We start from the raw sequence: 72,089 nt of genomic DNA on the forward strand, positions 1-72,089 counted from the left end.
TGTTTGCTTCGTCAGTTGACTAATCGGGCAAGGAAGGAACGGTCGCAGCAGATAGAACACGAACGAATGAAAGGCAGATGCGAATGAACAACGGCGGGCAAGAAGGAAGCACGAAGGTGGCGGCGCTGCTTCTGGTTCCTTGCTCGTCACAGGTCACGAAGAGGACCGAAGGAAGAAGAAGCTCGCAGGAGGCTAATCCGGATGTCTTGGTCGATTGATCACGAAGAGGGAGGTGTCTCCGGGGTCGACGAGACCGGAGAATGAAGGGAGAAGAAGCGAGGCTGCGGTTTTCTCGTCTGGCTGCAAGGTGCGAAGGAAAGGGTGTCCGGTGAGGCGTCGCAAGCAGCAGCAGCAACGAAGACGAGACCTTCGGAGGTCGTTGGTCGCTAGGAACTGAAGAGAGAATACGAGGGGAGGAGGTCAGAAGAAGGTTTCGGGAGGAGGTAGGCAGCAGCAAGGGTCGACGGGAAAGAAAAGAGAAAGGGTCTCCGGTAACCTCCTTGCCTCATCTTTTTTTTTTTTTTTTTTTTTTTGTGTTGACACGAAATCGATTGGGAAAGAAGGGATTGAAAGAGGGTTGTTGCTCTCTTGGTTGTTCTTGGCAGAAGGAAGAACCAAAGGGAAAAACGGGATGCTGATTGAACTCAATGGCATAACTCCAAGGTAATTTTTCTGTGATTTTTTTGTACAAAAGAGATTGAATGGAAGGTTATAAGAGTATAAATTAATACTATTATGGACATCTTGTATAGGTGGTATGTATGGATGTGTATGGTTGGAGTTTTATTGACAGGGAACAAGGAAGAGGAGGGATGGGTTCATATCCTGTATTGACTCTTTATCAGTAGGAAAAGGAGAAAAGAAGAAGCCATGTGATTTCTCTTTTACGTGTGGTTATGTGCAAGGTGAAGAGTGGAAGGAACCTTCTGACTTTAGACTTAAGTATTCTGTACTTATGAATCTTTGAAGGATTTTGAAGAGTATAAACTCTGTTGCTTGATGTGTGTATTGTTTGTATATTTCCATACATTGTTGGTCCTATGTGAATGTACTTATACATGTGTATGTTTTTAGGTATTTTGGTAACAATTTCATATATATATATATATATATATATATATATATATATATATATATATATATATATATATATATATATATATATATATATATATATATAGTAAGGATCAAATGGGAACACCAAAAAGGTTGAGAACGCGATAACACTTCTGGACCAATCATTTTATAAGGGCATATTAGTAATTGTATATTTAATTAACTTAAAACAAATTAAATTCTAATCTTAATTTCCTAAAATTTAGCGATATTGATTACATTTACCTAAAATAAAAGATTAACTATTTTTTTTAATTTTTTTATTAATGGATGATAAAAATAATTTGTATTTATTTTCAATCAAATTAAAAAATCGACTTTTTTTTAATTTATAATTCATCAGAATATTTTCAATCATGTATGAATAAAACACATCTGTAATTATAAAAATATACGATTGTAATCCTAAATGAATAAAACATAATTTAGAGATAAAAAAATTTCATTTATAAATGAATAAAAAAAACTAATAATCGTACATGAATATACTAACAAATAAAAAAATCAATACATTAATAATTCATTATAAACACTATTATATTGACAAATAAATTTTCCAAAGATTGGGTTCATACATTTTTATATTTATATTCATAAATGAATATGTCAAGACTAATTTCATACATTTATACATGATTATATTCAATAATGATTAAACCACTTCAATGGAAAAAGTTACAAAATTCATCACTGTGTCAACCATTTTCTTGAATCGGTCGCAACCTCATTCTTCTATTTGAATCAAATGGCTCGCGAGCTTATAAAACGAGTAGTAGTGATACCTAAAAAAATTCCAACATTTATTTTTCGTTGATCAATATCTACAAAATGACAATACCATGAAAATACAATAAAATGATCAAAAAAATATTAAAATGAATGATTAGTAGCAAATCATATGTTGTTATAATCACAAATGATTATAACTGTTCCTCTTATCGTTTATGCTGGCAATAGTTATAATCATAAAATATTATTGGTGTCTTCTAATCATATGGACAACAATATTTATAATCATAAATGATTATATCGAACACAACCAAACATTGTTTTTTGATTAAACAATTATAAGATGTAAAACCACCCTACAATAAATGGGTTCACCTTTAGCTAATTCTAAATATTGAAATCATCAAATATAATTAATAAGCAAAATTTTATTTAACAAAACTTACAAAAAAAAGGTGTAAAAAAACAACTACCTTATTTTTTATGTGAGGCCCCTCTTCTAATTGCAGCCTTTAAGACTCAAAACAAATTAGCACAGGTTTCTTCTTTGACTTTCCTTCTTCCCCTACTTAAACTTGTTTGCAGCCTTGCAGGTATTATATATATATATATATATATATATATATATATATATATATATATATATATATATATATATAGGGGTGTGCGCGGTGCGGTTTGGTGCGGTTTAGAGTCAAAACCGCAAACCACACCGCATGTGCGATTTGAAATTTTTAGAAACCGCAAACCGCACCACAAAGGTTGTAAACCGCGTTATGCGGTGCGGTGCGGTTTGATACGGTGCGGGCGGTTTAGGTGCGGTTTGATACCATTGCAAATAGAATATATATGTAATTATTTATTAAACATTTAATAGCTGTTATTGAATATTATGAGTATATATATATGGTTTGGATCACATTGCATTAGTTATCGTTCTATAGGTGATCAAATATATTATAGCCCTTAACAAATTATACAATGCAATTAGAAAAATATATATGTAATTTGGATCGATAATATATACTATATGTAATTTGGTTCGATTTGTCTAAGTTCCAATGCAATTAATATATATATATATATATATATATATATATATATATATATATATATATATATATATATATATAAACATTGCGGTGCGGTGCGGTTTGAACCCGAATTTACAAATGTAAACCACAAACCACACCGCATAGTGCGGTTTAAAAAAATTACAAACCGCAAACCGCGCCGCAAACGTCGAAAACCGCATTATGCGGTGCGGTGTGGGCGGTTTGTACGGTTTATGCGGTTTGGTGCACACCCCTAATATATATATATATATATATATATATATATATATATATATATATATATATATATATATATATATATATATATATATATATTAAAGCACATGAGAAGTTTCAACAGAAAACTTTCCATGTTTCTAATTTTAACACAATATTTTTATTTTTTCTTAATTTTGCCACTAAAGTTTCAACAAACTTTTCTTTTTTATAATTTTGCCCATTTATTTTTACTTCTTCATATTTTTGCCACTAAACATTCACTTTTACTTCTTTAAAACCCTTTTTCTTTATTCTTTTATAATTTACCACTTTATTTTTACTTTTTTATAATTTTGCCACTAAAACTTCAACAAACTTTTCCTCTTTATAATTTTGGCATTTTATTTTTATTTCTTTATATTTTTGCCACTAAACTTTCACTCGTGCAACGCACGGGCCTTTTCCTATTTCATTATAAAAAGAAACCAAAACAAATGTATTTTTGGATCTTTGTTTTGATTAAATCCACCGATCAAATTTACATTCAATTTATTTTGCCTTTTTTAGATTTCTAAACATCTTTGCTTCCCTTTTTACATAAAGATCATAATCAAAGCAATATAAGAAAAACAAAACCTTATAATCAAAATAATATCTGGAAAATTAAAACACGAACACGAAAAAAGTAAATGTACGTACCAGAATAATAATCACAACTTCCGACCACTAGGACTACCGTCGGCTCGTTGGGCCACCCAATACCGCATGACACCACCAAAATCGCCTCTAAAACTGCTTCTACACCCTCCCCTTTCTCGATCTGTCTCTTAATCCACTGCGTACTCTCCCTTCTATTTGCATTTTAAGAGAAAACGGAACCCTACTATAGCTGGAATCGATTAAGATTCAAAGAGGGAACCAACAGTGTAAACGACAATGTTTAGACCAGGGAGGAGGCTTGATAGTGGGTGCAATATGAGATGATGATGATGAACCGGTCCTGGTTATGTGTGGTTGATGGATGTGTTTTTGTTGATGAAACCCTAGGTATACACGAAAGGAAGAAAGAGACGGCAAAATGAAAGGAAATAGATGAAAGAGAGGAATTTTAGGAATCAACCAAAGTTGAAATTACTGTTATATCCTTATTACAATTTTGAAGTTACACTTTAATGCAAGTAGTTTAAGATTTTTACATAAACGACCCATTTGAAATTAGCCTTAGATTTAGATATTTAAATGGTCCAGATCTGTTCTCGCGTTCTCAACCTTTTAGGTGTTCTCATTTGATCCTACTCTTATATATATATATATATATATATATATATATATATATATATATATATATATATATATATATATATATATATATATATATATAAGCCTTGATTTTATTGTGGCGCTTAAACCAAATTTACACACTTTATTGAACGCCACGTTACCTACTCTCTAAACGACGCTATGGACATAACGTCGATTCATACCGCCTCAATTTCTTGTGTGCCGTATCGGTTTCCACTTGTTACCTTCCCTACCATACAACCGCTCTTTATCATGCAGAACAAAATTGACGCCGGCTTACCATCTTGATATCTTTTTACCCCGCCAGTGGCTTCTCTTCTGGATGATAAATCCAGTCCTTGCCTCCTTGGTCGTGGTAACTTCCAGCCCTAAATTAATATATCATTTCAAAATTAAAAAAGGGTTTTAATTCTTAACCGTGTCAATGTTGAAGTCCTAAATCGTTTGATTTCAACAATTATAGGGATCGATTTACTTTAACAAAAAGTGGTGATTTGTTGATTTCAATAAAAACCAAACACTCCTTCACGACTTTCTCCCTTAAAATCTTGTTTCAAGTGCATATATTTTTTCATATTTTGATCACATATTATGTTGCATATACAAAAGCCTACATAGGTTCATGACCATAATCACTGATTTAGTATATATAAAACTAATTCTGTTGTTGACTTTTGAATCAACTTATAATGTTTTTACTAATCCAATAATCAAATCCCCTATCGATCACTTTCTTAATTTTGTATACCAAGAAACAAACGTTACCGCTTCCATAGTTCCACTCTCTGAACGGAAGACACAAGAATTTGTCTCACCTAGTCGTAATACTGATATATTGATATTTTTTATACATAAATTCAAAATTCCGCATTTTGACTAGATGCTAACTTTCTAAATCATTCCATAAACGAGAATTCCTTCCACTTAAATGACAAAAACCACTTCATTAAACATACATGATTTGTGGTTTAACATTTTTACTTTCGTCAGGTCCAACAAATTGTAGATATTGTGGGGTGTGTTTGGGTAATTACTTTTGTCAAAAATTCAAATTCTGCAATGATGATGTAAGCATGAATATCATATTTAATTGTTCGTAAACCCTGAGTTATTTAGTATATTTTGTTTTCGGGTTTCAATTGCTTCCCATGCTATTTTCAAAGCCACTGATATTAAGTTGTAGTTGTTTGTCTTTTACAAATCAGGTTTAATTCTTAATTCTTTTTTAATTCGTTTTTTTGGATTTTCTTTTCTTGGGTTATCTTGTATCACTAATAGCTAATCAATTTTGTGTGGGTTTATCTTAACTCTGACTATTTTGGGGTTCAAGATTCCCATCTACTGTCCATTCTACTGTCCGTTGAGAAGTTGGGCAAATAATAGTGAGGTTAGTTCATTTACAATATAATCACTGTCATAATTTTCCAACTATATTTCAAATATTTAGTTCTTGTTATTTTACGGATTTTTGTAGTATTTATGAGATTTTAAGACGAGTATGAGCAGTAGCACTTCTGTACTTGTTGGGTTGATGTTGTTTGGAGTATTAAGCTGAAGTATTAAGAGAGTTAAATGATAATGTTTTGAGTAGCAATACCGCCGAAAACAAGATAACTTTGTTGGCGGTGGAAAGTAATACCTCTTCTTCCTGCTGGTTTGTGGCTCTAATCTTCATGGGACAAAAGTTTCAATTTTTATGGAATCCAAAAATGTGGGACATGGACTTAGTTGTTGATCTTTTGTTTATACGGAAGCATGGTTCAAAAAATCGGTTGAGGCGTACGCCTCAAGGCGAGGCAGTAGAAAAAAACGCATATGAGGAGGCGCCTAGGTGGTTTGTTTACCCATGTAGGCAATGTATTTATTTTTTACCCATAATAACAATAATATTTCGCTTCATTACCCATAATATGGGTGTATTTTCATTTCTTTGACAATAATAGCAATGTACTTTGTTGTTTACTGATAATCGCAACATACTTTGAATTTCTTACTCATAATAGCACGGGCCTTGAACATACCTAGTATATATATATATATATATATATATATATATATATATATATATATATATATATATATATATATATATATATATATATACTAGTTTATAACCTATGATAACCACAGTTATAAAATTAATTAAACTTTTATAATAAAAAATCTAAATTATTAATCAATTATTTTATATAAATTATTATTTAAGAGATATTTTTTTAGTTAGATAAAATTATAATCATTGATTTAAATAAATATGTGAAGTTATATTACCTTATAATCTGTATTTATTTTATTTAATTTTTAATCTAATATTATTAATTTAATATAATTAGAATGAAAAATTTTAAAATTTTGAAATTTAAAATGAAGAATCAATTATTAAGTTAATGTAATTAGAGTAAGAAATTTTAAATTTGAAATTTGAAATTGATAATTAATAGGTTGACAAGTGACATATAATATTAATGAGAAGTTCTAATAGTTTGACACTTGTCAATAGGAGAATAAACATATTCATTTATTAGAATAGGAAGATATATATATATATATATATATATATATATATATATATATATATATATATATATATATATAGAGAGAGAGAGAGAGAGAAGTGAATATGTGGTTGTCATGTATTTAATATTAGGTATAGAACCATCTAAATTGACTTCATTTTAAATAAAAAACACAATTTTCTTTCACTGTTAGCTTCTTTCTATTGCTTTTGAACTCATATTATTTTTTATTTTGTAATTCATCCCCAACATCTATGTATTTCGAATGTGTTTTTTATTAGACATCTAGTATAAACTTCATAACTTACTCCGACACCTACCTTATATATACTTGCATTGTTTTTTTTTTGATGGATTATGGGAAGAGGTTTATCGGGTTTTTGATGAACAATTTTAATCTTTCACTATAGTTTTCTGTAATAAATTTCAATATACCGAACTACATGTAGTTGATAACATATGCTTATATACGGTTTGTGGTGTAAAATAAACTTATAAAACTTCATAAAAAATATATACAAAGCCTAATATAAGCTCTAATAGAAGATATACAAGAAATATGGTAGAGATATTTGATTGAACTTTGTTAAAATTATGTAGTTTTTGATAGTTCTATACCTAATGTTAGGTACATAACAACCACATATTCCCCAAGCACACACACACACATATATATATATATATATATATATATATATATATATATATATATATATATATATATATATATATATATATATGGTATAGGTATGGAAATCAAATATTACAAGTATTTGGGTGCTAAATTCATCATATACGTTTAATATTGGATCTTGGAAATCATATATGACTTATATATAAGCATGTATATACTAGTGTTGTTAATACATACTGTACATGCATAATTGTTATTTGATGTCCATTTGACAAATATAATATATGTGTATCATTTTATGGGTTAAATGAACCCATGTGAGTAGGATTTGGCCTTTATAGAAATAATAACCCAAATTTTTTATCATATTTGTTTTATTTAAACTTTAGCAATCGTACTTGGTTTATATATAATAAATGTGTGTATATATATGGTTATAGAAATGTAATGATTCTTTATCATATATACATTATGTTCAAACATACATTACTAAAGTTACATAAAACTTATTATTAATATACATATAATCGTATTGGATCTTTACATCATTTCTAGAATACATTACCAATAATAAAAATCATGTCGAAATCAATAGATCAAGGTTTCACGATTAACTGATTCCAAAACGTATGATTTTTCAACTTTTATAAATATTTTTACCAAAAATATTTCTAGTATGAAATTAAATAATAGATTATGACTTGAGTCCAAAAATGTTTTCGGAATTTCCATCTAAGGTGTGCAAGTCCCTCAACGGATAGAAACGGTTTTAGCAGTTTTAAGAAAATCAATATTATACCGGTTTGGATTCTTAAAACGGCCGTATATTTTGCATATGAACTCCATTTTGGACGCTCTTTATATTTTCGGAAACATGGAAACATGTACTACGAGACTAGAATGTTTGTTTTGCTCATAACTACTTAATACGAAAATTCAGTTTTTCAAACGTATTAACTATGATTGCAGTTTGAGTTATTTGATTTGTTTGTCAGTTTACACATTTGGAAGTAAGATACCATATGGTATCTTATATTAGTTGAGATGAACTCATTTATTTTATAGAAGATGCACTAAAACTCAATGAGTCAAATTACCAAGAGATTTTTACTATGAACTTGACCGTTCACAGTCTTTGACCTAAATTTCGAGATGTCACACTTGATGTAGACATTGGGATTATTGAGGAATCTAGACTATCATTAAATAGTCGCCAAGATTATGAAACTAGACTAAGACTTAATACCTTATACATTTAGGCTTTTGATAAGTATTAAGGTGAAGCCCTGCCCTAACCCCGAGTCACCTACTTTTGTCAGGTAAGTGCGTACTTACTTTCAAGAACATGATTTAGTAAAAATATCTATTAAATGCTATATGTTTTATTTATACTATGTGCTACTTGTATACCTATAATAGTGATGCGTACTAGGAACTATACTGGACATAGTTTGTCTTTAGTATAAGTTTGGATTAGTTATAACAAGACTTGTATAAGGTGTTTAGTTCCCAATAAGTTGGACATTATTTAGGTCTTATTCTGGGGTAGAATGTGAGATCAGAGCGGAGGGTAGTAGTCCTCCTCTTTCTTGGATGACCAGAAATGGTGGTTCTAGATCTGACAATTGGCAAGTATGTATGGGTCATCAACCATAGTAGATGACCAACACTTGACTTTTCTAGGCGCTCTAGTGAATTACGTTGCTAGTGTGGAATTATAACCCACAAACGTAGATAAAATATTTATCAATAACTCTGAACATTGGTTGCCTTTATATGAATTACACTGGCCATGGACTCCCCTAGCTATATAGTCAACCAGACACTCAAGTGGTTTATCAGGTAAGATGATTCCTCCAGATAGTCGTTGACTTAGGATTCATGAGAATCAGTTGGGCTGGGTAAAATGTATTTAAGGATATTTATGTCAGATTTTATATATCTATATTTTCTGTCAATGATTATTTTGCAACAACGATATTGTAACGCTCGTTTCAGGTATCAATTCCTTTTCTGAATCTAAGGATTTTAGACTTGAACTCGACGAGTTGGGGAGCTCCAACACGTTGAGAAGAGTTCATTTGTGGGACGCGGGATCTAGGACCTACTCGACGAGTTGGAAGGCCCAACTCGACGAGTAGGCGCTGTAAAGGAGAAACCCTAATTTTAGGGTTTGCACCCTATATAATCTCCTTAAAACCTTGAGGCTGACCTTTCATCAGCCTCCAAACCCTAAGAACGTCTGTGCTAAACCCTAATCCCCATTTTCTCTCATATTGTGAGCTAGAGTGACTTGTGGAGCTTAAGAAGAAGAAGATAGCGAGAAGAAGGAGAAGATCCAACAAACAAAGCCTTCACTCTTGAGCTTGACCATCTTGTGGACTATTGTAAGCCTTCAAGATTCGATTTTTATCTTAGATATGACTAGATCTTGAGTTTACTCTTCCTTTTCCCATCATTCTTGTTGATTGCATGCATGGGGTTCATAAAGTTTGCAACTTTATGAATCTCCAGGGCAAAATGGTCCCATGGTAGGCTAGATCTAGCTTTTGGTCAAGCATGGATGCCATGCATGGATTTTAGGGTATATTTCCAATTTTTGGCTATTTTGACTTCAAGACATGCATTGGACATGCATGTGCATAAAGTCTCCATTTTTGGAACATTTTGAGGATTAGAACCTCTTCTGGAAAGGAGGGATTCCAGATCCCTAGAGTCTTGAACCACATGGTTACGCTTTTGAGCTTTCCAACCTTTGTTAAGGGCTTTAGAGCATTCAGAGTGGTTCTAGAGGATAAAGTTGGAAATTTATCCTTGTAGACACCTTTAGGTTTCAGATCTAAGCCCTGGAGTCCCTACAATCGACGTACCATCGAATTAAGCAATAGGGGGGGGGGGACTCGACGAGTTGCTCTGGCAACTCGATGAGTTGGATCGGGTTTCCCCGTCTTCTGGATATTGAGTGAACTCGTCGAGTTGATGATACAACTCGGCGAGTTGGATAGGGTTTGTCCCGGTTTTCTGGACTCTGAAGGAACTCGACAAGTTTCTAGATGCACTCGACGAGTTGGGGTTAACATGGGCTGTTAACCTTGACTGTTGACTGGGACTTTGACCAGGGTTGACCAAGTTTGACTTTGAGGGTATTTATGGTATTTCGGGATTTTAACAAGTTAATCACATGATGATTATAGGCAGTTGAGTTGGAGCTGCGCGTTGGGATTTATCTGATCTTGTCGTATCAGTTCAACATTCTTGAGAGGTGAGTCTTCTCACCATACCAATGGGTCTAAGGCACCAAGGCCGACCCATTTTACGATATGTGGATTGTTGATTGATTATGCATTATGTTAGTATGACTCTTGCATGGAAGACCCCGATGGTTCCCGTAGCAGTAGATTGAGACCATGTGGGGGTTCCCATGGCATTGGTGTAAGACCTTGGAGGGTTTCCATGGCATTTTAGTATATTCGCATGTTTAGCTTGTATGACATTCTTGGTATTAAAGACCATGTGGGGGTTCCCATGGCGGGAAGACCATGTGGGGGTTCCCATGGCAGGTAGTTAAGACCACGTGGGGGTTCCAGTGGCACTAGGTGTATAACCTTGGAGGGTTTCCATGGCATCCTTATATGTTGTATGCATGGCTTATATGGTTTATGTAGCTTTTACAGCTAATATGGATTATGTGATTATGTGGATTGTGTGGGGTATGCTCTGGGGAACTCACTAAGCGTTAGCTTACAGTTTGTTGATTTGTTTCAAGTACTTCTGAGCCTAAGGGCAAGGGCAAGGTTTGATGGTGCGGCATGCACTCTCCGACATTTGTTTTGATGGGACACTTTGATTTTTTGAATAAAATGTTAATGTTACGAATTTTGAAAACAATGGTCAATGTTACTTCATATTTTATGGGAATGATTGGTTAATTAAAAATGAAAATTTTATTTGAAAGTTTGGGTCGTTACAAGTTGGTATCAGATCCTTGGTTTGAGGGATTCGGGCATACTCTCGGGTGTGTCAAGACTCAAACTAAGGAAATGGTAAAATTGTTTTCAAAAATAAAAGTTAAAAACTTCTTAAAATGGAAAAGAGGAGAGTGCAATGCGCGTGATCGGCCAAGCCAAGTAAGTGGTTCCCCAATATGTTAGCCATGGTATACTGATATTTGAGTTATGATAATCGTATGGATCTTGCTATGTGTATGCTTTTAAAATTATATATGATAGGAGCTTATAACCTTAGAATGATTGATTTGACCTTATTTCCTATTCCTTGTCTGGTTGCCTAGGGTAGAATCTATTATTCGAAAGTCTATTTGATCCTTTTATGTGTATAATTTGCATGCATAAAGGCAACCAGTTATGATTGGTCTGATTTCCAGTTTGATGTGGGTGGAGTAAATCTGAGGATAGCCTAGGATTTGAGTTATGTTGTAGCCTGTGGGGTATGTTTTGTTCTGGAACGAATTAGAGTTATCAGGTAGAACCTTGGGGAAGGTACATGTAGGTGTGGAAGGTAGTATTGGGCCCGTACTACTGAAAGCACATGACCTGTACCCGAACTGATGTTAGATATGGAAGCTCTACGGAGAACCGGTGTGGGAGGATCCCCCTTTTGGACATCTTGATCATTATGATTTATGACATAGCAGTTCATTATGGTGGTGAGACGATTTGGAGCAGGGGGATCAGGATCAGGATCCGAATCTGGGTCGGGCGACGGTACCGAGCCCATCGATGAGAGGCTGCGCGAGCTCATTGTAGCCGAGGTTACGAGGGGCATCCTTGACGCCACCCTAGTGATTTTTGGGACGGTCAAGGAAAGGATGATAAAGATTATGGAGGAGAGGCTTAGATCATTCAGAGTCGAGATTGTTGCGGGCCAGGTTGGGGCCCGAACTCCCTCGTTCCGGGAGTTCAAGGCGTGCGAGGCGCCAGAGTTCCTTGGGGTCAAGGATCCCATAGTTAGCCGACGCTGGGTGGCGGACATAGAGAACACCCAGCGCACGAGTTCTTGCCCTGATGCGGCAAAGGTGGGTTTTGCTTCATGTATGCTGAGAGATCGAGCCCGAGACTGGTGGGGAGAGGTGACTAGCCAGGTGGGGGCAGCCGGTGTGGCTGAGATGACATGGACAGAGTTTGTCAGATGCTTTGATATGGAGTTTGCACCATCTATTGAGGTGCAACGGTTGGTGAGGGAGTTTCAGGAGCTCCAATAGACCACCGAGAATGTGGCGGACATGACCGCCAAGTTTCGGGAACGAGCATGTTGACCCCATAGTATGCTACATATGAGGACATGAGGATGATGAGGTATCATTCCATGCTGAGGGATGATATCTGTGAGTTTGTGAGCTTTACAGGGTGCAAAACCCTGAATGAGATGGTGGAGAAGGCCCGTGAGCGGGAGATGGAGTTGGATTTCCGCACCAAGCGGAAACTAGAGTAGGCACAGACAGCAGTAGGTCAGGCTAAAAAGCCAAAGACCTTGCATTCATCCAGTAGGGGCCAGCAAGGCCGTGACCGGTGTGCCAAGTGTGGGAGATCTCATGGTGGAGTTTGCCAGGGGACGGGTTTGGTATGTTACACGTGTGGTCAGTCGGGCCACGTGAGCAGGGATTGCCCCAAGAAGGGCTTGATTTGTTTCCATTGCAACCAGACTGGCCATAAAAAGGCCGATTGTCCGAGGTTGCAGGGAGGGGAAGGAGCAGTTGCGATGCATGCTCCCGCTGCACTGAGGATTAAAGATGGCCGTCCTGCTAAGGCGGATGCTCCGGTGAAGAGCCGCGCATTCCAGTTGACCACCGAGGAGGCTCGGGCAGCGCAAGACATTGTGGTTGGTACGTATTTTATATTCCTGCTCTATGTTTATTTGCATTGCTTATGTGTATATTGTGCTTATGAATAGGGACCTTTTTGGTCAATGGTATGTCAGCCCAAGTTCTATTCGATTTGGGTGCTACCCGATCATTTGTATCTCTTGCGCTTAGCAAGAAGTTCCAGGATGCGCCGGGAACTTTGGGTTCCCCGCTTGAGGTTGAGATTACGGACGACCGCACTGTGAGTGTTGCGAGGATGTACCGGGATTGTGTCCTGAATGTGCTTGGGGAGAGGTTTCGGGATGATCTAGTCCCGATACCGTTGCGAGGGATGAAGGTGATCGTCGGGATTGTGTCCTGAATGTGCTTGGGGAGAGGTTTAGGAGCTGCTAGACCGAGGGTTTATCCGTCCGAGCAGTTCCTCGTGAGGAGCACCGATCTTGTTCGTGAAAAAGAAGGACAGGTCACATAGGATGTGTATCGATTATCGAGAGCTGAACAAACTAACGGTGAAAACCGTTATCCGCTACCGAGGATCGATGACTTGTTCGATCAGCTGCAGGGTGCATCTTGGTTTTCCAAGATTGATCTTCGGTCGGGGTACCATTAGACGAGGATTTGGGATGAATATATATCGAAGATAGCTTTCAGGACTCGGTATGGGCACTATGAGTTTGTGGTGATGCCATTCGGGCTCACCAATGCCCCAACGGCGTTCATGGATCTCATGAACATGGTGTGTAGACCGATGCTGGATCGGTCGGTGATCGTTTTTATTGATGATATCCTGGTCTATTCTAAGACCAAGGAGTAGCATGAGCAGCATCTGAGGGAGGTATTGGAGACACTGAGAACAGAAAGGCTTTATTCCAAGTTCTCAAAGTGTGATTTCTGGATGCGAGAGGTGCAGTTCTTGGGGCACATCATCAAGCAGGAGGGTACTTCGGGGGATCCAGCCAAGGTTAAGGCAGTGATGCGGTGGGAAGTACCGAAGAACGCATCTGAGATCCGTAGCTTCTTAGGTTTAGCGGGCTATTATCAGAGATTCATCTAGGATTTCTCCAAGATCGTTGTGCCTTTGACCCGTTTGACCAAGAAGAATGTGACTTTCCGGTGGGGCCCGGACCAGCAATTGGCTTTCGAGACCTTGAGGCAGAAGTTATGCAAAGCCCCGATTCTGGTGCTACCGGAGGGGCTGGATGATTTGGTAGTGTATTGTGATGCATCGATTTCAGGGTTAGGGGCGGTATTGATGCAGATGGGGCATCTGATTGCTTACGCCTCGAGGCAGATGGGGTATTGGAGACACTGAGAACAGAAAGGCTTTATTCCAAGTTCTCAAAGTGTGATTTCTGGATGCGAGAGGTGCAGTTCTTGGGGCACATCATCAAGCAGGAGGGTATTTCGGGGGATCCAGCCAATGTTAAGGCAGTGATGCGGTGGGAAGTACCGAAGAACGCATCTGAGATCCGTAGCTTCTTGGGTTTAGCGGGCTATTATCAGAGATTCATCCAAGATTTCTCCAAGATCGTTGTGCCTTTGACCCGTTTGACCAAGAAGAATGTGACTTTCAGGTGGGGCCCAGACCAGCAGTTGGCTTTCGAGACCTTGAGGCATAAGTTATGCGAAGCCCCGATTCTGGTGCTACCGGAGGGGCTGGATGATTTGGTAGTGTATTGTGATGCATCGATTTCAGGGTTAGGGGCGGTATTGATGCAGATGGGGCATATGATTGCTTACGCCTCGAGGCAGATGGGGTATTGGAGACACTGAGAACAGAAAGGATTTATTTCAAGTTCTCAAAGTGTGATTTCTGGATGCGAGAGGTGCAGTTCTTGGGGCACATCATCAAGCAGGAGGGTATTTTGGGGGATCCAGCCAAGGTTAAGGCAGTGATGCGGTGGGAAGTACCCAAGAACGCATCTGAGATCCGTAGCTTCTTGGGTTTAGCGGGCTATTATCAGAGATTCATCCAGGATTTCTCCAAGATCGTTGTGCCTTTGACCCGTTTGACCAAGAAGAATGTGACTTTCCGGTGGGGCCCGGACCAGCAGTTAGCTTTCGAGACCTTGAGGCAGAAGTTATGCGAAGCCCCGATTCTGGTGCTACCGGAGGGGCTGGATGATTTGGTAGTGTATTGTGATGCATCGATTTCAGGGTTAGGGGCGGTATTGATGCAGATGGGGCATCTGATTGCTTACGCCTCGAGGCAGTTGAAGCCTCACGAGGAGAACTACCCCACTCATGACCTGGAATTAGGGACAATGGTGTTCGCCCTCAAGATTTGGAGGCACTACTTATATGGAGTTCGGTGCACCATCTTCACTGATCACAAAAGTTTGAAGTATTTGATGGATCAACAGAACCTGAACATGCGGCAGAGGAGGTGGTTGGATGTACCGAAGGACTATGATTGCGAGATCTTGTACCATCCAGGAAAGGCCAATGTGGTGGCCGATGCTTTGAGCCGCAAAGTGGCAAGTGCACCGATCAGGGATGTTTGTTGGAGGATGACGTTGATCTCCCCATTGTTGTACATGATCAAGCAAGCTCAGGTCGAGGGTGTGAAGAAAGAGAATTGGAAGATATAGAGGATTCAGGGTCAGTATCCCTTGTTTGTTCGGGATAGTCGAGGTTTTCTGACACAGTGTGGTTGGGAGTGGGTACCAGTAACTGGAGATGTGAGACAAAAGATTTTAGAGGATGCACACAAATCTAAGTTCTCTATTCACCCGGGGGCCACAAAGATGTATAGAGACCTGAGACTGAGTTACTGGTGGCCCTGCATGAAGCGGGAGATCGCCTGGTTCGTGGAGCGATGCTTGACCCGCAGGAAGGTCAAGGCCGAACATCAGCAGCCTCATGACAAGGTTCAGCCGCTACCCATTCCCATGTGGAAATGGGAAGAGATCACTATGGACTTCATCACGAAGTTATCAAGGACAGTGAGGGGTGTGGATGCCATATGGGTTATCGTGGACAGATTGACGAAAAGTGCCCACTTTATTTCGATATCCGAGAGCATCTCCGTTGAGAAATTAGCGGATACTTACGTGCGAGAGGTAGTGGCTAGGCACGGAGTGCCAGTGTCAGTAGTCTCTAACCAGGATGTCCTATTTACATTTAGATTCTGGAAGAAGTTCCACGAGGAGTTGGGCACTCAATTACTCTTCAGCACGACATACCACCCCCAGACAGACGGTCAGAGTGAGAGGATGATCCAAGCAGTCGAGGATCTGCTTCAGGCATGCGTGTTGGACTTTGGAGGGATTTGGGATACATACCTCCTACTAGCAGAGTTTTCATACAACAATAGTTATCATGCTAGTATTGATCGACCACCATTTGAGATGTTGTATGGTCGGAGGTGTAGGACCTCTGTTTGTTGGGTAGAGGTAGGGCACCGGGTCATGGGGAGCACCGAGGTGGTGCTCAAGATGACTGAGTTGATTCAGCAGGTGTGTGATAGGCTACGAGTGGTGTAGAGCCGTCAGAAAAGCTATGCTGACCGGCGCCGATCGGATCTCGAGTTTCAGGTGGGGGATTTCGTCTTGCTAAAAGTGACACCATGGAAGGGTATCATTAGGTTCCGGAAGAGGGGCAAGTTAGGGCCCCGATATATTGGACCGTTTAGGATTACTACCCGGGTGGGCAAGGTGGCCTATCGCTTGGATCTGCCGGACGAGCTTAGCCAGATACATAACACCTTCCATGTGTCCCAGCTTCAAAAGTGTGTCACAGACGAGACCACGATTGTTTCTCTAGACGACATTCAGGTGGACGAGAGCTTGAACTACATTGAAAGGCCCGTTGCGATTTTGGATAGGAAGACCAAGGTTCTTCGGAACAAGGAGGTGAAGTTAGTAAAGGTACAATGGCAGCACCGAAGAGGCTCTGAATGGACATGGGAGCCGGAGGAGGAGATGCGAGAACACTACCCGAGTTTTTTCACATCAGCAGACTTTGAGGACGAAGTCTAGTTCAAGTGGGGGAGATTTGTAACGCTCGTTTCAGGTATCAATTCCTTTTCTGAATCTTAGGGTTTTAGATTGGAACTCAACGAGTTGGGGAGCTCCAACTCGTCGAGTAGAGTTCATTTGTGGGACGCGGGATCTAGGACCTACTCGACAAGTTGGAAGGCCCAACTCGACGAGTAGGCACTGTAAAGGAAAAATCCTAATATTAGGGTTTGCACCCTATATAATCTCCTTAGAACCTTGAGGCTGACCTTTCATCAGCCTCCAAACCCTAAGAACGCCTGTGCTAAACCTTAATCCCCATTTTCTCTCATATTGTGAGCTAGAGTGACTTGTGGAGCTTAAGAAGAAGAAGATAGTGAGAAGAAGGAGAAGATCTAGCAAACAAAGCCTTCACTCTTGAGCTTGACCATCTTGTGGACTATTGTAAGCCTTCAAGATTCGATTTTTATCTTATATATGACTAGATCTTGAGTTTACTCTTCCTTTTCCCATCATTCTTGTTGATTGCATGCATGGGGTTCATAAAGTTTGCAACTTTATGAATCTCCAGGGCAAAATGGTCCCATGGTGGGCTAGATCTAGCTTTTGGTCAAGCATGGATGCCATGCATGGATTTTAGGGTATATTTCCCCTTTTTGGTCATTTTGACTTCAAGACATGCATTGGACATGCATGTCCATAAAGCATCCATTTTTGGAAGATTTTGAGGATTAGAACCTCTTCTGGAAAGGAGGGATTCCAGATCCCTAGAGTCTTGAACCACATGGCTAAGCTTTTGAGCTTTCCAACCTTTGTTAAGGGCTTTAGAGCATTCGAAGTGGTTATAGAGGATAAAGTTGGAAACTTTATCCTTCTAGACACCTTTAGGTTTCAGATCTAAGCCATGGAGTCCCTGCAATCGACCTACCATTGGGTTAAGCAATCAGGGGGGGACTCGACGAGTTGCCGTGGCAACTCGACGAGTTGGATTGGATTTCCCCGTCTTTTGGATATTGAGTGAACTCGTCGAGTTGATGATACAACTCGGCGAGTTGGATAGGGTTTGTCCTGGTTTTCTGGACTCTGAAGGAACTCGACGAGTTGGGTCAACATGGACTATTGACCTTTACTGTTGACTGGGACTTTGACCAGGGTTGACCATGTTGAATTAGGTGTCTAAGTTCATAACTATTTTTGGAATGTAATTGACCCGATTGGCATGGTCCATTTGGGTTGCATGGCATTACAACACTTGGATAGACTAAATGAGAGAAAGGACACTTATGGTTTATTAATATATTATAAGTTTTAATATATTAATAATATTATTTAATTAGTATTGATCAAAAATTAATTTAGAATTAATTTGGTGATCAAAAGGAGACTAATTAAATATATGGGGTTGATTGTGTAAATCGTCCATTCTTTTATAGTGGGCTAATGATCCATGGTTTATTATGCTGGGCTAAAACCCATAAGGTGCTCCATGGATAGTCCATGGAGGTTATAAACCCATGGATCATGGAATATGAAAAGCCATGTCGATTAGGGTTTACATGTTGTAACCCTACTTGTGACACAACTAGAAAAGGACCCCATGGGCTACCAAAATCGGCACTATGTGTAGAACAAGAGGGCTAGCCGATTTTGAGTGAGTGTGGACTTCTCTCAAAGTTATTCCAAGAGTTGTGGTGTTGTGTGAAACATTTTAGGCATCACACTTGAGGTGCTAGGCTCACAAGGTTCTCAAGGAATCCAATCAACAAGAAAGGTATGTTCTCCTACTAGCTTTATGTTTCAAAGTTCCCCATGCCATGCTAGTTAGGTTAAGAACCTTGGAAAATCAAATTTGCATGTATCTTAGTAAAACATAGATCCAAGGTTTCTAGGGTTGCATGTACACCTTAGGAGTGTTAGAATGCTCAACACTCTTCAGTGGTATCAGAGCCTAGGCTTGTTTTCTTGATACTTGATGCAAATTGTTGAAAAAACTCAAGATTTCTGCATTATGTTGAGTGAACTCGCCGGGTCCATGGGGGGACTCAACGAGTCCATGTGTTATTTCATCCTACTCGTCGAGAAGGTTCTTGCACTCGACGAGTAGGAGGCCCTGAATGCAGATTTTCGAGTTTTGCTGCTGGAAATAGACTAGAAACATTACCCTAAACTGTTTTGGTCTTATAAAACTTGTTTTAGATGGTGTAATGGTTATGCTAATCCATTTACAATGACTATTATCAAAATTTCAAGTTTTATATGTGTTTATATGATTCTTGAAATTGTTGATATAAATGTTCATATGCTTATGAGTTTTGTTAGATCATAGGAATTATTTGCAAATTGTTTGTTAGTTAATTCTTGATCATTATGTGTTTTAATGGAATCCATAATTTGTCCTCAAGTTATGGATTACCAAAAGTCACTCCTTTTAAAGTCCATTAATGAACACATAGGTTACATAAAATGAAGAGTCTTCATTTTAATAAACTAATAACTCATAAGTTATTAAGTTGAAAAGTTTTGAATAGTTACAAAACTTGCCCTCAAGTTTTGGAACATGTAAAGTCACTTTAGAAAACTTTAGTTCCAACCCCTAGAATTTTAAAAGTTCAAATTCAACCCTTATACTTTATAATATTATAAGTTAATAATATATATATATATATGTATAAGAACAAGTCGTTTTACCGTTAGTAGGCCTCATTCACGAAGCCGGTCTATAAGGGGGGTATAAGGTTGTTGCCTATAAAATGGCAGCTTAATGGGTGTCCACTCTCACCCACCGCTTCCTTGACTGGTGGAAGGTCGTTAGCCGAACGAGTAGGACAATGACTTTAAATCCTCATTAAAATTATGATGGTTATAAAGTAACTAAATGTTTTTTATAAATTCCCAATCTTATTTACTTTAGGAAAATGTGAATTTGGTGCTAATCCATGAAATTACACTCGGCATCCCAGTCACAAAACCTGATGGGCACAATCGAGATTAAAACATTCCATTGAAAATTTCAATGAATCTCAAAAGAATCTAGGAGTTTCAAAACCAATTAAAAACCTAATAATTTATTTCATTTTTCATGGTGGAAATTGGTGAATCGTCATTCACCTACCTTCAAATATTTTATAGCTTGGATTACGGCATCCCTCTTCTAAGTTATAAAATATTGTGTTAGTTCCTAGCCTTAATATTACATTTGGGTGTCTTATTAAGGACTATCTTTATATCTAATCTAAACTTGACCTTCTTTCTTTTCAGATGTCTTCCAACAATGCTGCTTCTGGCTCAAACCCTACCAGCTACTTCTCTCTCATGAAACTTTGTGGGAGAGTCATCTTCGATGGTTCCAACTTTATGGATTGGATCCGGAACATCAGGATGGTCACTCGTTACGAGGACAAGGAATATGTCCTCGACAAGGAGCTTAAGGAACTTGATGAGTCGTCTGCTACTCCTGAGGAGATCGCTGAATACCGGACTCATGAGAGAGATGCCACCAAAGTGGCATGTATCATGTTGGCCACGATGACAGCCGAGCTCTAAAAGTCCTATGAGGACTATTACCCTTATGAGATGCACCAGGACTTGATGGACCGCTACCATCAAAGTGCTCGTCAAGAGAGGTATGACATCATCTCCTCCATGATAACAACCCATATGAAGGATGGTGAACCCATCACGGGCCACATGTAGAAAATGCAAAGGTATGTGGACCGTTTGCTGAAATTGAATGTGAACTTCCCCGAGGAGTTGGCAATTGACATCATTTTGCACTCCTTACCTTCGTGTTATGATCAATTTTGGATGACATATCACATGAACAAGGAGGAAGTTACACTTAGCAAACTTCAAGGACTTTTGAAGACCGCGGAAAGTGGTCTTAAAGGTAAGTCGGTTGTTACTACTCCTACTCCTACCGCGGCCCCTGTCTTGGCAATCGGGCAAGGTAAAGGGAAGAAGAGGAAGAGCCCTTCGAAGGGTACCAAGGGAAAGTCCCTTTATGGCTCCTCTTCGAGTGGAACCAAAAGAGGTTTTGTCACTCCTTCTGCCAACCCTAAAGAGGCTGAATGCTTCTATTGCCATGAAAAGTCGCACTGGAAGCGAAACTGCCCAAAGTATCTGCAAGATGTTAAGGATGGGAAAGTGAAACCCAACCATGCAGGTATTTACACTATATTGTCTAATAACTCACCCTATTCTAATTCTTGGGGTCCTTGATACAGGTTGTGGTATTCACATATGTTCTGATTTGCAGGGACTAAGAAGAAGTAAGAATGTGGAGCATGGGAAGATAAACTTGATCATGGGGAATAGGAAAGCTTCACCTGTCACCAAGATTGGAGTTTATTCTTTGTTGCTAAGTAGTGGGTTAGCATTAGATTTGAATAAATGTTGTTACTCGTCTGAAATGGCGAGAAATATTATTTCCTTTCACGGTTTGTACAAACAAGGGTTTACCTTTTCGTTTGATAATGAATGCGGTGGTATTAATGCTTTCTTTAATAATGTTCTTTATTTTAAAGCATTACCTTGTGATGGTGTATATGAAACTGTGTCGGTTGTAGATAACCTAGGAAATAATGTGTTGTGTATCGATTCTTCCACTAGCTTGGATAAATCATCATTATTGCATTGTCGTCTTGGACATGTAAGCAAGAAACTCATAGGCCAACTCCAAAAGGATGGATTCTTGGAGTCATTTGACCTAAAGTCGGATGATAGTTGTGAATCTTGTTTGCTTGGGAAAATGACAAAGTCACTCGTCACTGGTACTTGTGCTAGGGGTGAAGGTTTGTTGGATCTTGTACACACAGATATGTGTGGACCCTTCAGAACCGCCACAAGGGATGCTAACCGCTTCTATGTGACTTTTACTGATGATTATAGTAGATATGGATATGTCTACTTAATCAAGCATAAGTCAAAAACCTTTGAAAAGTTCAAGGAGTTTAAACAGGAAGTGGAGAATCAGTTGGGCAGGAACATTAAGATGCTTCGATCCGATCGAGGTGGTGAGTATCTTAGTACAGAGTTCCTAGACTATCTTAAGGAATGTGGGATTGTCTCACAATTGACACCTCCCAGGAAACCACAGTTGAATGGTTTGGCTGAGAGGCGTAATCGGACCTTGTTGGACATGGTTCGTTCCACGATGAGTCGAGCTTCGCTTCCAATCTCATTTTGGGGGTATTCCTTAGAGACTGCCGCCCATATCCTTAATCTAGTCCCTACCAAAAAGGTTGCCAAAACACCTCACGAGATGTGGACTAAGAAAGTTCCCAATTTGGACCACATCAAGATTTGGGGTTGCGAGGCTTTTGTGAGGCGCGAGACTCACGATAAGCTCGAACCTCGAAGTGAGAGGTGTATTTTCATCGGCTACCCACAAAAATCCTTTGGTTACCTCTTCTACAGACCTAGTGATAATGTGGTCTTTGTAGCAAGGAGATGAGTCTTTCGAGAGAGAGAGAGAGAGTTCATAAGCCAAGGAAACAGTGGGAGGCAAATTGATCTTGAAGAAATTCAAGAGTCAAGTGGTGAAGGAACCTCAAACCCTAGCAATCAACCCGAGGGGGAAACTCCTGTTGATCCGACTGACGAGTCTGTACCTCTGAGGCGTTCCACGAGAGTTAGGAATGCACCTGAGCATTACTATGGTTTCCATATTACTGCGGAAGGTGATACACTTATCAGTGATAGCACACTGGTAATTCTGGATGAACCTAACAGCTACACGGAAGCCATGGCAGGCCCTGAGGCTGCTAAACGAAAAGAGGCTATGGACAGCGAGATACAGTCCATGTATGACAATCAAGTTTGGAACTTGGTTGACAATGTACCAGGTCGTAAGACAGTCGGGTGCAAATGGATCTTCAAGAAGAAGACCGACATGGATGGTAATGTACACACTTATAAGGCGTGACTGGTTGCAAAGGGCTTTTCTCAAACTCCGTGAGTTGATTATGATGAGACCTTTTAACCGGTAGCAAAGATTAAGGCTATTATGGTTATGTTAGCCATTACTGCATTTCATGATTATGAAATATGGAAAATGGATGTCAAAACCGTTTTCCTTAATGGAAGGTTGGCTGAGGATGTTTACATGAGTCAGCCAGAGGGTTTTGTCAGTACAGAGTACCCTAATAGAGTGTGTAAGCTTGAGAGATCCATCTATGGATTGAAACAAGCACCTCGCAGATAGAATCTTTGTTTCGATGAGAAAGTCAAAGAGTTTGGCTTTTCGAGGAGCGAAGATGAATCTTGTGTATATGTCAAGGCTAGTAGGAGTATAGTCAGCTTTTTGGTATTGTGTGTGGATGACATACTACTCATAGGAAATGACATCCATACTCTGCAGGAAGTGAAGTCCTGACTTAGGAAGTGTTTCACTATGAAGGACCTTGGAGAAGTTGCCTATATCCTAGGGATAAGGATTTTGAGAGACAGGAGTAAGAGACTAATTGGACTTAGTCAGAGTACCTACTTGGATAAGGTGCTGAATAGGTTCAGCATGCAGAATTCTAAGAAAGGAGAGTTACCAATCCAGAGTAATGCCAGATTGAGTAAGAATCAGAGCCCGAGTATAGAGGTTGAGATAGCTGAGATGAGTCGAGTACCATATGCTTCTGCTGTAGGCTCGATCATGTATGCTATGACTTGTACTCATCCTGATGTGGCCTTTGCTTTGAGCATGGTCAGCAGATATCAGGGGAACCCTGGCAAGGCTCACTGGACTGCGGTAAAGAACATTCTCAAGTACCTGCGGAGGACTAAGTAATGGGTCCTTACCCTCGGTGGGAGTGATGACTTGAGAGTAGTAGGGTATAGTGATACTAGCTTCCAGACTGATAGGGATAACTTCCGCTCTTAGTCAGACTGGGTCTTTACCGTAAACGGAGGAGAAATTACTTGGAAAAGTTCCAAGCAGGAGACAGTGGCTGATTCAACTTGCGAATCAGAGTATATAGCAGTAAGCGAGGCATCAAAGGAGGCTATATGGCTAAAGAACTTCATTGGAGACCTTGGAGTTGTACCAGCTATAAAGGAGCCTATGGAGATTTTCTGTGATAGTGAAAGTGCAGTTGCCTTAGCCAAGGAACCAAGGGATCACTAAAGATCCAGACATATCAACAGAAAATACCATTTCATCAGACATCGAATAGAAGAAGGACTCCTCGTGGCAAAGAGGGTATCATCGGATGAGAACCCAACAGATCCCCTCACGAAGGATTGGGTAGGGTTAAGCATCTTCAGCATGCGAGGCACATAGGGCTAAACGATGATATTAGTTTTAGAAATTAGATAGCTTTGAAATTTGTAAAGTGTAATTGACATTTGATGATAAATAAAAGCTGTTGTTTATTTATAAGTAAAGTGTTGCTATCTTCTGTCAATCGTTTACTATCATTTCATTTTGCATGTTTTGACTTCCAGAATAATTATGTTATGGTATATCATATTATTCAAATTCTCCACAGTCGGTCATATGTTGGAAGTAGATATCAATCAAGACTGTCATGAAGTTGGCTTGTGGATGTCTAAAGTGTTGGACATAGCAAGAGTTGCTACAACATTCATGAGTACTCATAAGTTCTGAGTATTGGACTCAACCCACGCTCACTAGTATCACTTCATGGAATTTATCTCGAGTGATCGTGAGACGGTAATATCATATAAGTCTTCAAACCTAGAGATATGAGTTGTTGACTATGAGTTGGTTATACATTGATTGTACGAAAACGCATTGGTAACTCGATGTTATAAAACGTGCCTTTTTGTATAATTCAACAAGTAGTAGAACAAGCATATGAGTCAAAGTTTATCTGTGCCTTCTTGGATTAGAAGCGATATCTGGGCCCCTTGATGATTTTATTGTGACCTATGTACCGGGCCCGGTCAGAACTAAATTGATGTGTTCGATTAAGTTCTATGTCAAACAAATCGGAAATCGGGAAACAAACTGATGGACAATAAGTACGACATTGTTCCATGTATTTGTCCAGCTGATATCTAGAACAGAGGATTATATGATCACTTATCTTAAATGGCGTATCATCATTATCTCAGTTCCGCGAGACTTTGAAAGAGCTACGATTGCTGATCGGTTCCTGAAGTCATTCTTGCAGTTATAATTATTAGACTTATCCAAGTGGGAGACTGTTGGATTAGGTGTCTAAGTTCATAACTATTTTTGGAATGTACTTGACCCGATTGGCATGGTACATTTGGGTTGCATTGCATTGCAACACTTGGATAGACTAAATGAGAGAAAGGACACTTATGGTTTATTAATATATTATATGTTTTAATATATTAATAATATTATTTAATTAGCATTGATCAAAAATTAATTTAGAATTAATTTGGTGATCAAATGGAGACTAATTAAATATATGGGGTTGATTGTGTAAATCATCCATTCTTTTATAGTGGGCTAATGATCCATGGTTTATTAAGTTGGGCTAAAACCCATAAGGTGCTCCATGGATAGTCCATGGAGGTTATAAACCCATGGATCATGGAATATGAAAAGCCATGTCGATTAGGGTTTACATGTTGTAACCCTACTTGTGACACAACTATAAAAGGACCCCATGGGCTACCAAAATCGACACTATGTGTAGAACAAGAGGGCTAGCCGATTTTGAGTGAGTGTGGACTTCTCTCAAAGTTATTCCAAGAGTTGTGGTGTTGTGTGAAACATTTGAGGCATCACACTTGAGGTGCTAGGCTCACAAGGTTCTCAAGGAATCCAATCAACAAGAAAGGTATGTTCTCCTACTAGCTTTATGTTTCAAAGTTCCCCCTGCCATGCTAGTTAGGTTAAGAACCTTGGAAAATCAAATTTGCATGTATCTTAGTAAAACATAGATCCAAGGTTTCTAGGGTTTCATGTACACCTTAGGAGTGTTAGAATGCTCAAAACCCTTCAGACCAAGTTTGACTTTGAGGGTATTTATGGTATTTTGGGATTTTGACAAGTTAATCACATGATGATTATAGGCAGTTGAGTTGTTGCTGCACGTTGGGACTTATCTGATCTTGTCGTATCAGTTCAACATTCTTGAGAGGTGAGTCTTCTCACCATACCAATGGGTCTAAGGCACCAAGGCCGACCCATTTTACGATATGTGGATTGTTGATTGATTATGCATTATGTTAGTATGACTCTTGCATGGAAGACCCCGGGAGGTTCCCGTGGTAGTAGATTGAGACCATGTGGTGGTTCCCATGGTATTGGTGTAAGACCTTTGAGGGTTTCCATGACATTCTAGTATATTCGCATGTTTAGCTTGTGTGACATTCTTGGTAGTAAAGACCATGTGGGGGTTCCCATGGCAGGTATTCAAGACCACGTGGGGGTTCTAGTGGCACTAGGTGTAAGACCTTGGAGGGTTTCCATGGCATCCGTATATGTTGTATGCATGACTTATATGGTTTATGTAGCTTTTACAACTAATATGGATTATGTGATTATGTGGATTGTGTGGGGTATGCTCTAGGGAACTCACTAAGCGTTAGCTTACATTTTCTTGATTTGTTTCAGGTACTTCTGAGCCTAAGGGCAAGGGCAAGGTTTGATGGTGCGGCATACACTCTCCAGCATTTGTTTTGATGGGGCACTCTAATGTTTTGAATAAAATGTTAATGTTATGAATTTTGAAAACAATGGTCAATGTTACTTCATATTTTATGGGAATGATTGGTTAATTAAAAATGAAAATTTTAGTTGAAAATTTGGGTCGTTACAGATATTATGATTTATTATCATTAAATTAATATGGGCTTGAAAACCTTATGCATCTCACCAGGTTTCCTAAACCTGACCCACTCATTTTATGTGCATCACAGATAGTGGGTGTAGGTTTGTTGAAGCTTAGTTAGGATGACGAGTGAAATAAGAGATGTACCTGTTATAGTATTTCAGGACCTTTTATTTACACTGTAATGTATGTTTCGATATGAACGATGACATCCTCAGAATTTAATATAACGAAATAACTTTTGTTATCTCAATATATTTTAGTATATAAAAAGTTTTAATTGGTTCTGAAAAATCGGGGATGTCACATAATGGATCTAGTACATGTATTATGGACTATTCAGATCCACCACAAGGGACAATAACAACATTCGTCATGATTTATTGATGTTTCAGTAAATAAGATTATGTTTATAAGATTAAGTATAATTCTGATACTTTTGAAAAAGATTTAAAGAGTAACATAACGTATAAAAGAATCTATTAGGCAAAAAGATAAAATATTCTCCAATCTAAAAAGAAACGAGAGTAATTTAGTATCATGTTTTATGTTCATCTTAGTTATTGTGGAAACATAACGTATAAAAGAATCTATTAGGCAAAAAGATAAAATATTCTCCAATCTAAAAAGAAACGAGAGTAATTTAGTATCATGTTTTATGTTCATCTTAGTTATTGTGGAATTATATCACAACTAATCCTCCAAGAACATCTTAGTGCAATTATGGAATTGTATCAGAATTAGTTTACCCAAACGCATCTCGTAATTGGGTGTCATAAAGAGTAATTCAATGCATGATTTGGTTAGTAAAATGTATGACAATATAGTCAAAGTAATTTGTTCCTTTTGCCTTAACAAGAAAAGCGATATCTTTGGGCCCCTCGATGAGTTGTTGTCGACATCTGAAGTGCTTGGTCGAGCCCAAACTAAATTGATGTTTTCAATTAGTAGTCTGAATTCATTCGTCATAAATCAGGAAATCGAGAAACAAAATCTTGGACTATGAGACTGATTCTAATCCATGTCTCATGTCCATATGATATCTTGTAGAATGAATGAATAATTGATCACTTATCTTAGAGCCAACACTTGATTTGAATCAAAGTTCAACAGTGGCTTTGGAAAGCACTCTTTTTTGTTTAGTTCAAGGTCTATACTTGCAATTGTAGTTACAGACTTATCCAAGTGGTAGACTGTTGGATTAGGGTATCTAAGCCAGTAACTAAATTGGTATATTCTTGTAATTAGAAGCAAAGTCCTTTTTAGGTTGCCCTCATAACTAGAACATGGTTAGAATGATATTTGTAGAGAGAGGATAATTTATTAGATTATTACATGATTGATAAACTAATTGGAAATTATGACGAAATAATTTGTTAATATAATATGATTAATATAATAATTAAAAATAGATAATTGGTTTGTTAAATTATTATGTGATCAATAAATTAATATGAAATCAATTGTTAAATAATTGATTTGTTAATTTATATTAATAATAAATTAACAAGAAATCAATTAGAATTAATTAATTATTAATCATAATTAATCTGGAATTAATTAAATGTCCAAGGGTTGAATTGTAATTGTTCATAATTAAGCAAGGAATGAAGATTCTAGAACCCATGTAGGTGGTGAATGAAATTAGGAGGGATTCTAGGGAATCCAGAAGCCTCCTGGTGGTAAATAATTAAGGAAATGATTTGAACTGGGATTAAATCTATTATTTAATCATTCAAATCTTGCTTTGTCTCTAAGTTACATAAACTATAAATAGGACCCCTTGAGACCTCAAATTCGTTCATACTCTTCCCACAAGGATATCGTGGCTGAAAATTTCCTCTCTCCTCTTTCCTCTTGTCTTCTAGTTTTAGGGTTTGCGTGTGAGCCATTAGAGACACCATCCTTTTGGTGTTAAGCTTTCCAAGACCAACACTACAAGGAGATTGAAGTGATTTGTTTATTACAACAAATCAAAAGGTATGTAACTCTATACTTGGTAATTTTGAATTACACTAGGGTTATGCTAGGTTTAGTTGTTCATTGTATGTTGTTATTAAGGTGTATGACATAAATCTTTTATAGGATGCATGTACCGTATTAATTGTTAATTGTTTTCTGCATTGTATAATTTTGTTTTCTATAAAACCCAACAACTTGTTCATTTAGTTGAGGACAATGAAATTTGTTATCTCTTCACTCTGAGAAATGTCCTTTATGTTCCCGATTTTGATCTCAATCTCATTAATGCTAGTGCTCTCACTAAAACTCAACAATTTGTAGTTCAATTCACATGGCATCATGCTTATATCCAGGATGTCATCCACAAGAGGATGATTGGAAAAGGTGACAACATTTAAGATCTTTATGTGTTGAACAACAAAAAGGAAGAGATTGTTTATGTTGACAATAGAGTGCATTATGTTTCTATAGAATTATGGAATAATAGATTAGGACATCCCTTTAACAATGTTCTTGTTCCAACCAAGAACATTTATATGTTTCTATTTCTTAAAGCAGTTGTAATAATAATTAGTTTGTATGTCCTTTGGCAAAACAGAAACAATTTCCATTTGAAAGTTTGAACAATATATGTGATGATATATTCTCTTTGGTTCATTATGATATTTTGGGTCCGTATCAACAACCAATTCATACATGTCTTAAATTTTTTGCTATAATTATGGATGACAAAAAGGATTTATTTGATGAAACACAAGTCAGATATCCAAGACATTATGCCCAAGTTCTATATATATATAAACCCAGTTTAACAAGTCTATTAAGGCTTTTAGAACTGATAATGCAAATGAGTTGGAATTCAAAGATTGTTTTTGCCAATAAAGGAATAATTCATCAAAAGTATTGTGTTGCAAAGCCACAACAAAATTCTGTAGTTGAGAGGAAACATCAACATCTTCTTAATGTGGTAAGATCCTTATTGTTTCAATCAAATATTCAAATTCATTTATGGGGATATTGTGTTTTGACAACTGTTTATTTGATAAACAAAATTGCTTTTAAATTTCTTTCTTATCAAACACCTTATCAACAATTATATAGCAATGTTCCCATATATAAACACTTAAGGTCATTTGGTTGTCTAGCTTATGCATTCATCCTAGAGCAAGAGCTTGTTTGTTTCTAGACTATCCTCCAAACATGAAAGCATACAAGTTGTTTGATCTTGAGACAAAACAAATTTTCACTTCTAAAGATGTATTTCATGAAAACATCTTTCCATTTCAAAACAATGATACCTTGATTGATCATGATCCTTTTAATCACACTGTTTTACCAATTTCCATGCCTGATAATGAAATTTCCACAAATACCCCTGCATCTTTTTTGTCCCATAATCAAAATGCCACTATTACAAATGCTTATGATCATTCTTCATAACCATTGTAATTTTGCTAAAGGCACACATTCAAATCCACCTTATTCATTAGACAATTATTTGTCCTACCATTCTCTTTCTTCTTCCCATAGAGTTTTTTCCATGAACATTTCAACTAATTTTGAACCCAAAAACTATAAAGAAGCCTCTCAATACAAGGAATGGTGTGATGCTATGAATTCTGAATTAGAAGCTATGAAAGTAGATAATACTTGGACAATAATGCCCTTACCTCCAAAATAAGAATACAGTTGGATGCAGGTGGGTATACAAGATCAAATATGGAAGTGAAGGCATTATAGAAAGATACAAAGCTCAATTGTTTGCTAAAGGTTTTAAGCAAAAGGAATGAGTCAATGAGACATATTCTCATGTAGCTAAGCTTGTTACTGTCAAAATGCTTTTAGCATTTTAGCTACTCAATAATGGGATATGGTTCACCTCGATGTAGATAATGCATTTCTCAATGGAGAATTGCAGGAAGAAGTTTTTATGGACATTCCTCTTGGTATTCAAATTCAGGGGAAACACAATGGTTCGAAAATGGTGTGCAAGTTGAATAAATCTATTTATGGACTCAAACAAGCTTCAAGACAATCGTTTAACAAATTTTCTCAATTCATGTTACTTTTGGGATTCACTCAATCAAAATCTGATTATTCCTTGTTTCATAAAGGTACCAAAGAAAATTATGTGGCTTTATTTGTTTATGTTGATGATATAATCATCACTGGTCCAAACAAACAAGGAATCAGTTCTTGAAGCAACAATTGAGTAATCAATTTAAATTGAAAGATTTGGATCATTTGGGATATTTTGTGGGACACAAGGGTATTTTTGTCTCTCAACGAAATTATGCCTTACAACTCATTGAAGATGCATGTTTTTTAGCTGCTAAACCCGAAAACACTCCTATGGACCCTAAAATGCATCTTCAAAAGAATGTCGGTGCAACATATTCTAATCCTTCTCAATATCGAAGACTCATTGGCAGATTATTATATTTGAACATCACACGTCCACGCATATCTTTTGCAGTTCAATGTTTGTCTTATTTTATGTCCAATCTGTGTGTTTCTCATTTTGAAGCAGATTGTCATCTTATTAAGTACTTAAAAGGATCACCTAGACAAAGTTTATTTTTCTCAAAAGATTCTTCTCTACAAATAAAGGTTTTTGTGATTCTGATTAGGCCACGTGTAAAGAAACAAGAAAGTCTATTACTGGTTTTTGCATTTTCCTTTGAGATTCTCTCATTTCATGGAAAACCAAGAAGCAACGAACAAATTCTAGATCCTCAGCTTCAGCTGAATACAAGGCTATGGCGACTACCACTTTTGAACTTGTTTGGCTTCAACAATTATTGAAAGATTTTGGAATGAATGCCCTTGATTCTACATTGTGGTTTTGTGATAATGAAGCTGCAATTCAAATAGCAACTTACCCTACATTTCACAAACGCACAAAGCATATAGAAGTTGACTGTTATTTTGTGTGTGAGAAAGTTGAAACTAATTCAATCAAGTTACTTCCAATCCGTTCAGCTACGCAATCGGCTGATATGTTCACTAAACCATTACCAAGTTCAAAGCTTTTACCTTTTATTAGCAAGTCGGGTTGACGAACATCTATTCTCTAGCTCCAACTTGAGGGGGGAATATTAGAGGGTTAGAAATGTAAATAGTTTTATTAGAAAGGTTAAAGTGTAATTATTTATCAAGTTAGTTATGGTAGTTAGACGATCTCTTTTCTCATATATATGTACTCTGTTTCTTTCGAATGCAATTTGAGAAGTTTCATTTCTTCATTCTATTCTCCGATAATTGTAGCAAGGGTTGATTAGATAGATGTTCATATATAAGGAGAGATCGAACCTGATTGCTTCATATCAGAGCGGCATTTTATCAGTCACTTGGTGCGTGTTAACATTGTAAGTGACAAACATTCATCCCAAAGTTAGAGATTTTCTTTCACTTTTATGCTGAAATAAACAACTTCTAGGATCTAGACTAGATACCAATCTAGATTGAAATTATTCAATCAGATAAAAGCAACACTATCTTTAAATTGATCTTCAGATCACAAGTAATGTTAAATGTATCTCTAAGTTTTATTTTTAATTGATTGTCATCCAAGTGTTGACACTCATGATTTTGAAACTGGATTCAGGTTTATCTGGATTATTGGATCTTCTACCATGGTATTTAACTATATAAAAGGGGACAAAATCCGGAAATAGAGTTTTAGACATTTAGTACAGTAATCCCCAAAGAGAATAAAAATTAGTAAGAAGTTAAATAACTCCATGTGAAGAAAACTAATGCTCTACTAAAATTCAAACTAAACATTTATTTCCTTTCAAGAATGTAAGTAAACAAACAAGACTACTTCAATTATCAGTTTGTATTCTGTACCACGTTAGAAGATCCATGAAATTCCAAGTTTCCAGAAGATCCATCATCATTTTCTTAACCTTTTGTTGACTATATCTGGATTATAGATTTAAGCACTTGATTTCTGATCCAGATATTAATCTTCTCATCTTCCATTTTTCCAAGCTCAAAATAAGATACACATATTTTTGTACATGTAAGATGCATTTCCCATTTCTAACTCGAGTATGAACTTTCTTCATCAGAACTGACACAATGAGGAACATGATATCTGTTTAAAACTGGTAACGATGCAGTTGCAGGAATCCTGAATGATCTTGTTGACCCCACTGTAGTTCTCTCTTGCATTTGTTCAACCTCCTTACAAACATGATCCAATATTCCCAAAAAGTCCCTCACAATCATAAATATTCTAAAAGGTTGTGCCCCTTCTCTTGAAGTATCACCATGGAAATACTCAGTCACATCTTTCACAGACACCAACGCCTTTCTTTCATCAATCTTAATCTTCGCAATTTCAATTTCCGCTTCTTTTATAAACATTTTCATCGACTCAAAAAAGTTTCCTTTTTCTTTTTCTTCCATGTTTTTCTTCTCATGACCTGTTAATCGAATTTTATGAAGCCCGATTTCAAGCTTTACAAGATACCCACTTAAAACATCTGAATCCATTCCTGCTGCTTTCTTCACATTGCTTAATTCTCTACTCAACCCACCAACAATTTGCAACCCCTGTTTCCTGAAATGCCCTTCGGTTTCATTGCCTTCAGATCTTATGATTTCTTGAACTACAAAGTGAAGTAATGTCGTTTTTCCATCTGTACCCTTTACGTCTACTAGTTTTAAAAGTGTGTCAAGTTTAAAAGCTGTAGCTTCTCCACGATTTGTTCCAACATTCATGCGATTACCAGTTCGTAAAACAGCTTCAAGAAGTTTAAGGAAAAGACGACTGTTCTTCAGTTCCTCACTTGCTTCCTGGTAGAATTTTATATATAAATTATAAATTATTATATATATATTATATACAAATTTAAGAAATTAATACCTCTAGGGTTGAAAAGGAAGTTCTGAGGTATTTCACTTCGGTTTCAAAGTTTGCTCTGTAAAGCATGGCTTCCACTCTTTTAAATGCGAATGGTATATCAAGAATTGACTTCAAAAATCTCTCTGCAGATCCTAATTTTGCCATGTCACCTTTATAATCTCGAAGTTTTATCTCTTCTTCTTTCGTTGGCGCCATTTTTACGAGTGTTTCTAGAAGCTCAGCACCTAAACCTTCTGGATTTCCTGTTTTCACCCAAACATATATATGATAATACACTTGATGAAGATGTGAGAAGCCGAAAGTAAAACTACATTAGTGATATAGGGGTAGAATTGTAATTACGTACCATCTAGAAGTGCTTCGGATACTTCGTCTCTTGTCACATTCAATGCTCGTAATAATATGGCTATGTTTTGCGACTTTTTTGGATCCAACACCCGGTTTTCCTTTTCCACCGGAGGTAGAACTGATTTCCGATTCCGGGTGTCTTCTTTCTTTGTTGAACCACCGGAATTGCATCCGAAAAGGGATTCCATCATGTCCTCGTTTAGTCTAGACGATAAACGGAAAATCTTACGTTTGATAAAAAGGAGTATGAATAATGATATGGTTTTTGAAATTTGAGTGTATACTTACTGGAATGAGCTTGATTTAATCTGGTCCCATACGGTTGCTCTGTCGGAAGTTGCCCGGACTTTGTCCCAGTGTAACGGCTTCAGCTTTGGTTTTAACCCATCGGCGTCATCAGCTTCAACGTCATTGTTGTTTACTTCCTCCAATGGCTTCAATTTTACAATTCCAGGAATTACTTTCGGACTCGGAACCCGTGATTCCAGAAACATTGAGTTTGACTTCACTGGGGAAATTCTCATCTTTTTTGGTGGTGGTATTGCTGAAGGAGGAGGAGGAGGAGGAGGAGGCGGCGGCGGTGGTGGCGGCGGTGGAGGAGTAGCAGAAGGAAGCTTTCGTGATGAAGACGACGACGATGACGAGGTTATTTGTTTTGTATCTGGGGAAGAAGAAACTGAAATCCTCGATTTTGGTGAAGTTCGTTTGGAATGAGGGATTGGACTAGTGCTTCTTTGTTGGATCACCGATCGAGAATTATTATTTATGGAATGACGGTATTTTGATTTGGGAATCGAATTCCGTTCCTCCGTGCTCGCAATTGATCCATGAGGGGTGTAAAAATCGTGGGTTTCTTCTTCATCGTCAGAAGAAGAAGACATCGCCGGTGGAGAAATGGTGGTTGGCGGTGGCTGGGGTTTACTCAACGGCGGAAGTGGCTGAAGGTCAGGACTCGGCCTATACCGGTCAGATGTTTTAACGGAGCTGAGTTTATGATACGGTGAAACATTTGGCCGTCCGTTGGTTGTTTCAGTAACGGATCTCGTCGGCTCAACGGTTCCAATGTAGAGGAAACTCGACGGCGGCATGGGTACGTTATCGTCGGAATTACGTCGTCCGACGAGCTTTTGCGATTCAGTCGAGTGTTTCGACTTGTGTTTGTAGATGAAGAATGCTAATGCTGACAGCATTCCGAGAGTCACAATCCCAACTGAAATCGCAACTGCTATTTTCTTCGCCGGTTTTATTGCTGGCTGTGGGGCAATGGGGTGTGGTACCGAGTTGGTGTTACTGGTGTCGGCGCCCACCACCAACGGCGGCGTTGGTGGTGGCTGTGGCTGTGGCTGCACTTGGGTCTGATCTGGTTCAGGTGTCTGCCCATTTGGGTTTTCATTGAAGAAAGGCTGGTCGGGAGTGGGATTGGTGGTGGTGGTGGTTGTAGGCGGTGGTAATTCTGTGTCCGGTGGCGGAACTGAACTCGCCGGAAAAAGTGGCTGGTGGAGAATTCTCCTGGTGGGATGGGCGGAGAGTAAAGTTAAGAAAGATAAGATAAAAAGAAGTCTCATCATGTTGCTAATGCTGATTCCTTATTGGTTGTTTGTTTCACTCGGTTCATGTTATCTGGGTCTGTTTTCTTCTCTTGTGTCATCAAGATTACCAATTCGATGTGAGAGAGAGAGAGAGAGAGAGAGAGAGAGAGAGAGAGAATAATAAGCAATGGGATTTGTGAAGCTTCTGTAGTCTGCAAGATCTGGATGCTCTCTTTCTCTCACTCTATTGGGGGAAGATGGGGTTTTAGTGTTTGAGTGACGTCAGCAAGAATTGCACTTTTTATTTTTATATGCCTCAAATTTCGTATAAACAAAAGTGTCATATACCTATATATTGTCCAAGTTGTTCGCTTTTTATAAATCAAAAAATGACCAAAATTCTATGATTTTATCTTTGGTAATGTATACCAGTATAGGTAATGAGTTTACTTTGAGAATTCTAATCTTTTGAAAATAACAACGTTGGAAGTACAAACCAACTAATTAAGGTAAGCAGCACATATGAAAATAGACATGTCGATACAACCAAAAATCTAAGTACGGGCTTTATAATTGCAAACGCTCGTTTTAGCCATGTGTTATTATTAAATATCAATAGCTACATCAATGGTTGTTCTGTAGCCATGTATACTTTAAATATGGAGTTGACAAACAAAATATAAAGGAAAATCAATATTAATTGTTGCTCTAAAGAAAAGAATGTAAAAGGTGGTCAATATTAATAGCAAATAAACAAATTATAACCAAATAAAAAATATCTTAATATAACAATAAAAGTTTTAAAATGACAATTAGTTTTTCGGAATGCCATTTTGTTACCTTCCAAATAAAAAAAAATAGCAATGTCATCCGATCCGCATGTCAGGTCCTCTTGAAGGTTTTCCATATTGAGCACATTTTATCTCATTATCGTTTGTTTATGTAGTAAAATCTCCTGTACAATTTACCAATGATAGTTTTATATGTGTTAGTTGTTAATAAATACATACATAAAAGAATAATAAATATTTTATATTTTATTATGAATACATCAAATAAATTGCTAATTTTATTATTTTAATTAATGTAAAGTGTAAAGATGGATTAATTTAGTAAATTATTTTTCGGATTATTGGTTGATGAAAATATTTACAGGGCGAATGTTCATTAAAAGATGCTTATTTTCCATATATCTACAGATTAAAAAATAATAATAATAAAGATGTTGAAGAGTAACAATTTAATGATTGCTTTGAAGATTATAAATAGTTTATTTCATTTTCTAGCATTGATATTAGAAAGTAATGTTAGGAGAAAAGGTCTGTTATTAAATGAATTCAATAAATTGTTTTGGTGGGGGTGTAATTGAGAGCACACTTTTTTATCGTGCTTAATGCCAAGTAAAATGAGTAAATCGTTTATTAAATTTTTACTATTTTCTTAGTTTTTTTCATTTTAAATGAAAATTTATCACTTGTATTATTTTCATTTCTTTATTAAAATACAATTATTTATCTTATAAGATTTATGGGTGGTGGTTGATGCAAACCATATTGTACGGCCATATCAATTATATATTTAACATATGGTAGACATATGTACGTTCAGCTGCATGTCTCAATCAATCATAGCGACTTTTTTTTCACATTTAACTTTCACTATCGTGTATGAAACTATGAATGATTAAATATTTTATTTATTTTATTTGAGTTTTTAAGTAACAAATACGATATTTAAATATCAAACTAGTTTAATGAAATATAATAATAAATAAATTCATAATGGTGGTTTGTATGAAGTGTCACGTGGGATGCATTTGGCACCGACTAATTCTTTTGTGGCCACGTCGTTCTGAGCATCTTGCCTTTGCTTACCCCCCACTGTTTTGCTTTTCTCAATTCCTTGCCTTCTTGGAATATTATTATTATTATTATTATTATTATTATTATTATTATTATTATACCCCATTTCAATTTATATTTTTACTATATATAACATCCTAATATTTTCCTATTTATATTTGAATTTAGCTATTAAACTTTACAACTACTTATTACTTTTAATAGTCGTTTATATAATTTTATTAGTGTTTGTTTAAATAGTCTTTCTCGACATGTAGCAATCATGTAGTATGTTTTGTGGTTTGAATGTGATATACATGTACAAATTTCATATCGTCATTGTTCATTATAGTTACAATATATTTATAAATTCAACCCTATATAAATCTTACTACAAGACATTAAAAATATTCCAGTTTCACTCGCCCAAGTAAAGTAACATACTTTGCTTGAGCATATAATGAATGGTGCACCAACACCATATGTATCATATTTAATCTTAAATTATATATATATATATATATATATATATATATATATATATATATATATATATATATATATATATATATAAGGCCTGGAGAATATGTGGTTCTTATATACTTAATATTAGATATAGAACTATAAAAAATTATATAGTTTTAACAAAATATAATCTAATCTCTCTACCACTTTTCCTGCATCATCTGTTAGATCTTATGTTAGGCTTTGTATATATTGTTTATGAAGTTGTATAAGTTTAAATTTGCACCACAAACCGTGTAAAAGAATATTTCACCAACTACCTGTAGAACTTCATATTGAAATTTAATACAAAAATCAACAGTGAAAGTTTAAAAGTGTTTATTAAAAAACTCAATAAACCTGTTTTTATAACGTGTAAAAAAACCATGTAAGTATATAGAAGTATACATAAGGTAGGTGTTGGAGGAATTTATGAAGTATACTAGAGGTCTAATAAAGAAAACACATTCCAAATATATAAATGTTGGGGATGAATCACGAAATCAAAAATAATATGAGTTCAAAAACAATAGGAACAAGCTAATAATAAAAGAAATTGTGTCTTATAATCAAAATGAAGTCAATTTTGATGGTTATATATATATATATATATATATATATATATATATATATATATATATATATATATATATAATAAATAAATAAATAAATGAACCATAGTTAGCAAAAAAAAAGGACAGATATAGCCACTACTATGACTTCTAATTAAAAAACTAAAAGCAATTTTTTTTTTCAATCCTTCATTCCTTCTATTCAAAATTGTAATTCCTCAATGTGGAATTACAATTCCTCAATGCGAAATAGCAATTCATCAACACAAAACAACCTCGCAATGCCAAATACCAATTAATCGATGAAGATCAGTTCCTAAAAGCCAAATAGCAATTCTCCGATGCGAAATATCAATTCCTCATTATGAAAAAAAACAATTTCGCAAAGGATACTTTATACTTGAATTGTTAAAAGGATACTTCATACTTTGAATTGTTAAGTTGAAAGAGATAACAAAAGAATAATGTAAAAAATAAGAAAATGTCTAAAAAACAATCTTTTGCAAGAAATTAGATATTTTTTTACCCTTTCTTCTTACTTATCTTCCTACCTATTGAAATGGTGAAAAATATTATTTTTTGATAAAATTAATTATATTTTAAAACATTTGTTATTATTTTACATGGTAGGAAGAAAACTAAAAGGATATTTAATTTCCCATCTTTTAGACATGAGAAAAACTTCAATGCATTTAATAGTGAGTCATTGCAAGGGTCGTTTCAAACATATTTTAGGTCTAGAACGAAAGAGAAAAAAAATGTCCTTAAAATACATAAATTTCATCAACTGTTATTATATTAACTTAATAATTGAAAAAAAAAAATACTTATGCTAGCTTTTAAATATAACATTTTTTACTATAAAAACTCATACATTTACAGAAAAATACTTCTTCTAGCTTTTTGAGATGCAAAATCACTAACAATATCTTCAAAATCAATCATGTCTAACATTATATTAATAAATTCTGTAAAAAATTTGGGCCCCTTAAAAAGATGGGCTCTGAACGGTCGCCTATATCGCCACCCTCTGGACGTGCCTGATTGCAAAATAGATACTATTCGGAGGAACAAGGAAAATTTTAGATGATTGTGTGGTAACTAGATTTGTTTTTTTCTACCAAAGACATAAAATAAAAATTTTAGAATCAGTTTATGAAAATATTAAAAGAACAGATAATTCATACCTAATTCATTGAAGAATATATTGCTTTCTTTTTTAAAATACTAACAGTTTGTAATATTTCAAGTATACTATAGGATATGAAATAAACATGTCTTATTAGGAAAATTGTGCATGTTAATGGGCCCTAAAAGAGAATATTTTTGTTGCAAGAAATCATTGAATCATCGGATTCCCTTTGAAACCCTCCAAGAAGGCAATGGACAATGGTACGTGCATTGGTGCACATCATAAAAGAACGTCCACAATGTAAATGATAAGACGACAAAAAGTTTATTCCTGTTTTTAAGTTATATTATTGTTGAACTAGTTTGAGAATGATACTTGTAATTAGTAACATGAGCATGTTTTCTACTATAGCATAAGATTAGATACCTGCATTTGAACCCGTTTGGTATTTGGTAATATATATATATATATATATATATATATATATATATATATATATATATATATATAATGTGGATTGACATCTATTGTGCGAGCGTGTGTGGACGGTACTATTCTATGACAATTACTAAGAGAATAAGTTGTTTGATAATGTAAATATGTTCAACCTCATACAACTATAGTTATTGTTATGCATTCTCACTAATTTTTATTCATTTTTGTTTTCATAAATCGTTTTTTACTCATTTTTATTTTTACAGAATATGGTTATCAATAACACATTTTGACAACATTTTAACAGAATGAGAATCATAAAAAAAGATGATTTAATTACTAATGATAATGACAATAGTTATGCGAGGTTAAACGTATTCACATTATCAAACAATATATTTTCTTAGTCATTATCACATAATAACATTGTCCACACGTCCGTACAATAGATGTTCATCCATATTTGAACCTAACATATATATATATATATATATATATATATATATATATATATATATATATATATATATATATATATATACACTGAGAACTCCTAATTCTTTATTATTTCAAAACCAAAACCACCAATATTAATGAAATGCAGCGTCTAAGCATGCATATATATATATATATATATATATATATATATATATATATATATATATACATATACACATGCATGCATACACACACACACACATATATAGAGAGAGAGAAGATCTAGTGGTGTTCGATGATGGTGGTTTGACGGTGAGAACAGATCCAAATCTTGAGATGAAAAGCAACAAACATCTTTTGGTGATCTAAGACTTGAAGAACACGAAACAAGATCTCGCTGCAAATCGTTCAATCTCATTGGAGCTCACAGATATGGACGACGGTGGTAGCGTAAATCGTAGATCTGGACTGGAGGTCAGAAATCTGGATGGTGATGGTGGCGTAAATCATAGATCTGGATCGAACCGCTTCATATTTGAGCGCCTCGCCATCAGTAAATCTTCGACAGTCGGTTATGCTCAATGGAGGAGGATGAAGACAGTAAGAAATAGAGTCAAAGAAGGTAACATTGTCGGGGTTGATATGTTGCTAGAATTAAGCTGATATCTAAGTTATAACATACAAATTAAAGCAAGACAAGAAGAAGATGATAAAAATAAAGGAGCTCTAACACTGGTGGTGTCAGTGTTGGCTTGGATTCCAGAGAGAAGCTAGTAGGACATACATCAACGGTAGCGGCAACAATAGTTGGTGTTAGGGTTTGTATTTATGGGAGACATTGAGAGGGTTTGAAAGTATCAGATGATCTAAATGAAAAATGTTTTATATCTGATTATGTTTTAATGTTAAATGTCTCAAAACGATCATTATGTCCTTATTGATATGAAAACCAAAAAAAAATTAAACTTAGAATTGCCAAATATTGTGACATCCCCAACTTTCAGAACCGAAAAAAAATTCTTTACGCTTTCAAAAATCAGAATATCTTTATTTGCAGAAAATCCCAATATATTACAACATTTTGAGTACAAATGAATGTCTCAAAATAATAAAACTTTAAGGATGTCATAATCAATACACAACATATGTTACAACGTAAAGAACTAATAGTCATGAACACTATTGCGGTACTTCTCTTTAATCACTCCGCATCCTATTCAAGTCTTCACCAGTCTAAACACAACTACATGTGATGCATATAAAATGAGTGGGTCAGGTTGGGAAACTTGGTGAGATACATATGGTTATCAATCCCATAATGTTTTAATTAAATCATATATCTTAAACCTACAAAAACCAATTGTTATCATCATATCTATAAGATAATCTACCCCATCCCGTCGATCCTCCCATATTGATCCTATACAACGACCTTACGAGATCTATCCAGATGGATCATTGAAGAACGACGAATTGGTTATACTACTTTGGGGATTATTTGGCAGTAGATGGCGATCAATAAAGATAACAAATGAGGGGAAATGGAGTACTTGAATGAACATATAATCCTCATCATTGGATTAGTATAATTCATTAACACCACAAGACAATTAAGTCAAGGGTGGTCATCTATACTCTGCTCGATGACTGAGACATGCCTAGCAATGGTCTGACCCTAAGGTATTATTAAACAGAGTTCTACCCTTGAGCGCACCCTATCTGGCAGTCTTCGAAGCTCACTTGATCACTTTGTAAATAGAAACGATGACTTAGACATGCCTAGTAGTGGTCTGAACCTAAGGTATTATTGAACAGAGTTCTACCCTCAGATGCACCAACAATCGAAAAGAAAAGAATAGGGAATACTAATATAGTACTCATGTATGGTCCCGTACCCGGACGTGTAATAGTGACGAAGAAGGACTTTATACATAGTAGTACTTCTGGCACATAATAGTACCCCGAAACAAGTAGCACTTGAGAAACAAAGTTCTACTCTTTGTTTCAAGCTCACGCACATTCCATTACAAAAACTACCCAATATACAAACTTAATTGAACTAAACATCTATTTTAAGTCATAGGGTATAACTGGACAAGATTGTAGTACCTATTAGGGGTGAGCAAAAACCGCACCGCAACTAAAATTAACCGCGAAAACTGCAAACGATTAACTGCAACCGATTAACCGCAACCGCAATAAAAACCGATGGTGAGGTTCTCTGTTTTTCAAAAACCGCAAATTTTTGGTGCGGTGCGGTTGTTAGTTTTCAAAAACGGCAAAAAAACCGCACCGCAAATATTATATATAATTTTTTTTATTAACTATTAATATATTAAATATTAAAAATAAGACAGGTTTCATGGATGAAAGAAGGATAAAATTCTAGAAAACAAAAATATTGGTTTTTTTGTATATTTAACTTTGGAAAATTGTGAAATATGACAATTTTCAGATATTTATTGTTAATTACTAGTGATTTAAAGTTTTTAATATATTAGTTATTTGTAATTGAAGTTAGAGTAAATTACACGAATGGTCCCTATGGTTTAGTGTAATTTACGCGTTTGGTCCCTAACTTATTTTTTTAACTCGGAAGGTCCCTATTATTTGTTTTTGTTACCCGCTTGGTCTCTACTGTTTGTTTTTGTTACACGTTTGGTCCCTGGCTCACTTAAAAAAACTATTATTTAAATAGGAAAAAATGGTGGGGTATGTAAGGTAAGGTGATGGGGTGGGGTTGGGGTGTGTTTATTTAAATAAATTAAAAAAATCAAGTGAAAAATAGTATTTTTAGGTAAAACAGGGACCAAACGTGTAACAAAAACAAACAGTAGGGACCTTCCGAGTTAAAAAAATAAATTAGGGACCAAACGCGCAAATTACCCTAAACCATAGGGACCATTCGTGTAATTTACTCTTGAAGTTAATTGTTTTATGCATTATGGTTTTTTATTATTAGAAGTAATATGTTTAAACTCTTAAAATTGTTGGAACTCTAAAGTGCGGTTAAAAACCACACAAAATAATCACACCAAATCCATGCGGTTAATAACCGAAACACACAAAAACAAAACCGCACCGCAAAAATAACCGCCTAACCGCACCGCAAAAATAACCCCACCAAGCGGTTTTGAAAATGGATTAACCGCATTTGCGGTTAGTGGTGATGTTTTTGCCAATAACTGCACCGAACCGCACCGCGCTCACCCTCAGTACCTATAATTATCCCAAGGTTCCTACCTATGTAAAGTCTTTACAATACAGGGTAAGTCTACATCTCTTCAACTTAACTCAATATAAGCATCCTTTATCTCAATCACTAGGCTGATGGGTTTCATAGGTTATAAAATTCATGTACATGCAGAAAAATAACACTTAACAATTAAGAGTACATGCAACCTATAAGGATATATGTCTTCACATTAAATACAACTTACTATGAATTATAAACCCTAGAAGAACCCTACTAAACAAGAAACATAGGTTTAGGGTTACATACCTTTTGAATTGTTACTGTAAACAATTCCTTTGATTCTTTCCATTGTAGATCTTTAGAAAGCTAGCACCAAAAGGATGATGCCTCTAATGGTTCACACCCAAAGCTAGAAATTAGAACACCAGAGAGGAGAGAGGAGAGGGGATATCAATTTTCGGCTAGGTTATCTCTTAGTATAGCCGCCGGAAAATGGAACCTAATGACCCCTTTATATAGATGTTAGGAAACTGTAGAAACCCTAGATTTGAACATAAAATAATATTATTTCAAATTCTGGTAATTATCTACTTTCCTTTTATTAAATAGAGCATTCTGGATTGCCGTCCAAGGCACCCAAAACTGTCCAAGTTATGAAGGTTTCTAAAATCACTCTTCTGCTCAACTATTAAGCAATTACCAAGCAGCCCTTGCACTTCTAATTAGTTCAAACTCATCCCAAATTAATTCTGATCAATTATCAATTAATTTAATCTATATCCAATTTATTTATTAATCATATAACAAACTAATAAATTATTTTCTCTCTCTCTACAAATGTTATTCTAATCAGTTTCTAGTTATGAGGGCAACCCAAGAATGACTTTGCTTCTAATTACAAGTTTATACCAATTTAGTTATGAGCTTAGACATGTAACGTCCCGAAAATCATAGGTTAAAATTTTCATTTTTTATATAATCAACACTTAAATATTCATTATTCAAACATTTACAAGTATTTCAAAACTAAAAACAATTATCATAGTACGTTCCCAAAAATCACGAGTTGCGGAAAACACGGGTGTGTGCGCTGCGATCAAGCCGGGCCCTTCCCTTTCGAACCAGAAGTACGTGAAACCAAAAACCTCAACTGTAAGCACAAAGCTTAGTGAGTTCGCCAAATACCACATACCAAACATAACATACGAGTCATATATATCAAACATGCGACAGGAGGTGCTATGTGCCAACCATAGTCTTGCCATTATGCCACGAGTCGTATCATGGTCTTTCCTTGCCAAGTCGGGGACCAAAACCCTAGGTCTTACAGACAAGTTCCAGGAGCCACCTCATGGTCTTCCATGCAAGCATCACAAAGACAACTAGCATATACAACTACTTATCTATTTAACTGCCAGAGTCCAAACTCTGGTCTTGCATACAGATCTGCCAGGAGCCACCTCCTGGTCTTTCATGCAAATGCCAAGGGCCACCCCCTGGTCTTCCTATAATACATAAACCAAATGGGCCGGCATTGGTGCCTTTGACCCATAGTACAGTGATGAGACTCACCTTGACGGCTGAACCCACAAATAAACCTCCGAATGCTGATTTGCTAGAAGCCCCGCACTATCAAACAAATAACACCCAAGTACTAATTGGTTCAATCCAAATCCAATAATCCCAAAATGGGGTAAAGACCATTTACCCCTCACCTAGTTTGGTCCAAGACTAAGACCCAAACTCCCAATCATAAAGACCCACAAACCAATAATCATCCAAAGCCCACATATGGCCTAATTTTCCAAATTGGGCCCAAAACCTTACATGGACCTTACCCTAAAGCCCATTAACTTTTCCCAAATCCAAAACACTTGACCTCAGATGGCCTAACAAAGCCCCAAGCAACCAAGCCCAAAAGATAGCCCAAATCTGAAATGACATCACAAGGCCCAATAAGGCCCAAATTCATCATGGACCTATCCCGAGAAGGCCCAATATCCTAAAAGGCCCAAAATATCCAATGATCAACCCTAGTCCACTTCTGGTCAATGGTCAAATGCCCAAAAAGTCAACAATTCAAGAAAACCCAACCTGGCCGAGTACGCCCCGCGTACTCAGCTGGTACGCCTAGCATACACCCTTTAGGGCCAGTACGCACAACGTACCAGATGGGTACGCCTAGCGTACTCCTCTGAGCCCCAACCAACTCCAAAAAGCACTTAATCCCTTAAGCCCTTGATCCAAACTCTCAAATCTGATTCTTACAGATGACTTATCATGTAAAGTTGGCAACTTTACTTGCATGCATGGCTTAATGGGGCTCTAGAGCTCAAAAGAGCTTAATAAAAGGTCTTAACACATGCATGAGATCAAATACACCATAAAGCTTGCATCTTTATGCTTAAGGGACCTCTTAAATGACCATATTAAGCTCCTGAAACAACCCAAGCTCACAAGTACCAACCAGGAGGGACTAAAATGACTATACAAGCCCAAAAGAAGATCTATTCAATGAGTAAGCAAGGTGGAGACTTTATACCTTCAAAGTCACGGAATGATGGTGCAAATACTGAATCTCTAAGCTCCTCTCCAAATATTGAGTCTTCAACTTCTCCTTCTCTTGCACAAACCACCACCAGCACTCTTCCAATCTTCAACACACACTCTAAGCACTCTAGGGTATCAATGAATGATAAGATCGGTGGAGGCTGACCCAAAATGACCAGAGGAAGGTTAATATGTTGCTTATATAGGGTAAAACTCAAAAATTTAGGGTTTGGCGCTGAAGGGAGTACGCCCATCGTACCCTTGGACCACCCGCGGTCATTTAACTCAGCACGCCCCGCATACACACCTAGTACGCCCCATGTACTAGATGACCTTCCAAAACCTTAAAACTTTACATGGCCATAACTCCTTCATCCTAAGTCCGTTTCCGATGAACTTTATATCCACGGAAAGGTGACGAGAAGCCCTACACTTCTAACAACTCACCTTAGCCTTAAAACGTCTCGGTCAAAACCCAAAATTCATAAAGGCCCAAACTTCCAAATTACGATTATACCCTTTGGCTCTAAAACACGAACGAACAAGTGAATCACTTAGACTATAACACCCACATCCAAAAAGGGCCAAAACCTTTCTTCCCCAAGGCCCTAAGCCTTAAGATAACTGATTTTTACAACTAGCATTTTTGGCTAGGAAATTCTGTATTCATGTAATCAACTCTTGTATAACTTGTAATCTAAGTTGATGTCATGTACTATGCTCATTCAAAATCAACCATTTGAATCAAAACTCATGATTGAAGTTCAAAACCTAATTCAATGCATCTCATATACTCAACTATGGGTTTGAAACCCTAATATCCCGGTTCAAACTCAGAATGGACCAGGATCCTCTTATTGGGCCTAATGGGCCAGTAAACTCTCAATTTGGTTATTTTGGGTCAAGGAACCCTATTTGGGCCTTAAATAGACCCACATTCATTAAAAAATAGCATTTTGGGCCATAAGACTTCTCATGGGCCTTATTGGGCCTAAAATGTCTCACTTTGTTGTCATGGACCTTTATGGGCCGTAAACTCCCTTTCTTTATCACTTTTGGGCCGTAAACCCTCATATGGGCCCAATGGGCCGAAAACTTTCAATTTGGGCCTCATAATTTCAAAAATAAGCAAACAAGGCCCAAACCCTATCCCTTCTCTTTTCCTTCCCCCTCATTCTCAGCTATACTAATAAAAAAAAGGAAAAATAATGGGATAATTAGGGAGTACCACCTCACTAATGTCTAGAGGTTAACTAAGCAATTGTACATCAAATATCTATGCTAATCTCATGTTCCTATGTAACCATCTTGTCTCAACTTCTCCCTTCTCCCCCTCTTCTTCTTATTCTCGGCCACATTCATTCCATCCAAACCTCACACTCTCACTTCTAAACTTTACTCATAACTCTCAAGAAAAGCTCTCACATTCCCACCTCTTAAATTTCGTGTGTATCTTGAGAAAGATCAAGAACTCTTCTTCAAAGATCATCACTCATTTGGTAAGCTACTCTCTAAGTATGATGATTAGCTTCATTTTATGATAATCTTCACTCCTTAACACATCATTTCGTGATCCATGCCCTTAGATCCATCTTAGGTTCGAGATCTACTCAAGAAAGCTTGCTAAGGGCCGAGATCTCTCCATTTTCTTCATCAAAACTGAAATCATCAACCCATTGTGAGTTCATACCCTCAATTTTCGGTTTTTACTATGTTTTGGGGGAGAATATAAGTTGTTTTGTGTAGATCTATGTGTATATGCATGATTTTGTGTGTTTTTCATTATATAAGTGTGATTGTGTGTTATAAACTTCATAAACTTGAAAATATACTAACTTATGATGATATTTATAGAACATAACACTTATTACATCATATAATGTTAAGAAAAGGTTTTAAACACTTCAGAGTTGTTTAAAACTAAGAAAATTGCATGTGAGGGCCAAAGATGACAAAAAAATCAAAGTGAGGTTATTATATATATATACCTCACGATTTTAAGGGACCAAAAAGGATTTATTTTTGCTAAACATGAATCTTTATGGTATTTGCGGTTTTCAAGGGGCTAAAAGTGTAAATTATCACAAATGGGCCTCATTTGGGCTTTCACGACTTTTGGGCCAAAATTGTAAATTTTTGGACTTTTGTGGGCTTAAGTGTCATTTTAAACAAAGTTGTGCCAAAAATGTAAATTTTCGATAAAAAGGGATGAAAATGTAAATTTATTAAAACTTGGGCCAAAAAGATAAATTTATTTATAAATGGGGCCGAGAATGCACATTTTCATAAACTTAAGCCAAAAATGATATTTTTGACAAAAAAGGGTTAAAAATGTTTTTTTACTTAAAACTAGCCTTAAATACAAACTTTTGGCCTTAAAGGACCTAAAGTGTCATTTTTACCAAAAATGAGCCTAAATTGTAAAATTTTCGGTTTTAAGGACCAAAAATGTCCTTTTACTAAAAATGGGCCTTTTAATGTCATTTTGGTAAACAACTAAACTTAACAACCAGCGTAACATCAAACGGATCAATTACTTCATTTACGTGCTTATTGGGCCTGGAATATAATTTACATGTTTAGTGGGCATTAGTTGTCCTTTTACATGTTTATTGGGCCTGGAATACACCTTGCATGCTTATTGGGCCTGGATTATAAATTACATATTTAGTGGGCCTTAGTTGTCATTTTATATGTTTATTTGGGCCTGGAATATACCTTACATGTTTATTGGGCCTTCGTGGTCCCTTTACATGCTTGTTGACTTCACACATTCACAAACGTACACGTTGGGCTATGAATACTAAATACTTATACAAAAATAATATACTATGTGCAACTTTATATTCGCGTAAATTTGGTTAAGGATCTTGTGAGACATTTCGGTTGACACCTATTGAGTGTACAATCGTAGCTTGTTGTTATAACCAGAGTCTCCTGGAGGAGAACGAGAGTTTGTGTATAGATCTATACGGGGGTGACATCCCACACCTGAGCTGTTCGCTACAGTTAGACTAGGCCAGTCTATGGTGACAAACCTTACCATAAACCCGTCGGCGTCACAAGGAACGTCATGACAGGCGAATTTGTCATTATTAAGTATGGTTATAACGACTCACTTAGAGGAATTAACACCATTATAAAATTTACGGAATACAACATATGTCGATAATACGGGAACACACACTCATTTGTATTCAGTTTTAGGGTAATGAAATCACAACGTCTTTTTATAAACAGACAACATCGGGTTGTCTGGAATTATTCACTTCATACACTCACAAACATTAACACACATGCATTAATACAAGATCTGACACAAACATTTCAAACCGATTTCAGAAAATATCTGATTTTCTGGTGTTTACAAAGCAATACAAAACATTTTACTCAAAACATGCTTATGAACTCACCAACATTATATATGTTGACCTTTTTAAATTAACTTGTATTCTCAGGGAATCGTTGAGGAGGTTGGTCAGCAAGAATACCTGGATATTTTGTTGTGTTTTGTTAGTGCTATATTTGGATATTTTGGCATGTAATATTAAGATACGATACTCGATGTAAACAATGACAGTTGTAATATTACATGTGTGATGATGATGATGTTTGGTTTCAATTATATACACTATGATGATACTACAAAAATGAAGTCACCCAAGCCCCCGGACGTTTCCGTCGTCTGGTTCGAGGGTGTGACAGATTGGTATCAGAGCATTTTTTATAGTGAACTGACATATCTAATCATGCAAGATATGCAACTATAAATACAATGGGACTAAAACACTCTGAATAAAATAATTAACATACATACCTAGGTGTGCACTAATACTATAACACTAAAAGTCTCTGGAGGGACACAACCACAACCCTGAGCATACAATGGCCTCCCCGAATAATGGAGTGATTCGAAACCGTGTGTTACAACACTCTCCCACTTAAATTCGATTTCATCCTCGAAATCACTCTATACCATCCCCGGCATGCCCGACAACCTGAGGGACATAACCACAACCCTGAGCATACAACGACCTCCCCAAGGCGAACGAACCCAACCCAAGCAGAACTTTTCAACCCGAAGAAGAATGAATCCTTAAACCCATGCAGAAAACCACTTCCACCTTTCCGAAACCTGAAATCTCAAATTGGTCTGACTCCCCGATAGACCGCTCATATTGAATCACTACCATGCCAAATCCTCATAGAATCCCAAACCAAACAAAACGCTGCTAACCCTCGCTATCTTAATGCTTCCATTGGGAACCAAAATCACTGACCATATACTGCTGCAGAACACTTATACTTGACAGAAGGCTCAGATAATCCTTTGAGTAGAAGATTCACCCCCACAACGCTTAGACTCAAACGAGAGCTACGCAACAGGGTTAAATCAATTACTCTGAGATGATCTAATCTAAACTGCAGGTGACTTAGCATATGCTCCAAATAACAAGTGACTCCACGCACAAATCCCGATCACTGACATTACCCTGACCCATCTTGTTGTCCCCTAGCTGCTTTCCAAAAGTAGCCGAGACCTCCCTGGTTCCAACTTGTCCGCCGACTTACTGAAACACCAAACTCCCGCTCGGTTGTTGAGTCAACAGATACACAAACAGTCGCCCCACGTGACCTCCGAAAGAAAGCCTCATCCTTCAATAATTTCCCAAACTACCTCGCCACCAAACCTACTGCTAAGAGCGAATGCTACATGTCCAACTGTAGTGTTATATCATACCCGGTCACCAACGACCCCTTCCTTATTCCAAGCATGTTGTGGCCTTCCCACAGTCTTACGAACTGACCCACCCTGGTCTAAACCATCTAAAGAAATCCATGACTAATCATGGGTTTGCCACACCCTCACAGCTGGACAGGGACCAATGAATGCTATGGGTAACCCCGCAATTTTACAACACTCCCATACTAACTGCCAACTAGTGAATGGTAAGGGACACCCTGCAGTCTTACAACACTTCTACCTTGTCATTACCACCACCCATCTAACAATCCGAACACATCCATAGTCGAACACGCACTCGACCAATCACCCAAGCTGAACTCGAGTCATTACTAGTATCCCCAACCTGGGGCCACCAAAGCCTACTATCCATCACCAAGAAGGCGCTAACCAACTGTTGGGAAGTTTTACCAAACTCCTACTTCGTACAATCCTCATTCCAGACGGCCACTTGGGCCGCCTTCCTCCCCAACGGGATGTGAAACTCATCTTAGTTTCACGCCTGATACCGCTCCCGAAATCCGAACGGTTCTCCCCCACTTTGATTCGACTAAGCTCCTACATCACACAAGGTTTGAAGGATCCCCAATCCATCTTACCCTCTAATGATCCAACTGCTGACACTCTGCGCTTACCAATGCTAGTGCTCCATTACTAGCCAAACCCAAAGATCGCCCAACCCTTGAAGACCAGATGAACGCTCCCCAAAATCCCAGCATATCTGAAAATTCTAGAAGCTTTCCAGGATACAACACCCAAACCTTGAAGTCCTTTACATTGATGACAAGACCAAAACCTTAGCGATAGACCACTTCCCTTGGCACTCCCGGTGGCTAACCAAGCACAAATCTAAAACCATTGAACCCTAGCGATACTGGAGAACTAACCAGTTGAACCTGACCATAGACCTCCCATACAATACCCCTGAACCGATGTCGACCAAAAACCAGAATAATAACCAAACACTGAAACCCGCTCAACAAGATGCAACCCCTTCTGACCCACTAATGATTCATGACATGAAAAAGGCATAATACAATTCTTAATAATACAACACAATCAATAACCAAGAATTTAACCACAAATGAAGCATACCCAAACCGATATAAAAATTCCAACAACATAAATACTGATAATAACCGAAAGAGAGCAAAAGATAACATACCCGCAATATCGCCTGCTGGAGTCCTAACCTCCCCGGTCTGACACTGCAATGCCCATCTCCTCTCTGATGGGGCTCCAGCCCTACCCTCACGACCATCAGTGATCCTCAAAGTAGCTGGAGCAGGTGCACTCACTGCTCCTCCCCTCAACATCGGACAGTCGGCCTTTTGTGGCCCACCTGGTTGCAGTGAAAAAATAACGGGCTTACCCCCTGAGGGCAATCCTGGCTGACATGACCAATCCTGCCACACTTGTAGCAGCCCAAACCCCTGGAACGACAAACCCCATCGTGCAGTTTCCCGCACGTGTTGCACTGACCACGGCCCTGCTGGCCCCTCCATCGCTGATCTGAAGTCTTGGGTCTCTTCCCGGGACCCTTCACTACCTGCACCTGATCTGGCCCCCTCTTCCCTAGGTGCTCCAAATCGATCTCCCACTCTCGGACTCTAGAAATCATATCGTTCAGGGTCTTGCACCCTGAAATACTCACAAACTCCCTTATATCATCCCGCAACATATCATGATACCTTACCTTCTTCATTTCCTCATCTGCTGCATACTACAGAACCAATAACGCCCTCTCCCGGAACATGGCAGTGATCTCTGCCACAGTCTCAGTACTTTGGCAGAGATCGTGAAACTTTCGCGCCAACTGTTGCACCTCAGTCACCGGTGCAAACTCACCTCGATTGGTCGAAAAATCATCCCATGACATGGGATCAACTGCATCATCACCGACCTCACGTCCTACCTCCTCCCACCAATCCTGTTCCCTGTCCTTCAAAAGGCAGGAAGCATATTTTACCTTCACCTCCTCGGGGCAGAAACTCGTCGTGAATGCGTTAGCCATATACGCTAACCATCTTCTACTGGCAATCGGGTCCTTCTCCCCAAAGAATGTAGGAGCTACACAATCATGAAACACACATAAAGAAAGAGTGCAAGCTCCAACGATAGCCATAACCTCAGCACGGAACGCGCCCAAGCAATCATCCAAAATCTCTAGAATCCCCTCCTTAACCGAACCAAAGATCACAGGAGTCTGCTCCTAAATGCCGCGGGTAATCTCCGCTGAGATGAACTCCCACATATGCTCGCTGATCGGCTCAGTACCTGCACCTGAGCCTGAACCAGAACTAGAACCTCCTTCCTGAGTGCTCATCACCAAACTGAAATACAACATGCAAATAATCAGAACATACCCCTGAATCCTCCTCCCACAAGCTTCTTACATTCTCCAAGACTCTCCCCGATTCGAGTATGTATCCTGTGCTTTCAATAGAACGGGCCCAATACTACCTTCCACACGTATCCATACTTTCCTCAAGGATCATCCCGAATCCTCTAAGTCACCTTCTCAAACTGATGTATCAAAAACTCGCTAAACAGCGCAACCAAACCCACTGAAGCACTTCCTATGCTCTCCTAGGTTCCCGACCTCACCCAACCCTCAGCTGCTAAAAGACTCCCACCGATGTCAACTAGATACCTCATGAATATAGTCACATGCAACAGAGATCAAATAATTCTTCGAGTAAAAGACTCAACCCTAAAACGGTTGGACTCAAACAAGAGATACACAATAGGGTCAGATCCATCACTCTGAGATTATTTAACCTGTGCCACATGTGACTTATCATAGTCACTTCACATCACTACGAGTCCCACAAAGCACAAAGCAAGTAGCATTCAGACAATGGAAAATCTAACCAGCATACACAAAACAAGCCATTCTATCCACTTATCTGGAAACCATACTAGCATGCAATTCTAAAAGCTCAAACAATCAGACATATAAAGGCATCTCTCCTATCATGAAATCCTGAGCATATCCTTAGCCCTAATATAGAATGCAATGCACATAATCATATCATATATATCATAATAACATGTATTGGTATTATGGGAACCACTTACTTGAGCTCGGTCGATTGCACGCATCACACACCTTTCTTTGATTAGAAACCCTTTTTGAATAAACATTTATTTTATGAATTTTTTCTACAAACCCTCAGTTTGAGTCCAGGCATAACCAAGAGTATGCCCAGATCCCTCAAACCTGGCTCTGATACCAACTTGTAACGTCCAGGAAATCATAAATTTCATTTTTTATATAATCAATACTCAAATATTCATTATTCAAACATTTATAAGTATTTCAAAATCAAAAACAATTATCAGAGTACGTTCCCAAAAATCACGAGTTGCAGAAAATATGGGTGTGTGCGTTGCGATCAAGTTGGGCCCTTCCCTTTCGAACCAAAAGTACCTGAAACCAAAAACCATAACTATAAGCACAAAGATTAGTGAGTTCCCCAAATACCACATACCAAACATAACATAGGATTCATACATATCAAACATGCGACAGGAGGTGCTATGTACCAACCATAGTCTTGACATTATGCCACGAGCCATATCATGGTCTTTCCTTTCCAAGCCGGGGACTAAAACCCAGGGTCTTACAGATAAGTTCCAGGAGCCACCTCCTGGTCTTCCATGCAAGCATCACAAAGACAACTAGCATATAATCTAAAACTACTTTTCTATTTAACTGTCATAGTCCAAACTCTGGTCTTGCATACAGATTTGCCAGGAGCCACCTCCTGGTCTTTCATGAAATTGCCAAGGGTCAACCCCTGATCTTCCTATAATACATAAACCAAATGGGTCGGCATTGATTCCTTCAACCCATAGTACAGTGAGGAGACTCACCTTGACGGCTGAACCCACGAATAAACCTCTGATTATTGATCTGCTAGAATCCCCGCACTATCAAAAAAATAACACCCAATTAGAAATTAGGTTCAATCCAAATCCAAAAATCCCAAATTGAGGTAAAGACCATTTACCCCTCACGTACTTTGGTCCAAGACTAAGGCCCAAACTCCCAATCATAAAGACCCACAAACCAATAATCATCCAAAGCCCAAATATGGCCCAATTTTCCAAATTGGGCCCAAACCCTTACATGGACCTTAACCTAAAGCCCATTAACTTTTCCCAAATCCAAAACACTTTACCTCAGATGGCCCAACAAAGCCCCAAGCAACCAAGCCCAAAAGATAGCCCAAATCCGAAATGACATCACAAGGCTGAATAAGGCCCAAATATCCAAATTGGGCCAAAATCCATCATGGACCTATCCCGAGAAGACCCAATATCCTAAAAGGCCTAAAATATCCAATGGTCAACCCTAGTCCACTTCTGGTCAATGGTCAAATGCCCAAAAAGTCAACAATTCAAGAAAACCCAACCTGGCCGAGTACGCCCCGCATACTCAACTGGTACGCGCAGCGTACACCCTTTGGGGCCAGTACGTGCAGCGTAACAGATGGGTACGCCCAACGTACTCCTCTGAACCCCAACCAACTCCATAAAGAACTTAATTTGTTAAGCCCTTGATCCAAACTCTCAAATCTGGTTCCTATAGATGACTTATCATGTAAAGTTGACAAATTTACTTGCATGCATGGCTTAGTGGGGCTCTAGAGCTCAAAAGAGATTAATAAAAGGTCTTAACACATGCATGAGATCAAATACACCATAAAGCTTGCATCTTTATGCTTAAGGGACCTCTTAAATGACCAGATTAAGCTCCTGAAACAACCCAAACTCACTAGTACCAACCAAGAGGGACTAAAATGACTATTCAAGCCCAAAAGAAGATCTATTCAATGAGTAAGAAAGGTGGAGACTTTATACCTTCCAAGTCACGAAATGATGATGCAAATACTGGATCTCTAAGCTCCTCTCCAAATATTAAGTCTTCAACTTCTCCTTCTCTTGCATAAACCACCACCAGCACTCTTCCAAGCTTCAACACACACTCCAAGGACTCTAGGGTATCAATGAATTATTAGATTGGTGGAGGCTGACCTAAAATGACCAGAGGAAGGTTAATATGTTGCTTATATAGGGTAAAACTCCAAAATTTAGGGTTTGGCGCTGAAGGGAGTACGCCCCGCATACCCCTTAGTATGTTCGTCGTACTCTTGGACCACCCGCGGTCATTTAACTCAACACGCCCCGCATACACACCTAGTACGCCTCGCGTACTAGATGACCTTCCAAAACCCTAAAACTTTACATGGCCATAACTCCTTCACCCTAAGTCCGTTTCCGACGAAATTTATATCCACGGAAAGGTGACGATAAGCCCTACACTTCTAACAACTCACCTTAGCCTTAAAACGTCTCGGTCAAAACCCAAAATTCATAAAGGCCCAAACTTCCAAATTACGATTATACCCTGTGGCTCCAAAACACGAACGAACACGCGAATCACTTAGACTATAACACCCACATCCAAAAAGGGCCAAACCCTTTCTTAGATAACTAATGATCGGGCCACATCCCCGAATAATGAAGCGATTTGAAACCGTGTGTTACAAGACACCTTAATCCAACATTCTTCCGCTTAGATAAGTCTATAATTACAATTGCCAGTATAACCCTGAACCAAACAATAAAGAGTGCTTTCTAAAGCCACTACCGACCTTTGAATCATAGAAGACATTGGCCCTAAGATAAGTGATCAACTACTCCTTCTTTGTTCATAATATTCAATGAACACAAGAAATAGAAACGGTTGTTAAATCGTTCCAAATTTTCTTGTGGAAAATCTTGTGGGAATTGGTAAAGTGGATGTAAATTGAACACATTAATCTGAGTTGACCCTCTTGGTGCCATTTCCTGCAAATTAAGACAAAAAAAAACAGCCCAAAAAAAACCCAAAAGATTAGCTTAACAGAAAATTTAGAGAATCTGTATACCCAATATCCATGTCGTGGCAAGACAGGGCCACGTTGTAGCATTTTTACGACATTGGGGTTCCATCGGGACTAAATCAAGACTGCCATGGTCCAAAATTTTCAAGGGTTTTCATCCTACAGTTATTCTAAACACTAAAATCTACATGCATTCATAAATTTCAAGTCAAGAATAAGAATTTTGAAATCCTAACCCTAATCTTCAAATAAAAAACAAAGCCAAAAAAATTAAAGGAATAGGAACCAAAAATTCATACCTTGTGATGGATTAGACTTGAATTGAAGAAGAAATTGAAGAAAAGAGCCGAAATTTCTAGTGTGGGGCTATGAATATGCACAGTCGTGTGTTTGATAAAAGTGGGGTTTGGTTTATTCTATTTTAGGTTAAAAAATAGAACTAGACCTCCCCCCCCCCCTTACGGCCATGTCGTGGCATTTTTAAAGGTCATGTTGTGGGATGTACAGCTGAATGAAAGTCGGGCTTTTTCAAATCATCACGTCGTGGTTAAGATCATCACGCCGCGGGGCCTTAATTTTCGCAAAATCTCAAACTTTTATCCGAATTAAAATTCATTTTAATACCGCAACTCATTATTATAAACTCGCACTTGAATGGAAACATGAAAGAAAGATGACAAGATCAAATATCCTAAAAAATTTAAAACGAAAAAAAACATAAAGAAATGAAAAGAAAATGCAAACCAAAACGATTGGGATACCTAATGATAAGCGGTTCTTTTGGAGGAGTCGTGAGTTGGACTCCTTCCCGCTCTACGTTGTTGCGGGTGAGAGTGGACTCTCCTTCTTCGAAAAATCATAATGTTCGCATACGAGCTCCATTTTCGATGTTCTTTATATCTACGGAAGCGCCTCGACGAGCACTACAACTTTCCTTTAGGTCTCAATAGCTAATTCTCACTCTATTTTGAATTCATATTTTCATAGAGCTGACATTGTTAAAATCCGTGCGAAAATCATAACTCCTTCATACAAACCCCATTCTCTATTGTCTTTATATCGACGGATTTGTATTTATGAGATCTTCAACTCTCATTTACTTTGTTTTGGCTAACAATCAACCAATTTAAATTTCGATTTCTGTGTCGCACACTGCTATACTATGGCACATTGAAATTTCGAAAAATCATAAGTTCCTTATACAAAGTCATATTTGGATGTTTTTGATATGCACACGTTAGCTTTTATGATTACTACGACTTCCATTAAGATCACTTGGGCTAATAAGCAACCTATCTATCTCCGATTCATACTTTACGACACACTTTGTCGTATAGGGCTAAACGCAAAACTTTGAACAATCATAACTTCTTCATGCGAAGTTATTGAGTGTTTTTTATATCCACAAAATCGTCATCACATCTACTACAACTTTCATCAAGATTGTTTATCCAAAATAATCTTTTATCAAAAATGTTATGTTTATTGCTTAGTGATAAAAGGTTTATATAGTTTGTAACGCGCACGACTAATAATTATCTTATTCAAAGATTTTAATTATTAAATCAAATTAATAACTATGACTAAAACACCTAGCCCTAACTTATAGACGTTACAGATATACCATTAATTATAAGTTATAATAATAGTTCTTATAGTTCCTAATATTTTTTAGTTCCTATTTGATCATTATATATATATATATATATATATATATATATATATATATATATATATATATATATATATATATCACTCTAAGTGAATAGGTCAAAGAAGTTTTGTAACACCCGTTTCAGGTATGCGTCAATTCATTTAATTTTTAGAATTTTATTCTTGGGCGGCCACGACGTGGCATTATTTTTCTTAACCACATATTTTAATAACCCGCCACGGTGTGGCAATGGGTGCCAAGACGTGGCAGCCGATTTTGGAGAAACCCTAATCCATGGGCTTTAGGCCCTATATAAAGGACATTGTGGCAATGGTTTGATGATGTTTCAGCCTCCATCACCCTCTTAAGACCATAAACCCTAACCCTAGCCTCCCTTTTGTGATATTGAGCTTCTTGTGGTGTTTGGTTGCATTTTGAAAGAAGAATAAGAAGGTGCTAGCCCAAAGAACAAGCAACAACTCGTCTCCATCCTTGGAATCACTCTCTGGACCATTTTTAAGCCCTCAAGTTTCCATCTTGATGATTCTTTGGTTGTAGATCTAACTTTATTAGCTTATTTTGGTCCATAAGTGATGTTTGGTAGGTTTGATGTGATAAAGGTTGCAACTTTATGACTCTCCTGAGTCCTATGAGCAATATATCTTGTACATCTAGACTTTGGTTGGGATTATTAGGTTTGCATGATTTTTAGTCACCTTTTTGCTCATTTTGACCTAGAATGGAATCTAGACATGCAATGGACATGCATGTCTATAAAGCACCCAACTTTATGTTAGATCTGGTATTAGAAACTCCTTTAGAGTTGGTTGGACTAAGGACTTTGAGGAAAAGTTCTTAATGGTTAAGCTCATGTCATGATTTTGCTTTTGTTAGACCTTTGTCTAGAGATATTGTCTTATTAAAGTGTCTTAATGGATAAAGTTGGGAACATTATCCATTAAGGCGTTGAGAAGGAGTAGATCTGGTGTAACACCAGGTTCCTGGTATGTATTTAAATTATAATTTTATTCATCTTTATGTAGAGACTCAACGAGTTGGAGGCCCCACACTCGTCGAGTAGGGAATAGATTTGGACGTGGGTTTTGAAATCTACTCGATGAGTTGGAAGCCTCAACTCGACAAGTAGGATTGCCATAGTGAAACCCTAATTTCAGGGTTTTACACCCTATTTAAGCATCTTAATCCTCTCATGCCAGCCTCATTTACAGCCTCCAAGTCCCAAACCTTAGATCCAGAAACCCTAATGCATTTGTGAGCTTGTGAGACACTTTTGAGTGAAGTTTTGTGTGTATAGAAGCTTGTGAAAGAAGGAGAAGCTTCGAGATTCAAGGAGAAGCTAGTAGATCTAGAGACTCCATTTCATTCTCATCATTTTCTGGTAAGCAAGTCTCAAACTTGCTTAGTAACTTCTTAGATCTTTTTATTATCATATTATTGGGTTTTTGGTCCAAGAAGCATGACCTTTGGGAAATGGACGTCCCAAGTGAGTATACCATCAGATCTGGAAGCATGGGGGGCTTTCATGGAATAAACATGCAAACTTTATGGCCATTGAAGCCCCATGCTAGCTATAGGATGTCATTTTGGCCTTTTAAGCTCCAAAAGGCCATGCATGGAGAGAAAGGTGGAAGCTTTACGTGTTCATGTAGTATTTAGGGTCCAGATCTCAGTGTATATGAATTAGTTTGGGGTATTGATGACTTGTAGACCAAGATCTACATTCTAAAGAATTAGGGTTTTAGCTAGAGCCATCAAGTAAGGGTATTAACGGGTAAAGTTAGAAAGTTTACCCTTAAAGGGACATTCTCAGTGTGTAGGTGAAGTATAGGGCTTAGATATGAAGATTAGGGGCTTAATCTATTAAGATGGCTTAACAGACTGAAGAACTCGTCGAGTCCATAGAGGAACTCGACGAGTTGGGACGAAGTGTCCCGATTCTGTTAAAGGCAAAACTCGACGAGTTCAAGGATGGCTCGACGAGTTGATTGAAGAAGTCTCAATTCTGTAGATAGGAAGGAAATCGACGAGTTGTGAAAGAACTCGTCGAGTTGGATCGTGATTTCAGGGTTTATGATTCATGGAACTCGACGAGTTCAGGGACCAACTCGGCGAGTTGAGTCAACCCCGGATGTTGACTTTGACTTTGACTTTGACTTTGACCAAGTTTGACCCGTGAAGGGGTTTTGAGTATGGAATGTTATCTAAGAGGTGGTTATGTATAGGGTGTGAGTAGAGCCGGTTGCGGAGCAGGGATTTTCAGCTATTAACGACATTGAGCTGAGTTTCCTTCAGTAGGAACGGGGATACGACACCAAGGTCGGCCCGTATATGTGATCTGATTAGTAGCTGAGTGTGGGCGGGGCCCGTATCTCATAGTTAGCTGATATGGTACAAATTTATATGCTTAGTTATACTTGTTGTCTGTGTGATACCTGTATGTATTTTAATGACTAGCTGAGTGTGGGCGGGGCCCGTATATCATAGTAGCTGAGTATGGGCAGGGCTCGTATCTCATAGTAGCTGAGTGTGGGCGGGGCCCGTATCTCACAGTAGTCAAGTGTGGGCAGGGCCTATATCTCGTAGTAGCTGAGTGTGGGTGGGGCCCATATCTCATAGTAGTTGAGTGTGGGCGGGGCCCGTATCTCCTAGTTGCATGTTATGTGTATGGTATGTGGTAGTTTGGGGAGACTCACTAAGCTTCGTGCTTACAGTTTTCAGTTTTGGTTTCAGGTACTTCCGGTAGAAAGGGGAAGAGCTCAGGATGATTGCAGTGCTCACACCATTTGTTTAGCCTGGGATGTTTATACTCTGATATATTTGGACAGATGTTATGATATTTTGAGATACACGACTTATGTTTTTATATGATGTTTGGATAACTATGGTTTTATTAATGATTTAAAATGAAATTTTTGGACCGTATTTTTGGGGATGTTACAAGTTGGTATCAGAGCCTTGGTTTGAGGGATTTGGGCACACTCTCGAGTGTGTCTGAACTCAAACTATGGACTTGGTATAAAATTTTTAAAAGATAAACAATTTTTTTTTATATATAAAGGAATTTGAAAAGAGAAAAAGGGTGTGGTGCATGCAATCAGCCAAGCTCAAGTAAGTACTCCCAAATTACCTACACAAGTTTATATTATGATATGATTATGAGAACTGCATGCTAGATTAGGGCTAAGGATCTAGGAACGATGCCTTGTATGCCTGTTATATGTGTATGAGAACTGCATGCTAGTTTAGGGCTAAGGATCTAGGAAGGATGACTTATATGCCTGATGTATGAGCTTATGAATTGTATGCTAGTACTGATTAGTCAGTAATATGATGGCCTGATTAGGATATGCTTGATTATGTTTACTCAACGCTCGAATGTTGCTTGCTATGTGCTTTTAGGATTTCTAGTTATCTTTAACTAACTAATAAACAAATATGTTAAGTTACATAATACGAGGACTGAATAATTTCAGAAGGTTAAGTTTAGCTCTATTTTGCAGCTCTCATTTGAGTCTAACCGTTGTAGGGTAGGACCTCTTATTCGAAAAATTATCTAGTCTTAGTGATGTGTAATAGTATTCGCAAGCTAGTTAGGGAAAGGTAGCAGGGACTTCTTATGCAGTTAATGGTGGAGAGTGGGTCGGAGATTACCCTAGGGTAAGCCTAGGATGAGATTATCACGTGAAGCAGTAGTAGTAGAAGGGACTTGGTGGAGTTGAGGCAGTTCTTGAGAAAATTACGGATAGATGTGGAAGGTAGTATGGGCTCGTACTACTGAAAGCAGAGGATCCGTACTCGAATCAAGGAAGACTAAGATGAATCCAGGGAACTTGTAGTTTGTGTGATACCTCGAGTTATGATGAGTATTATGATGTTTGTTATGGTGTATTTTCATAATGGTGATGCTACGCACTAGACCAGTTGACACTTCGGGAGCCGGTGAGAGATCAGGTTCGGGCTCTGGAGCCGGGCAGCTTGATGAGCAGACGAGAGAGTTCATCTCATCTGAGGTTACGCGCAGTATTTTAGACCACACTCCTGTGATCTTTGGTCCGGTCAAGGAGGGCATCTTGGAGATACTGGATGAGAGGCTGGGTGCATTCTGTATTGAGATGGCGGCCATGCTAAGGGCACACACGATGACTTTTAGGGAGTTCCGAGCTTGCGGAGCTCCAGACTACCATGGGGCTCGGGACCCCATTGCTAGCAGCAGGTGGTTGGATGATGTCGCCAACGCCTTCCGTACGAGCCTATGTCCCGAAGGGGACAAGGTCCGACTTGCTTCATGTCTTCTGAAGGACAAGGTACGTGACTGGTGGGAGGAGGTCGGACATGCCATTGGTGATGATGCAACTCTTGATGCTATGACTTGGAGTGACTTTTCGGCCAGGTTCAGGGCCGAGTTTTCACCTGTGATTGAGGTGCAATAGCTTGCTAGGGAGTTTTAGGATCTCCAGCAGACGATTGAGACGGTGATGGAGATCACCGCCAAGTTTAGGGAGAGGGCCTTTCTCGTTCCACAGTATGTGGCAGACGAGGAGATGAAAAAGGCCCGATATCATGAGATGTTGAGGAGCGACATCAGACAGTTTGTGAGTCGATCCGGCTGCAAGACGCTGGAGGATATGATAGCTAGGGCTCGTGAGAGAGAGATTGATTTAGAGATGGAGAGGAAGAGGAAGCCAGAGACAGTGTCTGGCGTGGACGGCTCGGGTAAAAAACCCAAGGTAGATTCCCGAGGGGAGGGCCAGTAGGGCCGAGGTCGATGCGGCAAGTGTGGTAGGATGCATGAGGGCACGTGCAGGGCGGGTAGTTCGGGCTGCTTCTAGTGCGGCCGAACTGGACATGTCAGCAGGGATTGCACTGCTACCACCACCACCACCAATGTATCTAATCTGATTTTCTTCCAGTGCAATCAGAGGGGCCACAAGAGGTCCCAGTGTCCGAGTTTAGCACCATCAGGGAAGGTGGCAGCACCCTCCCCTGCTACGTTGAGGATTACAGACGGCCAACAGGGCTGGACAGAGGCGCCAGTGGCGAAGAGAAGAGTCTTCCAGTTGACAACAGAGGAGGCACGTGCAGCTCCTAATGTCGTTACGGGTATGTATCTTCTCCTTATCTCTTTATTTATATTTATTGTTACTCATGTTTATGTGTTTCATTATAGGATCGTTCTTAGTGAATGGTATATCTGCTGTGGTATTGTTCGATTCGGGGGCTACCCGATCTTTTGTATCGCTCGCGCTTAGCAAGCGATTTGTTGGAGCTCTGGGGGAGCTAGACTGTCTGCTGGATGTAGAGATAGCAGATGATAGGACCGTTCGGGTTGCCAGAGTCCATCGGGGGTGTACACTGCAGTTGTTTGATGAGCGGTTTTCTGTGGACTTAGTTCCTATTCCGCTACAGGGGAATAAGGTTATTATGGTTATGGACTGGTTGAGTCCCAATGGAGCAGTGATCGACTGCGAGCAACAGCTAGTGAGAGTTTGGACTCGTAGTGGGGGAGGGTTAGTGATTCAGGGCGAGAGGCCGCATTGTGGACCGACTATATGTTCAGCGGCGAAGGCTAGGCGCTACCTTCAGCAGGGTTACGTAGGTTATGTTGCCTATGTTATGGATACCCGGGATAAGGGTAATGTGACAGTGCATGATGTACCGATTGTACGGGATTACCCGAACATGTTCCCAGAGGATTTGCCTGGGGTGCCTCCAGAGAGGCAGGTAGAGTTCAGGATTGACCTAGTTCCTGGTGCGGCTCCGATAGCCAAGACACCGTATCGGTTGGCTCCTCCCGAGATGCAGGAGTTGTCTACACAGTTGCAGGAGCTGTCATACAAAGGATTTATAAGACCGAGCAGTTCGCCATGGGGATCCCTGATCTAGTTTGTGAAGAAGAAGGACGGGTCACACCGGATGTGCATAGATTACCGGAAGCTGAATAAGGTAACGGTGAAGAACCATTATCCCCTCATGAGGATTGATGATCTATTTGACCAGCTACAGGGTGCATCTTGGTTCCCCAAAATTGATCTACGATCAGGTTACAACCACATGCGAGTCAAGGACGACGACGTGCCGAAGACAGCCTTTCAGACCCACTATGGTCACTATGAGTTTGTGGTGATGCCGTTTGGGCTCACCAATGCTCCTGCCGTGTTTATGGACTTCATGAACTGCATGTGCATACTGATGCTGGACCGGTGTGTGATAGTCTTTATCGATGACATCTTGGTTTATTCCAAGACTCAGGAGCAACATGAGGAGCACCTGAGGGAGGTGCTGGAGACACTGAGGAGGGAGAGACTTTTCGTAAAGTTCTCCAAGTGTGAGTTTTGGTTGTGCGAGGTGCATTTTCTGGGGCACCTTGTCAACCAGAAGGGTATTTTGGTCGATCCGGCCAAGATAGAGGCCGTGATGCAGTGGGAGGTTCCAAGGTCTCCATCTGAGATTCGGAGTTTTCTTGGTCTAGCGGGTTATTATCGGAGATTCATTTAGGATTTCTCCAACATCGCAGTCCCTCTGACTCGACTGACCAAGAAGTCGGTGACATTTTGTGGGGGGGCTGAGCAGCAGGTAGCCTTCGAGACACTCAGACAGCAGTTAGGCGAGGCACCGATTCTGACTTTTCCAGAGGGCGTCGGTGACTTTGTGGTTTACTGTGATGCTTCGATCACAGGCATGGGTGCGGTGTTGATGCAGCGGGGTCACGTGATAGCATACGTCTCGAGCAGTTGAAGCCTCACGAGGCTAACTATCCGACACACGATTTGGAGTCGGGGGCTTTTGTATTCACCTTCAAGATTTGGCGACACTGCCTCTATGAGGTTCGTTGTACCATTTACACGGACCACAAGAGTTTGAGGTACCTCATGGATCAGCCGAATCTGAACATGAAGCAGCGTCAGTGGTTAGATGTGGTGAAGGATTACGATTGTGATATCCTTTATCACCCAGGGAAGGCCAACGTGGTGGCCGATGCGCTTAGCCGCAAGGCAGTGGCGGCACCGATACGAGATATATGTTTGAGGATGACAGTGGTTACCCCATTGCTAGATCAGATCTGGGAGGCGCAGGTTGAGGGTATGAAGGAAGAGCATCGGAAGTGTGAGCGCATCGTAGGTCAAGTGGCCTCGTTTGATTATGACAGCCGTGGGTTGTTGACCCTGCATCGGAGGGTCTGGGTTCCTTACTATGGCGGGGTACGCCAAGTTCTGATGGATGAGGCTCACAAGTCGAGATTTTCCATCCATCCCGGGGCGACGAAGATGTATTGGGATCTTCACCCTGATTATTGGTGGCCTTGCATGAAACGGGATATCGCATGGTATGTGGAGCAGTGCTTGACTTGCAGGAAAGTCAAGGCCGGACATCAGCGACCTCACGGCAAGATGCAGCCATTGGAGATTCCCGTATGGAAATGGGAAGATATCACTATGGATTTTATCACGAAGCTTCCCAGGACTGCATAAGGAGTGGATTCGATATGGGTCATCGTGGAGCGGTTGACCAAGAGTGTTCATTTCATCCCGATCCAGGAGAGTATATCGGCTGAGAAGCTAGCCGAGATCTACGTTCGAGAGGTGGTGGCACGTCATGGAGTGCCAGTTTCGGTTGTGTCGGACCGAGACGTCTGTTTTACTTCTAGATTTTGGAAGCGGTTTCATGACGAGATGGGTACTCGTTTTCACTTTAGTACCGCTTTCCACCCTCAGACTGTAACGCCCGTGTTTCTGGGCTAAGCATTAATGATGATGTAATAGTCTAAGTCAACCATTGTAACTCATTTCGAAGTAATGAAGATGAATTATTTCAATATTATGTGCTTTTGTGTGCTTATTACTTGTTTACAATAATATAATAAATAAAGGATAAAAATAAGCGTCAAAAATAAAATGTCAGATAAAATCGATATCTATGAAGAAAGTTGTAGTGCTCGTGACAAGGATTCCGGAGATATAAAGAACGCCGAAATCCGAGTCATAACGAAGAAATTATGGTCTGTCGAAGTTTCGCGACAGAGCCGACACCAAATCTGACTTCGTATGAGGAAGTTATGATTTTTCTAAGTTTCGGATCGGCAGTGTACAGCCTGAAGTTTGAATAATAGATCAGTCGATTTTTGGCCGACACAACCTAAACGAGAATCGAAGATCTCGTTAATAGTAGCGCAATGGTAAAAAGACAGATAAAAACGGACGTCGGATGAAGAAGTTATGAAATTTTAACAGGCTTTATTGTCCCGGTCTGTTTAAGAATATAAATTTAAAATTGGTCGAGAATTAGCCAACGAAGTCTAAACGAAAGTCGTAGAGTACGGTCCCGCCTACGCGTGGATATAAATAACGTCGAAAACGGAGCTCGTATGCGAAATTTATGAATTTTAGAAGTTGGAGGTGCAAATTGCGAAGCTGGATGCGAGGCTACGCCCCGCGTAGACTTCGGAAGCCTCGCATACCAAGTACGCCCCGCGTACACCGAAGGTACGCTCAGTGATTTGACTTCTTCTGCGGTCCGGAGCCTGCCATGATGATCCATCCGAAGACCGACATGTGTTGTATGAACCGAGCAGTACGCCCCGCGTAGAGCTTCGGTACGCCTAGCGTACCTGCGAGGCTCCGCCTATAAAAGGCATGTGAGGTCTGCCGAGATTTTTGCTCATTTCCTCATATCTTTCTCTCACTACTTTCTCTCTATAGCCCCCTAAACCCCCAAAATCCTAGAAAAAACCCCTAGCCCCCAAAGGAAGCCTCGGAGAGCCCGGAGTCTCCGAGAAAAAGAGTTTTTCGGTTTGAAACTCTGCCCGTGCAGAGCCCGGTTTTCAAGCAAACTTCCCGGTTTCATCAAAGTAGGTTATTTTAGGAAGCAAAGTGTCGAATCACTCGTTATCAGGTGAGTGCATAGTCACTTTCATCTTACACATAGATATGAAGTATTTTATATAAATTACGTGCTATGTGTATATATATATTCTACCTGTTTATCTGAGATGTATACTGGGTGAAGATCTGTACTTCTTTCTTTACAGATCTGAACTTTATCTTTCAGATCTAAACTTTTTCTCTTGGATCTGAAACCTTTCCCTTCAGATCTAAACTTTCTCACTTCAGATCTTAACTTTTTAGACCTAAACTGTATATATGTATTTTGTACTTGAGATCTGTGCTGGATGAAAGATCTAAACTTCTTTCTTTCCAGATCTAAACTTTTCTTCAGATCTAGACTGTATATGAAAGTTATGCTGGATGAAAGATTTAAACTTTGTTTTTCAGATCTAGACCTTTTTCTTCAGATCTGAACCGTATATGTATTTTCTTTACAGATCTAAACTATTTCTTCAGGTCTGAACTGTATATGTATTTTATATCTACAAATATGTTGGGTAAAACATGGGTAGATGAAATAGTTGGTGTGTGATGAAAGATGAGTTAGAGGATGAGATAAAAGGTGAGATAGATTATGAGATGAGGGTGAGAGGTGAAAAAGGAGAGAAACCTTTACCCAAACGATGGCCCCGTCATCTAGTAGAGTACGGATGACAACCATGGACTATTCTAGACAGTCTGTGGAACACTAATAGGCTCGCTACCTGTAGGTGTTGTGAACGATATGTTCACCTAGTGTACTCTAAAAACCCATTGACATGTATTGCAGGTGGACTCCCGAAAATAATATTGTCGATAAATGAGAGCTATGGACTTAGCACCCGTTGGATGAACTCTGTCATCTATGGATTTAGTGCATGTTGTATAAACCTTGGAAACGATGGACTTCGTGCCTATTCCTTAGGAAAACCCTTAGGAATGAGTGATAGATGATTCTTAGGGTAGATCCCTAGGAATTAAAGAAGATAATGGGGATGGGTAATTGAGTTAATCGTTTGATGATAAAACATAATAACTTTATTATTGTGGGTTTAAAACCCTATGTACTCACCAGGTTTCCCAACCTGACCCACTCAGTTTATTTGTATCACAGGTGTCGATATAAAGCTACACTACACTGAGGGATTAAAGAGATGTAGATCACTAGTGTAAATGAATGTAAGTTCTGTTTATGCTTATGTTTTTGTATTGACGTTGACATCCCAAGGTTTTAAAAAGAATAAAATACTTTTCTTCGAAAATGCTTTGATAACATATTTATCATGTTTTTCTGGGAACAAAATTCCACAACACTTTTCTTAAAAAGTTACTCTGATTTTTATTAAAAAGCATAAACTAAATCGGTCTTTTCTGGCCGTAACAATGGGGATGTCACAGTTGGTATCAGAGCACTAATTTAAGCAAACTAGGAATTTGTAGGATTTTTAGACTTAAACTTAGAATGCTAAGCGATGATTGTGAGATGAGTGTCTACCATATTTCAGACACGAGCTCTAGTTTATTTTAGGAAAGATGCCTGAAATGCTTTTATGTGCTAAATGGTTTATATAAAGATGCCTTATATGATCGGATCTATGGTCTGTTGCCGACCGGATCTGGAAATAGTATGTGTACAGGTTTCTAAACGTTTGATTACGATATTAGAACTGGCATGTAACTTTTCGGAGTGATAAGGAGATTTATACGTCTATCATAAATAAATCTTTTCTATCTAAATCCACGTCACTACACACCAAACGTCTGATTTTGGTGTATAGATCGACATGGTGAGCACTCGAAGTGAATTCGGAAACGGTAACCCGCAGCCTGAGCCACAAGTGATTGAGAGAGCACCAGAGGTAGCAGCTGCACCTGAGCCAATCACGATGGCAGGAGTACACGCAATGGTGCGGATGATGTTGGATCAACAGATGGAAGAAACAAGGCGTTTACTTCAACAAAGTAAGGATGAACTTACTGTGTCGGTACGCCAGGCACCAACTCTTGAGGCAACCATCTGGGTTGCTAAGTCTATTGAAGGAATGATCAACGTCATGACTACCAACAAGGTTGAAGTTGGCAAGAAGAGGAAATTTGAGGGGTCTTCAAGGTCCAACAAGAGAAACATGTTCTCAAAGTCTGCTAAAGGAGGAGGCAAAGAAAAACGGTGCGAGAAGTGCAAAAATAAACACTCTGGAAGGGAGGTGACTTGCTTCAAATATGGAAGGACTGGGCATTACGCCAATGAGTGTACATTTAGTAAGAGGGTGTGCTATGGTTGTTGGGAAGAAGGGCATATTTCTAAGGACTGCCCGAGAAAAAAATAAAGCCGCGAGAGCAAATGCGCCTCCAAAGCCGAAGGCAAGAGCATCTCAGACAATCCTCGACGAAGAAGGTGACAACGCAAGGAATCACGAGTAAGGATTTTCTATCCAAAGATCAAGATATGTAGTAGCCATGCGGGTAATATCATATGATGTAGCCTATTAGAGGCATAGTCTAGGGTGAACTTGAATACCTATGTAATCGTTTCAAGGAATAATATAAAACCTTCGTTTTGCTATCTGATGTGTTAAGCTGTTGTGTGATTTTCTTGTATGGTGACTTGGAAAACTGCGAGACAATACTTGGGACAAGTATGAGTAGGTGTGAATGGTAGTAGAGGCCTATACTACTGGAAGCACAGGACTCGCACTTGGATCAGGGAAGGTTACAAGGTTACCAAGAAGCTAGTAATTGATTCCGTTTTGTTCATATCTTTCGTTACCATCATTTCGGTAATGACTAAGAAGATGATTGTTATTCCGACCCAAGAGGTCATATCGAATCGAGTCCGACCAAGATGAGTTAGTCATGTGGTTCATAGAACCAAGTCTGATGTAGTATTCCACTCAAACTAGAAGATTGAAGTATCGCAATCATTGTTAAAGTAAGAAGCTTGTAGCTAGAAGTACTACATGCTAGAATGTGATATTATCACATTGGAACACGAAGGAAGGTATATTATGGTTAGGAACTCGAATCTAAAAGACTTGAGTCTAAGCAGTAATAATACGATAAGAGGTCATTAGAACATGAGACCCATCAGTCTACTATGATAATCAAAGGAAAGAACTTATCTTAAGTTTGTTAAGAAGAAGGAGGAGTCTCCAATAAGGATCGAGATTGTGACTTGAAGGTTACAATTGAAAGTTCAACATGGGATAGGGAGAGGGTGCAAGATCGAGCATCCGCTCCCTATCCAGATGGATGACAGCCTGAACTACATTGAGAGGCCTGTGGCGATTCTGGATCGCAAGATGAAAACCTTGAGGAACAAGGTTGTTTAGTTAGTGAAGGTGCAGTGGCAGCACCGTAAGGGCTCGAAGTGGACTTGGGAGCCAGAGGAGGAGATGAGGGAGCACTTGTTGGATAAGGTGTCTAAGTCCATAACTATTTCTGGTATGTACTTGACCCGACCCGGCATGGTCCATTTGGGTTGCATGGCATCATGCATTTGGATAGACTAAATGAGAGAAATAACACTTGTGGTTTATTAATATATTATAAGTTCTAATATATTAATAGTATTATTTAATTAATATTGATCAAGAATTAATTTGGAATTAATTAAGTGATCAAAAGATGAATAATTAAATATATGGGTTGATTATGTAAATCATCCATAATTTGTATAGTGGGCTAAAAGGCTCCATGGATTACCAAGTTGGGTTAAACCCATTGGATGCTCCATGGGAGTTACAAACTCATGGGTCATGGAAATGAAGAGGCATGTCACATTAGGGTTTACATGGTGTAACCCTAGATGTGACACACTATATAAGGAACATGATACTCACCAAAATCGGTTACACAAAGAACAAGAGAGGGCAAGCCGATTTTTACAAGTGTTATACATTCTCTAAAGCTATTCCAAAGCATTTGGTGTTGTGTGAAACATTTGAGGCATCACACTTGGGGTGTTGGGCTCTCAAGGTTTTCAAGGAATCATAACAACTACAAGGTATGTAATTCTAGCCATCTTTTATGTTAAAAGTTCCCCATGTATGCTAGATATGATTATGAACCTTGGAAATCATAATTTTGCATGTATTTTAGACAAACATAGATCCAAGGTTTTCTAGGTTTGCATGTACACTTAGGAGTGTTAGAATGCTCAAAACCCTTCAGTGGTATCAGAGCCTAGGCTTGTTTGTTGATAATTGATACAAAATAGTGAAAAAAAATCGATTTTCTTGCTGTCTGCATGATGAACTCACCGAGTCCATGACTAAACTCATCATACTCGTCGAGTAGGTTCGTGCACTCGACGAGTAGGAGCCTCAGAATGCAGATTTTTCAACTTTTGCTGTTGGAAATGGACTAGAAACATTACCCTAAACTGTTTTGGTGTTATTAAACTTGTTTTAGATGGTGT

At 38.3% G+C, this 72,089-nt stretch overlaps 1 protein-coding gene across 1 annotated transcript; it reads right to left on the reverse strand.

Annotated features, from left to right (window-relative positions):
• Nucleotides 1–32,666: 32,666 nt before the first annotated feature.
• On the reverse strand, nucleotides 32,667–36,085 carry LOC145160282 (formin-like protein 6). The gene is made up of 4 exons (XM_079079409.1): nucleotides 34,590–36,085; nucleotides 34,300–34,505; nucleotides 33,954–34,195; nucleotides 32,667–33,883 (listed from the first exon to the last, which is right to left on the reverse strand). Exons 1-4 carry the CDS (start codon nucleotides 35,867–35,869, stop codon nucleotides 33,125–33,127), a joined length of 2,487 nt encoding a protein of 828 aa, XP_078935535.1. The 5' UTR covers nucleotides 35,870–36,085; the 3' UTR covers nucleotides 32,667–33,124.
• Between the last annotated feature and the right edge of the window lie 36,004 nt (nucleotides 36,086–72,089).

This window comes from Lactuca virosa, chromosome 2 (assembly GCF_052849685.1).
Source record: "Lactuca virosa cultivar CGN04683 chromosome 2, Lactuca_virosa_CGN04683_v6, whole genome shotgun sequence".
Taxonomy (NCBI): domain Eukaryota; kingdom Viridiplantae; phylum Streptophyta; class Magnoliopsida; order Asterales; family Asteraceae; genus Lactuca; species Lactuca virosa.

Excerpts from the sequence above, each read along its gene's own strand:
- LOC145160282 (XM_079079409.1), bottom strand. The coding sequence starts at position 35,869 with ATGATGAGACTTCTTTTTATCTTATCTTTCTTAACTTTACTCTCCGCC. Across the intron at positions 34,506-34,589 it reads ATTAAATCAAGCTCATTCCA|ACTAAACGAGGACATGATGG; the intron begins GTAAGTATACAC and ends TTTATCGTCTAG. Across the intron at positions 33,884-33,953 it reads CTTCCTTTTCAACCCTAGAG|GAAGCAAGTGAGGAACTGAA; the intron begins GTATTAATTTCT and ends AAATTCTACCAG.